The sequence below is a fragment of the Podarcis tiliguerta genome (genome assembly GCF_965153285.1).
Source record: "Podarcis tiliguerta genome assembly, chromosome: 10".
NCBI lineage: Eukaryota > Metazoa > Chordata > Lepidosauria > Squamata > Lacertidae > Podarcis > Podarcis tiliguerta.
Window position 1 is genome coordinate 73,804,655 of NC_139543.1, and position 69,146 is coordinate 73,873,800.

General features: G+C 49.7%; 6 protein-coding genes across 12 annotated transcripts in view; 3 read left to right on the forward strand and 3 right to left on the reverse strand.

Annotated features, from left to right (window-relative positions):
• Positions 1-1,354, reverse strand: part of SBF1 (SET binding factor 1) — a 42,533-nt gene extending 41,179 nt beyond the window's left edge. For all 7 annotated transcript variants that reach the window (XM_083401716.1, XM_083401714.1, XM_083401711.1 and 4 more), the window contains exon 1: positions 1,203-1,354. In XM_083401716.1, coding sequence (XP_083257842.1) covers positions 1,203-1,305 — 103 coding nt within the window. In that variant the 5' untranslated portion in view covers positions 1,306-1,354. The remainder of the gene's footprint in view (positions 1-1,202) is intronic.
• Positions 1,355-8,679: 7,325 nt separating this feature from the next.
• On the forward strand, positions 8,680-16,094 carry ADM2 (adrenomedullin 2; the record flags this gene model as incomplete). The annotated part of the gene is made up of 2 exons (XM_083401229.1): positions 8,680-9,176; positions 15,353-16,094. The coding sequence occupies 2 exons, from the start codon at positions 8,680-8,682 to the stop codon at positions 15,744-15,746; spliced, it is 891 nt and encodes a 296-aa protein (XP_083257355.1). The 3' UTR covers positions 15,747-16,094.
• Positions 16,095-18,378: 2,284 nt separating this feature from the next.
• LOC310659110 (germ cell nuclear acidic protein-like) lies at positions 18,379-28,920 on the forward strand. The gene is made up of 10 exons (XM_083402200.1): positions 18,379-18,622; positions 19,978-20,015; positions 21,172-21,232; positions 21,739-21,803; positions 22,509-22,949; positions 24,202-24,370; positions 24,714-24,855; positions 25,417-25,555; positions 26,485-26,689; positions 28,415-28,920. Exons 1-10 carry the CDS (start codon positions 18,567-18,569, stop codon positions 28,677-28,679), a joined length of 1,581 nt encoding a protein of 526 aa, XP_083258326.1. The 5' UTR covers positions 18,379-18,566; the 3' UTR covers positions 28,680-28,920.
• Positions 28,921-31,694: 2,774 nt separating this feature from the next.
• Positions 31,695-45,522, reverse strand: LOC310658558 (coiled-coil domain-containing protein 166-like). Its single transcript, XM_083400688.1, has 2 exons — positions 44,060-45,522; positions 31,695-32,947 (listed from the first exon to the last, which is right to left on the reverse strand). The coding sequence occupies exon 2, from the start codon at positions 32,917-32,919 to the stop codon at positions 31,906-31,908; it is 1,014 nt and encodes a 337-aa protein (XP_083256814.1). The 5' UTR covers positions 32,920-32,947; positions 44,060-45,522; the 3' UTR covers positions 31,695-31,905.
• A 9,230-nt stretch (positions 45,523-54,752) lies between these two features.
• Positions 54,753-64,275, forward strand: LOC310659338 (uncharacterized protein). The gene is made up of 4 exons (XM_083402560.1): positions 54,753-54,838; positions 59,432-59,558; positions 60,580-63,055; positions 63,391-64,275. The coding sequence occupies exons 2-3, from the start codon at positions 59,525-59,527 to the stop codon at positions 62,238-62,240; spliced, it is 1,695 nt and encodes a 564-aa protein (XP_083258686.1). The 5' UTR covers positions 54,753-54,838; positions 59,432-59,524; the 3' UTR covers positions 62,241-63,055; positions 63,391-64,275.
• Positions 64,276-68,808: 4,533 nt separating this feature from the next.
• The window catches only part of LOC310658574 (lysozyme C-3-like), a 6,751-nt gene continuing 6,413 nt past the window's right edge, over positions 68,809-69,146 (reverse strand). Inside the window, exon 4 of the mRNA XM_083400708.1 lies at positions 68,809-69,134. Coding sequence (XP_083256834.1) covers positions 69,068-69,134 — 67 coding nt within the window. The 3' untranslated portion in view covers positions 68,809-69,067. The remainder of the gene's footprint in view (positions 69,135-69,146) is intronic.

A 69,146-nucleotide genomic window follows, 5' to 3' on the forward strand; every position in this document is an offset into this window, starting at 1 on the left:
TTTTAGAAACATATGAATTGCAATGTAATAGATTGACTTAAATATTTCCTTGGAAGCTTTCAGAGGAAGCTGGAAGAAGACTTAAACATCAAGTTTTAGCTAGAATATAGCCTGCTGAGGAAATGTGCTGCCATGAATGGTCCCCCAAGGCCCTTCTCTCTGAAATTCCAGACTCTTTACCTGAAGCATCCCTGAAAGATGCTGATTCGGTCTTTCCTCGAATACCTCCAAAAAGGAGCTCTGTCAAACATCATTGTGCCACAGAAAGACCGAAGAGCACAGAAACCCGTTTCCTTCGGTATGAAGCAGGCGTGTGGGAGGAGACTGTTGCCCAAAATAAGCCAACAACCCCCCCCCCCCGTCTAACTCTCAAGGCAATTTCAGCAACAGAACCCTAAATGCCAAAAGCCCTCCTCCGCAGCTGCCACGCAATGCAATCTAGAGGCGGAAAGAGGCCAAGAGACCCTGAAAGAGACAGCGAGAGGAGGGCAGCCCAAGACAGAGAAGCAGCAGGTTCACCTGCTCGACATGCAGAGACCTGCCTTTCTCGGGCCAGGATCCACCTGATGACTCAGGTACCAGGAAGCAGAAGAAGAGATGCAGCGCCTGGTCGGGACCCGAAGCCCCCTTTGCCAGAAGGGCGACACCATCCCTGCCCCGAGCATCTCCCCCTCGGCGCTCAGCCCCTTCCCCTTCAAACCCGCAGCCCCACCTCCCGCCCCAAACCCGCCAGACATCCGCGCAGCGCACCGGGAGCTGCTGGGGGGACTTCTCTCGTGACCTGCATCCGGCGCAGGCTCCCACGTGGGCGGTGCACCTGCCAACCTCGCGTTCTCACGTGCACCTGCGTGCAGCTGCCGCCCCGGGGGGGCCCCGTCCGGCGGGCCGAGCCAACCAAGCCCCTGGCCCGAGGCGGCTGCTCCCAGGAGACGGGCAGCTGGCTTGCCTTCATTGGCAGAGAAGGCGGCGAGGAGTTGCCGAGCCTGCCGCTTCCGTCCCCCGTCCCTCGGGTGCGCGGCGCAGGCCCTTCCGCCCCCGCCCGGCGGCCTCCGGGCAGCCTCTCCAGCTCCCGTCCTGGCCGGGGGCTCCGACTGGGCCGAGGGGCGCGCGGCGGCCTCCCCGGGAGCCTGGCGGGCCGGGCCCGGTCTGCTCGGGGCGCCGCGGGGCCTGGGCTCCCTCCTCCTTCCGCCCCCCCGACTCACCGCGCTTCCCGTGCGCGAAGGCCACCACCACGAAGTAGTCGGCCAGGCGGGCCATGGCGAGGCGCGCGAGGGCGGCGTGGGGCGCGAGGGCGCCGGGGCTCATCCCCGCCCGGCCGCTCCGCCTCCCGCTGCCGCCGCCGCCGCCGCCTCCTCAGACGCCGCCGCCGCCATCTTGCCTGGGCGGCGGGATGCGACCCAGCCCGGGCCGCCCCAGCAGGCGCCGGCGCCCGCCAGCCAATGCGCGGGGCCCGGCGGCCGGGGAGGCTGCCCATTGGCCCTCCGCGGGGACAGAGCCCGCCCCTTCCTTCCTCCGGCCGCCAGGGGCGGGGCCTCCCCGCCCGCCCGCCCCCGGGTCCCTCCGCCGCCGTCTCTCTTGAGACGGGGCCTCCGACTGAGTGTCCGCGGGGTCTCTCTGCCCGCCCGCTTCCCCCCCGGAGCTTGCGCCCTCTCGCTCGAGCAGGGCCGGATTGAGGTTGGATGTGGCCCTCGGCTCCTGAAGGTAATGGAGCCCTTTCTATGTCCAGCCGCGCTTTGTCAACAACAAATGGTCGCTGTTTTTTGCGTTGAATATATGCTATGGACCTAATAGGGATCTCAAGCCATTTGCACATAACAAAATATGTACATCATAGGAGCCTACACAACACTAAAGGCTGTATGGAGGTTTGATTTTATTTGTTTTTTATCTTATATTTTGGAAATGTGCGTCCAGTTTTGTTTTTCCCTTTAAATTTTTTTGGCGCCCCCCAGATAGTGGGGCCTAACAAGAGCTTGTTTAGCTTATACGTAAATCCGGCACTGGCTGTGCCCAAAGCAGCTTACAACAAACACCCAAACGTTGAAATACACAGCATTGGAAAATGCAAAATACAGAACGCGCCAATAAATTAAAAAATGACAAAAGACTACAATTTGGCTATCAAAGAATTACGTATATAAACAACCTAGGCTTAAGTGCAGGAGCACTTTGCTTCATGTACACAGCTGGTCACCTTCCTGAGTCCTCCCCATGGCACTTTCCAGCTCCTTGTGACCAGAAGCCCGGCTGCCTCTGACTGGGGAGGCAGAGGCTGGCCCTCGGGACCAGTAGCCATTTGAGAGCCAGGATTAGGACAGATGTTTCAGACTTCCCAAGGACCCGCCGATTTAGGCGGTTGGGCTTGAAGTGACCTATTCAGCTGCACAAGTTCTGTAGCCTCGCAGCCCCCCCCCCGCCCCTCTGGCCTTTCTGCTGGTCTGTCTCCTGTTGGGTACCTCGATGTGCACATCCCCCAGGGGCCCCCCTCCCCAGAAAGTTAGCCTTTAGCCTTATACATAATCAAATTAGATGAGATCAGAAGTGCCTGGAGAAGCCCAGTGTTGTCCTGGGCAAGGGGCATAATACTCAACGTACCTTTTCCTTCCGAGTGTTGGCCTAGAACGCTTTGTCCTAAAATCCTCTCTGACTTGCAAAAGAGACTTGACCTTTGCATGCAGTAGGGCAAGAAGTCCAGGATCAATACAAAGGACCACATGCAAAAGTGTTAGCAGAGGGTGAGGAATACTAAATGTGTGTTGACACTACGAGGTTTTCAGTGTGTCTCTTTTCCCTAGTGCAACATATGCAAGGTGGAAGGCTAAAGCCATGTGTCTCTATGGAACTTGGCCTTTGCTTCAACCTGAGGGTCTCCGTTTTTGCCAGCTGCCTTCCGGAGCCTGGATCACTTTCAGATCCCTTCCTGGAGGGCGACTTGCCAGATTTGGAAGAACGGAGGGCAGGCGAGATCGAGCTCCCAGCCTCTCCGTTTCTGCCAAGACTGAGTCAGCCACTGTTCTTTGATGCCTCCCAGTCTTGTCGGCTGAAGGGAGGCAGGTGAGCTGGCTGCAAATCCTCCTTGCATTCTGCACACAATCCAACTGGAAGAGAACCAGCTGCCAGACAAAAGAAAGTCTTGAGAGATTGGCGACGCCTGCTCATTTCTACGAGATTCCCCCAGGAGACGGAGAGGCTGAGACTAGTCAGGGGGAGGGGAGGGCAGGTGCTCTGTGGGGGGCGGCTGTCAGTCTGGAGTCCTGGATGCATCTGCTTTGCAGCAAACCCCACTGACTTCAGGATGCTGACTCCCAGGTGAGGCAGCCTCAACTGTTGGACTCAGGGTCAGCCTAGGTTAGGAGAAGCTTACTAAAATGGGTCGCTGCTTGTATACTCAAACAAACAAACAAACAAACCATAACAGCAGCAGGAAGTTTTGGCAGCACACCAACAGCAAAAAGATCAGCAGCAGCCTGGGGGGAAATGTAAGTTTTTACCTGACACCAAAAATATCTCAGTGTCGGTGCCAAGTGGCCCTCACTGGGGAGAGCATCAAACAGGCAGGAGGCATGACTGAGAAGGCCCTTCTCTTCTTTAATAATAATAATAATAATAATAATAATAATAATAATAATAATAATAATAATTTGTTATTTATACACCGCCCATCTGGCTGGGTTTCCCCAGCCACTCTGCGCGACTTCCAACGAGATATTAAAGATGCAAGGAGTGGGGCCTCAGCTGAAAATTTAGGCACCCAGATATGTATTTGGAGAGGGATTCCAGAAGGTATCGGGGTCCTGAGCCATAAAGAGCACTTTGGACTGGGCTTGGAAGGGGCCAGGCAGCCAGTGCAGCTGTAACCAAATGTGGGCCCTAGCGGATCTGATCCAGTAAGGCAGTTCTAATGCAGCTTGTCAGATGCTACAAATCCCAGAATCTGGATGGTACAAATATGAGTCAGCCTCTTCCAAACATGAAAGCTGGCAACTGGGGTGCGCTGTCTGGTATTAAGAGGAAGATTATCCTTTGGCAACAGCTGCAAGATGATTAAGACACAGAGCGGGTGCCAGGATAATTCCATTTGGGGGCCGTGGTGTCAACAACAGTTAAGAAACACAGTGAAACACAAGGTATACATGTTGCTTCCTCTCCACATCCTACGGACACGGCCCGGCCGCATCTAGTCCCACCAGATGCCAGGAAAATGTTCTCCTTCTGCAGACCACTTGCCAGAACAGGGCCTGGGCTGAGGGTGACCATACTTGCATCTGGGCCTGGAGGGTGCAGAGAAGCTGGACGGGAAAGCAAGCCCTGCTTGTTTGGCCAGATGAGGGCCAAAGGACAGGGACCTCCCCGCATTTATTCATCCCAGGCCTGTACAGTCCAGACTAGGCTTCATGCTGCTTCCCAGACACGGGAGCCGGCAGCAGGTTTTCTGCAGGGAAAGGCCTCATAAGCTGAACTTGGCACCACACAGCCCCAGAAAGCTCACACGCTTCTCTCCCAGCTCAAACCATGGGAATTGCTGCTGGCGTGTAGCCAAAGAAGGTTCAAGCCCCCCTTGACTTGCAGAAACAAAGCCCCTCTCTGCTTTGGGTCAGGATTAGTGAGTGAGATGGCTAGGAAAAAGGCCTGAAGCATCCCTCTCTGATCGTGGGCTGGCCCCGTCCTCCTGGCACCTCTGCATCCCCTTGTGCCCAAGGAGTTCTGCCTTCCCCCCACCTGCCCCTGGGACCCACGGCTGACCTTTCCTGGCTGACCTCCCCACCCCATAGGCAGATGGATGTCTCCTGCGTTGCATGAGGGAGATGGGCTGCACCTTCTGGTGGCTTCTCCATTCTGGAGTCTTGTGCAAGGGAAACTGGTGTTTCGTCTTCCTTGCAAAAGGAAACCTATCGCTCAGCCTTCATCCTCTTCCTTCTGCACCGCAAACATCCACCTTCAAGGAACTGAAAGCCAAGGCGGAGGTGTGTTTGGCTGGCTTCTTGTCAGCAAACTTGCTTGCAGTCTGCTCAGGTGTGGCCCATGGTCTGTCTAGGCTGTGACCCCAGTTCAGCCACAAGCCTGGCCCTCACAAGTCCATTCATTTAGAAAAAGCAAACACATTAGTTGGCGATTCTGAAGAAGTGAAACTTGTGGAGAAGAGCCTGCCTTCCTGCAATTTTGCTGCAGCCTGCTTGCAGAAACTTGAGGGGGTCCTCTTTTATTGGCCCCTGAGTCTGTGAGCCATGGAACTGACCCAGGTTTCCTATATCAGCAGAGGAAATTATGGGTTATTGTTTCTAAAGCTTTCCAGGCTTTGGAGCAGCACTGTGCATAAGCCTGGCTGTCGAAAAGGTTCAGGTTGCATTCCTCATCACACCTCTTGCTCCTGTTCTGGGTGAGGGCAGCTGCAATGCCCTCTCTTGACTGGAGAGAACTATACGCTTGAACAGGGGCAGATACTGGGGGTGGGGCCCCTCTGCCAATGAGATGCTTCCTTGGCAAATCCTCCCTCCCTCAGGTATTCAGAGTCCCTTCAATCCAGAGCAGAGTCTGAGAAAGCAATTTGGCTGACCAGGACAGCTTTCAGGAGCCCAGAGTGGATTCCTGCCACCTGCTTCTTCAGAAGTCTCACAATGCCAGCCAGGCTCAGGTCCCTGGTCTGTGTGTGCCAGGCAGCCTCCGCCTCTAGAAATGGGGCTCAGGGCATGAGACCTCCTGGGCTTTGCTTGCTGCCTGTCTGACCCTGGCATTACCTGCATGGACACCCCGACACACACACCAGAAGCCAGCTCTAGCAGCACCTTCAAGTCGAGACACTGACACACACATGCCCCGCTTCACCAGTGGGGGCTCTGGGTGCCCAGGTGGTGGAAGAAGCGCCCACCCACGGATGCCCACAGCACCAGCTCTCCCTTCTCTTGGAGACTGTGACTGCCCTTGGTCCCATGGGCACAGCCAGGGGGCAGGGAGGGGCAGCTGGCCCCCTAAATCAAGTAAATAAAAATACTGACCAATTATGTCACAGATCCCTTGGTTCTGCTCCCCCCCAACACAAAGCCTGCCACCCCAACCTACATCCTGGCTCTGCCCATGCTTGGTCCTTCTGCTTTGAACTCTAAAGCACCAACCGTGTCCTGTAGAAGGACAACACAAAGCAAGGTCCCTGCCCCAGGCGCCTTACAGTTCAAAGACATTGTGCATTGCAGGGGATTGGACTGGATGACCCTTGAGGTCTCTTCCAACTCTACAATTCTATGGTTCTACGATCCAGTCTTGCCCCGGGATCCTCTCCTGCATGCCTGGGTGTCAAGAGCCCTCCCCAGCCTAAGGAATGCACACGGAAGGCAGTTGACTAGTGTCAAAGCTGACACAGCAGTTCCCACTGCCCTGAATCCCCACGCAAACCAGCCTTGTGTCTAGGCAGCTGTACCTCACTCTGTGGAGCAGATGATGAGGATGAGGATGATGCCACTCTTGTCAGCTTCCAACAAATTATTTCCTTGACATCCTTCATTGGCAGCAGCAGGAAGCCATTCCCTCTCCTCCACCTCCCTATTTATCTTCCCCCACCTCTGCTTGCCTGGAAGCTGCCTCTGCTCTTCCCACTGCTTTGGGGGGACAGTGGGGCAGGAGAGGGTGGGGAAGCCCCTGGTCCCTCCTTTGCCTGACCTGCCTCTTCCCTGAGTCAGACTCCGGCTCCGCTCCCCCCCCCCTCCTGCCAGTACCTGACTCTGGGCAAGGAGGCACTGAGGCTCCTCGCAGGGTTTGTGGACGCGCCCCCCCCCCAAGTGGGATCACCAGGTCTTCAGAGGCAAAGGGGGAAACTGTCTTCTTAAGGGTGGTTTAAAAAACAGAAGCCACAAGACGCCCCTCCACTAGCTTATCCCCACAAAGGCAGGATTCTCACCTTCTTGACCACCGGGTGTCAAAATGTCCTCCTTTTGCCTCCTGTTTCTGGTTCTCTTTAATTTCTCTTTCCCACAGAAAGGAAGAGAGAAAAGAGTCTGAACCTGGACAAAAAGGCAGAAGAAATGAGATGGTTTAGCCCAGTGGTTCCCAGAGTGGTTGGTACCAGGGGGTTGTCAGGAGGTGATGGGGGGCTGGAGGTATAAATGACCATCAGGCTTTGAGAAGCATCTATCACTGGATCAAGTTCATCAGTTTTGTCAAATTAATTAAACTACGTAACTTTAATTGGATTTTGAATAAATGTGCAATTAACTGCTACTGTTTTGAATTCTGTTGTGCTGCTCTCTTCCTGGGTCATGCAAACCACTATTCTGAATATTGCTTTTTGTAGGACAGAGTAGGGGCACAAGGAATACCTTTATGGAACCGGGGGCCGGGTGGCTGAAAAATGTCTAGGAATTGCTGGTTTCAGCCTTCCGATGGTAAGACTGCTGGGCCTTGTGGACAGTTGCTTCCCTCCCACCCCTCTGCCTCCTGGCTTCTCATCCTAATTCCTCTTCCTGGGGGAGTTTAACATCCTGGGACTCAGCAACCCCATCCCAGTCCTTGGCCCTAAGTGTGGCCAGACAGGGAGTGAGAGAAGTATTATTATTATTATTATTATTATTATTATTATTATTATTATTATTATTATTGCTGCCCCCTTCTGTGTATGGAACCCGCCCACCTCTCCTGTGCCCATGGAGTCTGTGTGTGTGGAGTTGGCCTCCTTGGCAGGAATCCCGCCCTGGCTCTGCCAGTCCCCAGGGGTCATTCTGTGCCCAAGCAGAGCTCCTGTTAACCTAATTTTGGAGATCCTCTTAAAGATAACTCTGGATCCCTGGATTGAGCTGCCGAGAGGACACTTAGCTGAGAAGCCTCCGGAGTGATTTTCAAATGGAGAGGTCACGAATTGCAAAGAAATCATTTTTTTTAATGCTGATGTGACCAGAAGAGCCAAGCTAGTTTTCATTTGCAAAAGAGAATATACACAGGACCAAGCCAGAGGGCGGGGCGGGGGAGGGAACTGGATCTAACCATGGGCTGGATCTTCAGCTCCCGCATCCTCGGCAGCCCCTCTGACAGGAGGGCGAGGACCCATTTCATCTTTGCCAGCTGCTTCACGGTGACCGCGAGCCCTGCTTTGGGGGGGCAGCTGCGCCCCCTTTCCCTTGCGCGATCTCCCCACCGGTCAGCTAATCCACAGCGCCAGCAAGACTCCCAACGTGCCCCACCCCGACATCCCTTGGAAACCTGGCCTCAGGTGTGGGGCAGGCAGGCAGGTGTGCTTTGCGGTGACCGAGACCAGTCCAAAGGGCTCCTCGCTCCGGAAGGGGCAGGCCTGGCCACTAAGTGGGGTGGGGAGCGGGGCGCCTGCCTGCCTGCGCAGAGGGGCTACCAGCGAGGATGCGGGGGCTCTTGGGGAAGAAATGGGCCGCGCAGACCCCCCGGCCAGGAGTCCCTCCTTTGCGGCTTGTCTCTTCGGACGAGGCGACCTAATCGCTGGCCATCCCTGGAGTCCAGGCGCCCTCTAGTGGGCGGCGCAGGCCCTGCAGGCAGGAACCCCGAAGGCGCCCTCCTCGACGGGGGATTCTCCCCGGTGTCTCCGACGCCCCTCGTCCCCGCGGCGGGGAGGGGGTCGTCAGCGCAGAGAGACCCAGGGCGGCCCGTGGGAGCTTGGGGGAGGTGTGACCCCGGACGGCCATCCCGTTCTCCCGGGCGGCCCCAGCCAGTCAGTGGCGGTCTTGGATGCCCCGCCCCGTCGCGGAAGGAGCCTCCAGAGGCTTGGCCAGCCCGGGCAGCGCCCAGGGGCCGGGAGGCTGGTATTTAAGCCGCGTCGGACGGCGCGGGGAGGCAGTTTGCTACTGCTGCGGGTCATATATCGCGGAGGCGCCTGGAGCCGGAGCCGTCCAGGAGAGCCAGCGCGCCGGCCAGCTCACCGTCGAGGATTCCCGGGAAACTCTCGCCGCTCCGAAGAACCGGGCAGCCCGAGCTCCACCAGCCAGAATTGCACCCGACGACGGCACTGGAGCCAAGCGGCTCCCGTGCGAGGTAGCGCCCCCCACCGGGTCCTCGCGCCAGGGAGCTCTCCGCGCCGCCATGAAGCGCCAGCTGCGCCAGGAGCCCGCTTGCATCAGCCGCCGTCGCCTCCTCCTCCTCCCGCTCCTCCCGCTGCTCCTTCACCTGCCGGGCGCCGAGTCCGCCTCGCCCGCCCCATCGGGGCGCATCTCGCCGCTGTCGCCCAGGTGAGTCCCCGTCGGAGAACTCTCCTCCTGCTCCGTCCCCTCCAGGGAGGGCGAAGGTCGGCAGCCGTGGGGTGGGTGTGGGGTGGGTGTTTTGGAGCCTGAAATGGGGCCGAGAGGTGACCGGAGCCCTGCCCCGACAGAGGCCGCCTCAAAGCAGAGCGGAGAGGCCCGCCTGCTCACCCCCATTTCATGTCCCCTGGCAGAGAGTGTGGGGAGCCGCTGAGCTGTCAACGTTTCCCTTTTCTTGCGAGGAATCCTGTTCAGAAAAAGGGAATTTCCCTTAAGAAAAGGGAAACGTTGACAGCTATGCCCCTCCCTCGCCCCTGCCAGCTGGGGCGGAATCCCTCTTTGCCCTTCGGGAGGGGCGTGCGGTCCAGTGGAAGGGAGTTCCAGGGACCGGCCCGAGAACCGGCTTCTTTCTCAGGCAGAGGAGCGACCCCCGCCATGGCCGAACGTGTCCGGGAGCCGCCGCGGTGGGGCAGGGAGTTGGGGGGGGGGCTCCAGGAGTTACTCTTGGGAGAATTGGATCGCGCCTGTTGGGATCAGCCTAAAGAAAGACCCTTTGCTCGCCCCCAGCCCTTGCATTCCACACAGCAGCCCGGAGCTCTCGCCTAAAATGGGGGTGTTGGTCGGGATACCCCCAAATATGCTCAGATGGGAAGGAAGGAATCCCCTCCCCCTGGATTTTGGGGGCTGCGCTTTTGCCCTGGGCTGGAATGGGGATGCCAGCCTGCCACCCGCTTCAGCCCTGCGAGGATCTCCTTTCAAGAACTCCCATTTGTGAAAAGGTTTGGCAAAGGAAGCTCTCTAGTAGCCACACAAACACGGAGCGCACATACAAGCAGGCACATGCACATACTTGCCTAGGGGTTCCGTTGACAATGAAGCAGTATATAAATGTTGTCCAATAAATTCTATATACAATTGAATATGTTGCCTGGGAAAATGCCTGCCTGCTAAGAGAGAGGGCGGCCTAAGGAAGCAAGCCAGGCTATACACTGATTGGGATACCTCTCTGTGAAAAGGGGGTGGGTGTGCAAACGAGACTTATGTAGGGAGGGGGCACATGGCAGAGAAAATGGGTTTGGGCGAGCTGGGCCTTAGCACAAGTACAGGAGAGAGAGAGAGAGAATTGATCCCTGCTGTGAGGAAACTGATCCCTGCTGTGAGTGCCTGGGTCCTCCGAAGTTGCTGACTGCCCAGCTGGCGACTGTGTGGGGCATGTGACTGCGGCATGACTTGGCACCTTTGGATGCTTTGACTCCAAGCACCTGGGCAGTCAGAGTGTTTCTGTCAGCCAGGCATGGAGCAGCTGAGTGGGTGAGGGTTCAGGCCGAAGGGGGTGGTCAGGCACTCAGGGCTGGACGTCTGGCTCGTCACCTGACCATCGGATGGCTGGGGGGAAGTGAACCTGAACCAGAGTTGCCCCTGAGCCAAGGCAGCGGAAGGGCAGGCAGGGCTTCAGCGGGCATCGTTTGGGCTCAGCAGAGCTTGGAGCAGGAGGGCTGGGCACGCTGCTGGCTGCGCTGTGGACTAGAGCTGCTGGCTCTCCCGCTGGGCAGTGGGCAGGCTGCCAGTCCCTGCAGAGAAGGATGGAGGGTTTTCGGCCAAGGACTGGCAGGTCTCCCCAAGGCTCTTCTGCTGCTGTTGAAAATACAGCTCCAGGCAGTGTGTTGACAGAGTGGGGGGTGGGGAGACCCTGCAGACCTTTGACCACTGCAGCCCACGAGTTCTGCTCACAGGATGGGGGTAGGGGGCAAGGCATGGGGGGGGCTGGCTTCTGTGTCTTGCTCCCTCCTCTGCCTGTGAGCCAGGGGATGGGGGCACCCAGCTGTTTGCTTGGGACCACAGCTGGGCAGTATGCCAGCATCTTCTCTGGTCCCTCTAGCCCCTGCTCCAGTGCTAAAGGGGGTGAGCAGCCGGTGGAAGCCCAGGGGATGAATGGGAGCCCAGCTGAACCATTGCTCCCCTCAGCCATGCAGCACTTGGGAGCCTGGAGATGGAAAGCAAGCAAGGCTTCCATGAAGGCGGGTGGAACAGCTCCCTAAGCAAGAGAAGGCCGTGGTCACCACAAGCGCCTCCTGCCTCCGTGTTTACCCAGCATTCAACTGTGATGCAACTGTTGTCTTTGGTTTCGGCCCTCAATGGCAGAGCAGGGTGGGGAATTAATTACAGCCCCACCTGCCCTTCCTCCAGGGAGACCCACATCGTCCCAACAGTCCTGTGAAACAGAACAGCCTAAGGGAGAGAGACTGGTTCAGGGTCAGCACAGCCAAGCAGAGATTGGAACTGGAGTCTTCCCAGCTGAAAGACAAACTTTTATTGAGGCGAAGTGCAAATTATGATTTTTGGCTTAGGTTTGTGGCTCCCCCACAGGCTTCCGGCCGTTGCATCAGCTCCTGCGGCATTTTTCCTATTCAAGCTAATGGCAAGAGATGCTGCTTTGCCTGCACCCCGTCCAGGGATGGCAGGAAATGCTCATTTGTGGCAGATGGAATCTGCCCAGAGTACCAGGACAGTTTCCATCAAGGCTGATTCAAGGCTAAGCAACAAGGAAGTACTGGGCAGAGGGCAGATGAGAAAGTAGGAACTGCAATGAGCCAAGCAGGGGGACATCTCAGGCAGCAGAGACATTTCACACCTGGGAGGATGGTGTCAGGAGGGTTAACGCCCAGGATGAGTGGAAGGGCTGCAGAGGACGGGTAGCTGGCAGACAGGCTTGTTTGAGCAGAGTATTTATATCACCCCACTTTGCCACACAGGATGGCTTACAATATAGGTGTGTTTTTTTAATCCAAAACAATTACCAAAGTCATGGTCAGCAGTTTAAAAATCATATTTGGTTGTGACTAAAACAAGGAATGAATCACCTCTCTCTCTCTCTCTCTCTCTCTCTCTCTCTCTCTCTCTCTCTCTCCCCCCCCCCCCGTGTTTGTGTGTGTGTGTGTGTGTGTGTGTGTGAAAGGAAGGTATGGGTGTTTATGTCTGGAGGTGGGCAAATGTTGTCTGTCTGCAAAAGGGAAGAGGGGAGTGTCTCCAAAAAATACTGGTCAATACAAGATGAGTAAGAGGTCAGTCTGTAGCCATCTAGAAAATCTTTCTTCTTCGGCGATCACTCGTAGCCGTGTAAGATGGTCTTCCATAAAAACAGTTTTAACAATGGGTCTGTAAGTGACTGTGGAGACTAATTCTGGATCCACACTTCCTTCCACAGTGGGGACATTGGTTTCCCGGCGGGATGACTAGGAGCCAGAATGGGTTGATCAACTGTATGGCTTGCAAGACCAACCTTCTCTCCTGTCATTTTGTCTAGAGTGACTAGTCTAGTTGCTTTATCTTCAATGAACATAGTATATCTTGATTTCAGCAAAACATTTGACAAAGTCTCCCACGTTATCTTGTTGACCTTTGAGGTGGATCTAAAACTGGCTGAGCAGCTGTGCCCACTGAGTGCCCACGATGAGTGGCTCTGTGTCCGCCGGCTGGGAGGTCTTGAGCTGTCCTGCTCAGCATTCCTTTAGATTACTTGGAGTCTGGAGGATGCTGATGCCAAGCTGGGAAGGGGATGAGGACCTCAGAAAACAAGAGTACAGGTTCAAAAGATCTTGACAGGCTGGAAAACTGGGCTGAAACCAACAGAATGAAAACCTACAGTGATAAATGTAGAGTCCTGCATGTAGGTGCAAAGTAGGGATGGCTCTTGGGCTCTCAAATTTCAGTGGTTCAACAATAAAATTTGGCGCCCCCTGTGGTGCCAACACCCAGTGGGGCAGAACCAGTTGCGCTACCCTAAAACCACCTCTGTGCAAAGAATCAGAGTCACAAGTATAGGATGGGGAAACCAAGTGTGCAGAAACGATCTCGAGGTCTTAGTGGCTCCCAAACCAAAGAGAAGCCGGTTGTGTGATGTGCCAGCTCAAAAAGCTGATGCAATCCTAGGCTGCATTTGTAGAAGCAAACATCTCTCTCTCTCTCTCTCTCTCTCTCTCTCTCTCTCTCTCTCTCTCTCACACACACACACACACGCCCCACAGGCCAGAGGACCAAGGGCGCTGCAGAGCCAGGCAGTCATCACACCCAGCTGCAGCTGTGCCAGGCGCCCTCACTTGTGGAGGGGAGCGGCAGTTCCTCCTGTCCTGTTACCTGAAACTGTGGTGAGGGTTTGGAGAGAGGCTTTTGAACCTGGCCTGTGTGTGGGCTACGGGCCTTTGATGCAGCTGGCCTCCGCTCCCTCCTTGCTGCCTGCCTGCCAAGCGTACGTGTCCTGTGGCAGGTACAGCTCCCTTGCCTCCTTGCATGCGCTCCTCCTCCCCGCCTCCCGCCCTGCTCCTTCCCTCCGGCCATCTCCCAGTCTCTCCCGCCGCCTCCTCCCCTCCTCCAGACCAGTTCCTCTTCCCTGGTGGAAGGAAGCTAACATCCTTCTCCATGCCCCAACCTGACACTCGCTCTCTCCTCATTCATTCTCTCCCCCCGCCCCATCCCGCTTCTCAAATGGAAAAGGTGGCTCAGCAGGTTGCGTCAGGGCTAGGCTACACATAGTTTCTCTTGTGGTCTGGAAGAGACGGTTGCCGCCACCCAGAGAGACATGCTGGCCGTGATGCCTCTCCAGGCAGCCAAGGCTGAGGGGCCTGGCCTCACGGGGGACCAAACGGAGAGGCCGCCCAAGGTCCTCAAGGAGGGACTGCTGGGGTTAGAGGGAGCTTCTGGGCTCAGCTCACGAGTCTCTGCACGACTGGTGCAGAGCATGGCCCTCAAGAGATGACCCCCCCTTGCTGCGTCCTGCCACAGAGGTGGGGGGCTGCCCTTCCTATGAGGGTGGCCAGGCAGGCAGGTCTGCCTCTGCTCAGTTACAAAGGCCAAGAGCTGAGCTTTTAACAAGCATCTGTCAAAAGCAAAAGCCGAGGTTGAAGTCTACCAGTTTCAAGCAATTAAATGTTGCTTCATTTAAATGTGTAAAATATTCCTTCTGCCCCAGCTGACTTTTTGCCTCATTGATCTGAGAAGGGCCATAGTTCAGGGACAGAGCACCCGCTCCACATGCAGAGCCCCGATCCAATCCGCAGTGGCGCAAGGGCTGCGCATGTACCTTGCCTGAACCCCTGGAGAGCTGCTGGCAGTCAGTGCGGACAGTACTGAACCAGATGGAGCAGGGGTCTGACTTGGAATTCGGCAGCTTCCAAGGTTCCCAGCAGGATGTGGGCAGGGGGACCTGTCCCTGGATTGGGGTGGGAGCTCATCTCCCCACCCAAAAGGGGGGCTCTGCCCCTGCTTCTCCTCTCCCACGATCTCATTCAGGATCTGGGTCCCACAGAGAGAATCCTCCCATGAAGGATTGGGGGGGGGGGAGCCCTTTAAAAAGCAGCTTCCTATTACAGTAATTAATTCTGAGAGAAAACCCAAATACAGAACATTAGGTTTTTAAATGGGAGTGAGTGGAAGAGCTGCAGTTGTCTCTGAGAATGGCAGCCATCTCCAATGGCCTGGCAGGCTGGCATGTCTATTGGCCATAAAAGGACACAGCAGGGAGAAGGGGCCATAAAAGGACACAGCAGGGAGAAGGGGACACAAGTCACAGCTATACAAGTGTACACATGTGCGTGCATGCACACACACACACACACACACACACACACAGCAAGGGTGCCCATAGTCCCACACTCTGCACAAGCTCCACACACCAAGACCAAGTCATATTTTCTGACTCCCAGTACCAGACCTCACATGATTTTCTCCAAGGCTGGGCCTTCGTCTGTGCTTCTTCTGCTCTGACAGGCCTCACTCTCACCCTGCCTGGACCATCCCATGGAGAGGCAGACTCACCTGTGACGAGCCCTCCTCCTCCATGAGAAAGAATTGTGAGCGCAGTTTCTGGGCAAGGGCAGCCAAGCCGTTTCAAGCAACATTCCATGAGCCAACCCTGCGAGGGCACATGCCGGCTCTGGGCCTGGGCAGTGCAGAAGTAGGTGTGGCCCCTGCACCCCCAGGGACCACACAGGCAGGTGGGGGGAAGGCGGCTCTGATCCCCCTCGCTCCTCCACATCCCATAAACAGGCTGAGGCTGCTCTGTGAGCCCGGCTCCTGCAAGTATTTGCGCTCCTGCTCCAACATGCCTCTATCCCTCCTCTTGCCAGCGGAGGGTGAGGGCTCATGGCACCTCTTCCATCCTCTCGTTGCAGGAAGCCCTGGGCCAGAAGCCACCCACCAGCCTGGCTGCGGAAGAGGCCGATGACAGAAGAGCTTTCGGACAAGATGGCCAGAATGTGGCCGGCCTGGAAGCCTCCCGTGGCGACGCCAGGAAGCCGGCTCCACCTCTCCGTCCTCCCCAGGCGCAGACTGGATCCCCAGCAGCCTGGCAGCCCCCCCCAGCACCGGCTCCCGTGGACTCCAGCCTCCCGTCCAAAGCGCCACGCAGCCCCCCGCCTGCAGCGTGCGCAGCTGATGCGCGTCGGCTGTGCCCTGGGCACCTGCCAAGTGCAGAACCTGAGCCATCGGCTCTGGCTTCTGAAGGGCCAGTTGGGACTTCAGGAATCAGCCCCCATGAACCCCAGCAGCCCCCACAGCTATGGGTGAGGGAAGCAACGGACTCCAGGACCGGAGAGGGTCTCCTGCCTTCCCCCTGGCACATCTCTGAGCAGCTGCCCTGGCCTCTCTGGCAGTCTGGACCGGGGTTTCTGCACTGAAGGGAATCCCCCCTGCTGGAGGGGGCTGTGAAGAAGCAAACAGGGCCCAAGCCCTGACTAGAGCCGGCTGAGGGGTGTCTTGGCCATCTGATGGAAAGGAGCAAAGCAGCCCCCCCAGACCCCCCTGCAGGAGAGGCGGGTGCATATGAGGGCTGGAAGGACTGTGCACAATGTTACACCAAACACAACTCCCACACTTGCACTTGTTATGGAAAATAATAAACATCTAAGTGATGGTCTTTCTTTTGCCAAGAGTTTTCATATGCATTTGGGGGTGGGCCTGAGGCCATGCCCATTTCTATGAGGAAGTACCCCTCACAGTAAAAAGAAATGCCAGACTCTCCTCCCCTCCGGGTGTCCCTTGAGACTCGAGAAAGGCTTCTTGCGGCTCGACAGGGACAAGCAGTCAGCCCAAGAGCCAAACACCCATCAAAGCAAACTGAAGGATGTGAGAGCAAGACAGCCTAGACCACCTTCCTTTTTATTTATTTATGCAATGTATTTCTATGTTGCTCTTCCATAAAACAACAGGGTGGTGCACAGCAATAAAATGTAAACCATTTTAAAATGTGGAAGTTCCCGTGGGGGGGGCCACAGCCAGGGCCGGATTGAGGTTCGATGCTGCCCTCAGCTCCTGAAGGTAATGGGGCCCTTTCTATGTCCAGCTGTCCTTTGTCAACAACAAATTGTCGCTGCTTTTTGTGTTGAATATTTGCTATATGGTCATTGATGGACCTAACAGGCATCTCAAGCCATTTACACATGTTGCCAGGCAACCAGTCCATGCAGAATGGAGGCACCCTATATATAGGTAAAGGTAAAGGGACCCCTGACCGTTAGGTCCAGTCGTGGACTGGGGTTGTGGCGCTCATTTCACTTTACTGGCTGAGGGAGCCAGTGTTTGTCCCCAGACAGCTTCTGGGTCATGTGGCCAGCAGGACTAAGCCGCTTTTGGCAAACCAGAGCAGCGCACTGAAACACCGTTTACCTTCTCGCCACAGCAATACCTATTTACCTACTTGCACTTTGTGCTTTCGAAATGTTAGGTTCTCAGGATCTGGGACCGAGCAACGGGAGCTCACCCCGTTGCAGGGATTTGAACCACCAACCTTCTGATTGGCATGCCTTAGGCTCAGTTGTTTAGACCAAAGTGCCACCAGTGTCCCTACCCTATTGTTACCGGAAAAATCCGAGGGCTCCCTTGGACAAAAAGTAAAGACACCAACCAGAGTAAATAGGAGCAAATCAGCAGCCTGTAGGCTTGGCCTTTATTGTACTGTTGCAGCAGGGTGTTCCCCTCACTCGCAGGAGAGAGGAAAGACCCAGAACAATGGTGTGCAAGACCTTATAAAAACTTTTGAAATTCCCCTCCTCTAGGTCAAGCCCACCCCCAGAAACATCATGCATACATTACAGAAAGGAGGGGTTGAGGGAGGAGTTGTGGTGGTAACCTGAGTGTCCTGTCACCTGGCTGGTTCCTCCTTTCTCCCCTCCCCATGAGTACTTTTCTGAAGACAAAAGGTAGTTGCAGTTTCCTGCCCCCTGAGGGGGAATCCAATCACTGTTCTTTTGTTATAGTCCATGTTGAATCCACTCGTGTATGCAGGGTGGATGGTTTTCTGTCTGAGACCATCAGGGTTGGCAGAGCAACTGGGCAGGGCTCCTGTGGATGTGCTGCTATGCTCAAGGGATTATGGTGCCCTGTATCAAACCTTCCCCATTTTGTAGTCCTTCCTTCATGGAGTAGAATAAAAGTGGAACAGTGCAAATCTGATGTATGGTTGATTTTCTATGAATTTATAACAGAAGTGTAGCGTATGTAGTGTGTGAGTGTGTGTGAAGTCTGTACAAACTGAATGATGGGGGGGGGGGTTCCTGCTACCCTATATACAGAAAGGAGCAAACCAGTAATATTTTAGGGAGCAAGCTAGCAGGTGGGACCCATGACTTGCATCATAGGAGCCCACAAAACACTGTTGATGTAGGTTTGATTTTGTTTTTTATCTTATATTTTGGAAACGTGCACCCGGTTTCTCCCCCCTTTTTGGGGAGGGTCCCCGGAGAGTGGGGCCCTAAGCTCGAGCCTGTTGAGCTTGGACGTAAATCCCGCGAGGGAGCGGGCTCTGGGCGGGGGGCTCGCCTATCCGTCCGCGGGGGAGACCTTTCTCTGGCGATCCCCTCCCGGAAGGGCCCCCCATCCGCTCGCCCCCCTTTCCAACCCCCTCGCCCCTTCTCAGGCGGATGCCCGGAGCAGCGAGGGAGAAGCCCCGCCCCGAGGGGACCCCAGGGGCCATCTAGTCCAGCCCCGGCGAGGCCAGAGCTCCCAGGGGCCGGCGGGCCACGAGCTGCGGCGCTGCCTCCCCGGGCCGCCCCCGGGGGAAGAGGACGACGCCCGGCCTCTCTCCGCCCGGACCCCGGAGCCACTCCTCCGGCTCCGCCTGGGGGGGACCGGAAGGAGCTCGTGGGGCGACGGGGGACCGAGACTCCGGAAGTGCGTCATCCCCGCGCGCCCCGGCGGGAAATTCAAAGCGGAGGCGGCGAGGGCGACGCGCACGAGGCTTCCTTCCCCGCCTCGGCCCGCCGCCCGCTCTTCCCCGGCTGCTCCCCCCCCGGAGCCGGAGAGCCAGCGCTGCCTCCCCTGGAAGACCCGGCCGGCCGGGAGGGCGGCGCCTGCCTCCGTCTCTCTCGCCCGGCTTCCCCGCTCGGCCCGATGGCGCGGCGAGGGGTCTCGGCCGAAGAAGCCCGGAGGCCGAGGAGGAGCGCGGCGTAAGTAGCCCCCGGAGGGCGAGGCCTGGCCAGGGGCCCCTTTCAAGCGGGGCGGGGGGTTCCTCCGCTTGACGCCTTTGCCGGGTAGACAGCGAGAGAGGTCGGCCCCTTCGGGAGAATAGAAATATCGGGGGGGGGGGGGGACGCCTCTACGTGGCTCAGGAGAAAGGCTAAACTAAGCAAGAGAAGTCGTTAGAAGCAAGTAATCAACAGCATTGAAAGGATTAAGCACATTAATAGCACAGATTAACTAAAAAAGATTTACATTTATTATGTTATTTTAATGTTCTTTTGGAGATATTGCCCAAATTCCATTGTCTGCGTTAGGCTGGGGTGTTATTTTATTTTGCAACAGCTCAATAAAAAGTAGAAAAAGAAATTGAAACATAACGACATCTATGTGTTTTAACCCCTTTTTGATGCCTTTAAATCTTTTAAGTAAATAGTATTCAGTGGCATGAAGACATATATAGATGCTCTTCTGAAGAGAACTGGAATTGTGAATAAAACATGGTTGCCAACCCTGGAAACAACCCTGGAGTAATTTCACTCTCATTCTTGCCTTTCCGTGTTGAAGATGAACACCTGGAACATCAGAAGAGCTGCTACTCCAGGCCAAAGGGTCCACCTGGTTTAGCCCCCCTCTTCTCCCAGTGCCCCCCAGATGCCCCAATGGCGGAAGCCTCTGGGCAGAACCCAAGAGCCCTCTCCCCATTGGTGATTCCCAGCAACTGGTATTCAGAAGCATCGCTGCTCCAACAATGGAGGCAGAGCATTATCATTGTGGCTTGTAGCCATTGATAGCCCTCTCCTGCTCCTTGAATTTGTCCAATCCTCTTTTAAAGCCATCTAGGCTGGTGGCAATCACTGCTTCCTGTGGCAGGGAGTTCCAGAGTTTAACTGTGCTATGTGAAGAATCTTCCAATATTCAGCTTCCTTGGAGGGCCCAGAGTCCTGGGGTTGTGAGAGAGGGAGAAGAACCTTCCTCTGCCCCTTTCTCCAGGCCATGCATGATGCTGTATACTTCAGTTTAGTGTTTCCTTCACCTGGCTGTAAATTCAAACAGCCTTTTGACTTCCAACACAGACGGGCAGCGGCATTGAGTTCTGAGGCCGCACTGAACCTGCAGGCTCTTGAGAGAGTCCTGAGGAGAGAGTCATCCACCAGAGCACTTCATAGCGAACCAATTGAAAAGCAGCCAGTCTCCCATCCTAAATTGGGAATGTCAGAACATTGTGCGCTCCCTGCCATATGCCACTGCAGTGAAGACTTTTGATCAAAGCTTCTTTCTGTGCATTTAGAATATGGCTGTGCAATGGCTAGCCACTTTCCTTTTACTGTTGTCTGCTTTTCAGCTCCACAAGTTCAGGCAGCGATGACGAGTTTGAAAACTGTAAGTAAAAGCTAATTTCCTCAGTGGGTCTAAAGATAAGTTATAGCACAAAACCCCCCTCAGAAAAAGCTACTTGTGTAGAAAAGAGAAGAAGAAGAAGAAGAGTTTGGATTTGATATCCCGCCTTTCACTCCCTTTAAGGAGTCTCAAAGCGGCTCACAATCTCCTTTCCCTTCCTCCCCACAACAAACACTCTGTGAGGTGAGTGGGGCTGAGAGACTTCAGAGAAGTGAAGCCGGGGAAGGAGTTACCCTCTTTCTCCGGGTTGCACCAACCCAGAAACCTTTTCCTATGTACTGATAGGTTCCCTTTCCATTACATTTTTGCTCTCAACTAAAATTGGTTCTTCTGTTGCCTTTGGGGTTAACCTGGTCCCCAGCTTTATTGGGGTGCGGGGAGCCTTGTGTTTTCTTCAGACTGCTGCACTGTCAGCATCTCTTCTCACCCACCGAAAAGCATTTCTTCCCTCGACAGTTGGTCCTGTTTCTGCCATGGACCAGAGTCTCTTGGCCAAAGGTTTCTTCTGTTCTGCAGCTTCTGGGGTGAAGCCCTTTGCCAGGCAGGCAGATTCCCTTTCCCTTGAGCTCCGTAACAGATGCCACCTGCATATAGATGCCACCTAACATTGAAACGCAGCACAACCTCTGAGTAGGACTTGGTGGGATGCCGCCCCAGCACCTCAGGAGGGCAGGCTCTGTGTGTAGCATCAGGTGGGGGGGGGGGCGGCGGCTCAGCAGCAACCTGCTTCTGCTTCTGCCACCTGCTTCTGACTAATTTTGGGTCAGTGGATGGGAGGAGGAGGAGCCCGTCTGTAAAGGCGAGTGAGCCTGACAGTTTAACCTGTGACTCGTCTCTGGTGGGTCCTCCTGGGTGCCCGAGAGCCCTGCTTAAAAACACCGTATATAAACAGCCAGAAGAATCCCAAAATCAGATTTCTTCAGCGGAATGTTCAGCATCTCCTTTGAGGTCTTTCTGCCGGGATCAGCTTCATGCTGGCATCTGAGCCCCTTGAATGTGGACCCAGTTTGTTCCTTCATCCCTGGTTTCATTTCAACGCTGGCTAGTTTTTGAAGCTGCCACCTTTGTGGGCTTTAGAAGAACAGATTTCAGGAAACAAAAAAGTGACGTTTCTCCCCCTTTCATGGTTTTGACTTAGTTTTATCTAGAATGAAGACCCCCAGACCTGCAACATGCTGCGTTCCAAGGACACAGAGCAGGTGGGTTCTGCCAAAGAGGGGAGGGCTGGGGTGGGTTTTTTCAAACGGAGAATTGGAAATCGTTTCAGCTGCCTTAAAGTGAGTAGAGCTCTGACTTGGCATGTGAATTACATAATTTGAATTTGAATTACATAAGCCCACAACTTACACACCTTTAATTTGTGTGTGTTCAGATTCATGCCCTTGGCATAAAATGCATGCATGCCCTTGGCATTTATGCATGCATGCATAAATAAATAAATAAATAAGATAGGTAGGTAGGTAGGTAGGTAGGTAGATAAATAGAGAGGAGGTGGGCATCCGGGAAAAAAGACTTTGGCAACCCCACCCACCACTGAGCCCAGTATGTGTTTGGACTATACAAGATTTTGTCTTCGGGCATGATCCTGGAATGCAACCCTTGTTTAGGTTGTGGGCTTACTGTATATTTCACAAGCAAGACCAAAGACTTGTTCTGCCCCCTTGTTTGCCTTCTGACGCTGCTGCCTTTGTCTCTTGTGTCCCAGACTGGACAATTCCAAGGATGATTTCTTCACCTACCTCACAAGCAAATATGGATCTGGCAAAAAAGGCAAGTGATAATGGAAAGACCCACCTGCCAGTCGGAGGAGGCTGGGTGAGCTGTCCTGGTCCAAGGCAGGTCATCCATGTGTTTGTCCAGGGAGCAGAGTAGCATCTGGGTGGGGTGGGGGGGTTCCCACTTCAAAATGGCCTGTTTTCTCTCCCCCCCCCCCGCTGCGTTTTGCCATCTCAGCTGGGCTGATGCGGCCCACGGAAAAAACCTGCTCCCTCCCTGGGGACCCTGCAGAGCTCTGAACCTGGGGAGCAGTTGGTGGCCTCCTTTCGCCCCACAGGAGTGCAGGAATTTGGGCCCCATGTCGGGGCGAGATGAGATCGTTGGGGGCACTCACCTTGCTGTGATTTTATTTGCATGCCACCCTTCCACAGTTCAAACCATGCTCAAGGCAGCTTACAACATAATAAAGTATGTGACTCCAACACAACAAAAGTAGTCATAAACGATACGTAGAACCTTACAAAATACAAAACCAAACTGAACAGTTTCCACATAAATCACAACAAAATCTAAAATAAGGACCCCCCCCCAAAAAAGCAGCCACAACCGCCTGCCCAAACTAAAAGGCCCAAGCAACAGCCCAGCCCAAGAGCCTTCAGAGCTGAGTTGGTGCGCTCTCATCTTCTCTAAATGCAGTGATTGATCTGCCCAGTTTGGCTCCCAAGAAGCGCCTGTGAAATGTTTTTTGCTGACTTGCAGGGCCGCTGAGGTCTGCTGAGGCGCAAGAGGTGCCTGGGACGCCTGGAAAGGGGGCTGCTCCCTCCGCCTCGTTTCTGCCTCGCCTTGTGTTCAGTGAGACTGACAGCGATGACGACGACGACGACTCCGTCTTTGCCAAAGGCACCCCAGGGAACCCCCAGCAGCCCAGACGAGCGTGTCAGGCCCCAAAGTGGACCTGGAGGAGCTTGCAACGCCCTGTCGCTCGCAGGGGCAGCCCCGACTCTCCCTTGCGCGAGGGGGAAAGGAGTTGCTGCACGGATCAGTCGGGAGGCACCGCCCAGAGCCAGGAGACTAGAGCAAGCGCTGTGCTGGGATCCGACACCTCCGACGACGAGATGGACAGCCTCCTGGTGCGCCTGAAGCAGAAGATGGTCCTTTCTGCAAGGAAGGCAGCGGCGGCAGACCCCAAGGGAACCACTGGTAAGAGGCAGCTCTGCTCCCCCCTCACCCTGGGGGAAGAGCCCTGGGCCAGGAGGGGGCTTCCAGGGTCCTCCCACCCTCAAACCCCGTGGCCACAATTCAGAGATCACTGTAGCTTTGGCCCTCAGTTTGGTTGGGGGAGGAATGCGGGTGGCTTTGTGGGTTAAACCACAGAGCCTAGGGCTTGCCGATCAGAAGATCGGCGGTTCGAATCCCCATGACGGGGTGAGCTCCCGTTGCTCGGTCCCTGCTCCTGCCCACCTAGCAGTTCGAAAGCACGTCAAAGTGCAAGTAGATACATAGGTACCTCTCCGGCGGGAAGGTAGACGGCGTTTCCGTGCGCTGCTCTGGTTCACCAGAAGCGGCTTAGTCCTGCTGGCCACATGACCCAGAAGCTGTACGCCGGCTCCCTTGGCCAGTAAAGCGAGATGAGTGCTGCAACCCCAGAGTCGGTCACGATTGGGCCTAATAGTCAGGGGTCCCTTTACCTTCACTTTTACCTTGGTTGGGGGAAAGAAAGTGGGGAAGTGTTTTGTGCAGACATAATGTTATTTTTCAAAAGAGATTTCCCGGACTGTTGAGGAAAGGCTGGGGACCCTCATTCTTTCTCGGGAAGGAGAGTGAAGGCAGGGTTAGTTCCGACTGGCTGGTTCAGAACCCCCTTTTTATTTCCACTCTAGGAATGTTGTATTTGACAGCTCTGTGTTTCACCCCCCACGGGGGACGTGGCTGGGCTGAGTGTCCAGGAGAGTTGCCTTCCTCCGCCTCCCGTAAGGGTGCAAGTCCTCTGGGTCACCTGAAGGGTTCAGGGCAGGCAGAAGTGCTGCTTCTGCTTTGCACAAGGTGTTCGCTGACCCTCTTGCGGGATATGGGGGTGGCCATGGGCTCAGCTAGCGCTAGCGGGGGCTAAGGCAAGCTTAGGGAGCCCAGTCAGGCCTGTCGAGGCAGATCTTGCTCACGAGGGCTGAGCAGAACCTGCCAGAGGAGAAGCCAACCTGCCTGATCGCGGATGTCAGGAGTGAGCAGCAGAGAAGGGCTCGGAAGTGTCTTGGTTCTGCACGAGGAGCAGGCGCTTGAGACGGGGTAGCCGGGCCAGGTGGGCCTTTGCTTGGACCCTGCAGGTGTTTTACGCTGCCAGACACTTGATTGGGGAGCAGAAAGGGCTTGTGAAGCTGTTTGGCCATGTGCTTTGCCCTGGCTTCCACCTGGGGCCTTGTCTGCCTGTGCTGAACCTTTGGCTTGTGATTGGTAGAGAGAAGAAACGTCCCGCCTCCCCTGGGAAGCGCCCGCCCGGCTGTGAAGAGCGAGAGTGCCCTTCCCACGCGGCCCAGATCGCCTCTTCCAGCCACGCCGATCTCTGCGCGAGCTCCGAAGAGCAAGGTGCTCGGTGACATCACCCCGTCCCACCAGACACAGATGAGGTGAGCTCATCTTTTGCTCATGCCTCTGTTCCCAGCCTTGGACTCTGGCAAAGCAGCTGGCCCAGGCCTGAAGTGGCAAGCCTGGAAGAACCAGCAAGCCCTCCTCCCTGAGGGCATGCCCTCTGCCTTCCATTCCTCTTGGCAGCCTGCAGACTGGGATGCACGTTCTGGATCCGGACCCCGGTGTCAGTGGCTTCCATACAGGAGCTGCAGAAAAATGTGGTTGCTCAAGGCAGCCATGGACTCAGAAAGGTTGGCAACCTCTGGACTAGTCCCTGGTGAGTCTCATGGATGGAGCCTGGGCTGCGCTTTCCTTCCCTCTCATGGGTCTTTGCCTCCTCAGGAGCTCCTGCCAGGTGCAGGGCTGCTTCTTGCAAGAGCTGTCCGACCCAGAATCCCAGCACGCTAAGAATTTCCGGAGAAGGAAGGGGGAGCTGGCCCAGAGCCTCTATGATTTCTACAACCGTTCCGTGTTTGAGCAAAAGGTACAGAGCTGGAATGGGGCTGTATCTGCTCCTAGCGGGTGGGCTGCTGGGCCTGGCTTCTGCTTGTGGCTGCTGACCCCTTGTCTCTCCTCCTATGGATCCTGTGGCCTCTTGAGAGGGTTTGGGAAAGGGGGCAGAAGGGCAGCAGCGGCGGCAGCAGCAGCGAGAGGTTCCTTGCCTGCTATATGAGCTGCCTCTGGACTCTTGCCTGGATTCCCGCATCAGCAAAGCTGAAGTAAAGAGTCACGCGGCTGAGTGGGGGCTGTGCAAAAGCAATGCTGGACCTCTCTGCAGGCTCCCTACTTTGAAACCAAAGAGAAGACCGAGAGGAAGATTGTCTGGTCTCTGCTCCTCCGCAGAGCCAAGCCGCACAAAGAGGGCTTAGCACACGCCTGCCCTGGGGAGTCAGTGAAACGAAAGAGCACAGGGAGTGTTGTGAAAGGCCAGCCAGCCGGCCGGGCTCCCCTTGACTCTGGCCAGCCTGGCCCTCAGCTCAGAAGTCAGGAGTGTGGCTCCGGGGCCCGGTAGGAGCTAAGCTGCTTCTCCCCCTTGTCCTTTCAGTTGCCAGAGAATATGGAGATTGTCTGGAACAAAAAGATGCGGAAAACCGCCGGGTGCTGCGTGAGTGGCCAGCTGAAGGGCCCTGAGGGGCAGCGCTATGCCCGGATAATGCTGTCAGAGAAAGTCTGTGACTCTGCAGGCAAGTGGGGGGAAGGGGTCTTCCTGGGGTCCCGAGGCTCTGTTGAGTTGCTGCAAGGCTAATGCTGCGTTTGGATGGCAGCACACAGATTCAGAAAGGAGCTTTGAGGTTGAAGAAGTAGAGGGGAGAGTAGTGGTATTATTTTTATTTCCTTGCATCCAAATCCCACCTTTATTCCACCCTGGAGCTCGTCTGTGTGTGTGTGTGTGTGTGTGTATGTGGCTCCCAGGCTGTCACCCATCCAGGCACTGATCAGGCTCAGATTTGCTTGATTTCAGTAAGGGTGGGGCCTTATCCCAGGCCACCAGGCCACATCCTGCCCCCCCACCATAGTAGGAGACGTGTCTTGATTACTGGCTTGGGGCATTATCCCAAGCATTCCTCTTTGTAAACTCCAGTTTAGCGTTAATGCCATGCTGTAAATCAAGACCCCGGGGGCACAATGTATTAACAGACCTTGACCAAGCGTGGCAGATGCAGCCTGTCTTCCCTTGCCCTGCTGGCTCTCTGGTCTCCTGGATAGGCTTGTTCAAGGAAGGGCAGTGCAAGGGAAGCAGAGTCACTCAAGGTGTGGGAAGGTGGTGAGTGGGGCTAGGTGATAGATTGATATATCATCCAAAACCGGTTTGAAGTCCATTTTGTGATATTGGTTTCATAATTCTTGATCTGACTATATATCGCAAATCATGCCTCTGTGTGTTATGCAAACATTATGATGCGGGGAAAACTGAAGCCAGCCAATGCCTCTCCATAGCTCCATCCTTATTTCAGGGGTTGTGATATGTCACTATATTGTGGTTTAGCTGGGGATATATTGTGATGCTGAATCCCAGAGATGGCCCAGCCCTGGTGGTGAGCCTGGTGCATGTGCGCCTGTGCATCAACTGGAATCGCGTCTCCCCGCTCCATGACTCTCCTGTCTTGCGCAGATCGACTCCGGGACACTCTGATCCACGAACTGTGCCACGCAGCTGCCTGGCTGATCCACGGGGTCCGAGACGGCCACGGCCGGTTTTGGCGCTTATATGCAAAGAAGTCGGCTGTGGTCCACCCAGAGCTCCCAGTGGTGTCGCGATGCCACAACTATGAGATCAAGTACAAGTTCACCTATGAGTGCTGCCGGTGCAAAAACACGTGAGTGAGGATCAGGGCCTGTTCCTGGTGAGGCATTTGAGCCCCGGTGTGCGTTGGGTGACTAACCCCGATCCCGGCTCAGCTATTGCAGCTAGTCCTGAGTGAGACCCATATCCTGTTCTAAGGGAGTCTCTGCAGCTGCTAGTGACTCTAAGAATCTCCAGCTTTCCAGGGCCCTGATCCTGTAAGCCCTCATGGTTTTGTGGGCTAACCCCACAGAAGGTGGTCAGACCCTCCCATCCTGCCCCTCACTTCAGCTTTTGGAATGAAGTTTGGAAGATATCCAGATATATTGGATTTTGCAGCCAGTGCCCTGTGAGGGAAGTGGGAGTGTGGGGCTGCCTCCTGGCCCCCAGGAAGAGCCGTCTTCACTCTTGAGCTCTGCCCTGCTCAGCCCTTGAGTTCTTCATCGGCTCCGTGGTGAGGGTTAAGGGGAGCGAGGGCTCGAGAGCTGAAGGAGGGCCCTGTGGCTGCTGGGTCAGGCCAAGGGGGCCCTTCTCGGCCACCCTCCTCATCCCACAGAAGCCAGCCCAGATGCCCCCCAGGGAAGCCCCCACGCAGCAGAAAGTGGAGAGGGGAAAGCTCTTCTCCCTCTCATAGCTCCAGAACCCGTGGACATCCAAGGACATTGCAAAAGAAAGTATTTCTTCACATGCCACATAGTTTGTGGAACTCATTCCCACAAGAAGTAATGGCAGCCACTACAATGGGTGGCTTCAAAGGAGGATAAGTCGAATACATGGAGACTGAAAGCTGTGTTCTCCCTCCCCTGTCGGAGGCAGTAAATACTCTGTTGGGAATCAGAAGTGGGGAGATTTGCTGCTGCTGCTGCTGCTGTGCTCAGGTCCTGCTTCTGGGACCTGGCGGGCCCCTGGTTGGCCGCTGAGGAGAACAGGATGCGCCCCTTTGGCCACATCCCGCAGGCTCACCTGACATTCAGTACAAGGTGACCCAAAGCCCATCCTCACCAGATGCCTACCTTAAAGACTCTGCCTTAAGTGCCAGGCTAAAGCGCCCAGTGAGGAGGGCATGGGCACCTCATAGAATCATAGACCTCCCAGGGCGGGAATCATTGTAGCAAAATAAAAGGGGGGCCAGAACCCCAAAAGTCCTCTGCCTCTCTTCCCGCTGCCTTCTCCATCGCTCATATGAACCCAAGGCCAGAGCTTGGCCCGGATGATGGTCTCCCTCATACTCTGCAGGAGGAGTAACATCGTCTGGGGACCCTGCAGGAGGACAGGAGATAAGCACATGTCATGGTGGCTGCAGAATTTGTCTTCCTGGGAATCATCGGGGAGATTCTCGGCCTCAAGGTTGAAAGCAGCCTGCTGAGTCCTGCTGTCTTGGACACAGCTGGGTGGCAACTGGTCCAGGGACCAGTTTGGAATTGGCTCCCTCTTTGGGGCCTCCCTACCCAGAGAAACTAGCCAGGCCTGCTCACAACTCATAGTTCCAGGGGAATAGTTGGCGTTGCTCTTTCAAGAAGGGCTTCTGTTAACCAACCACTGAATGTGTCTAGATTGGCTTATTGTGTGCCTGCTTTGGGCTCTGCTCTGCAGGATCTTTTCAGGTGTATGGGTGGGCTTCCAGTTGGGCATCAGGAGTGCTGGCCATGTGGCCTCTTGCTGAATCCGGCTGCCAGTTAGTGGGTGTTGCTTACGGCCGCCTCCTGCGCCCGCCCGTCTGCTGCTCCCTCAGGCTGCCTCCTGTGTTTTTGCTTTCCAGGATCGGGCGCCACTCCAAGTCTCTGGACACCCAGCGCTTTGTCTGTGCCCTTTGCAAGGGGCAGTTTGTGCTGTGCCAGCCCACGCGCAAGGATGGCACACCAGCGAAAGCACCGCTCACGCCGTTTGCAAAGTTTGTAAAAGAAAACTACGGCTCTGCTAAGCACTCGCAGAAGGGGCTGAGCCACGGAGACATCATGAAGAAACTCAGTGCAGATTTTGCTGCCCAAGTTTCTCTCACCCCACAAGCGACTCTCCCACACTAGCAAAGGCTTGGGCAGCAGCTCCAGATCCCTTGCTGTACGTCTGTGATTCTTTGCTCCCAAGAAGCAACCAGGTGGTGCTGGGGCCACCTCCCCAGGAACTGCAGAATCTTTTCTTCCCTTCTCCCCCCCACTCCAAATGTTTTTTACAATCCTTGCGTGTCTGGTCTCATTTGCCCAGGCGCTTAAATCAGTTTGGTAACACATTGAGTTATGAATAAAGCAAACTATTTGTGTGTCCTGAGTATTGTTTTCTTCCTAATGCACTTTTGAGCGCAGATGAATCGCTAGAAGTCTATGGATGATCTCACACCTGCTACAGCTGGCCTTCTGCCGCCTGTCGCATCTCGCGGGGTGGGGGCGTGTCTGGAGGACCTGACCACTCCTGTGATAGGTGCCAGGGGCACACCTGTGGTGCAAAAGCCATTTCATGACCAGGGAGGCAGGCTCTAGCCAGTAGGTCATCATATGGCCCTCCCCACATGAGCACAATGTCCCTGTCACCCACCCCATCTGAGAAATACTTTCTTACTTGGTCATGCTTCTTTGAGAACGGAAGCCTGGAGCAGGCCAGTGCTACCTAAATCAGCCAAGAAACAAACGCTGTCACCTGAGATGGGGCTGGGAAGTGGGGCTCTGTGCTTTGTGCTATGGTGACTTTGAGATTGAATCCTGACAAGACAGAAGTACCGTTTTGGGGGGACAGGAGGCGGGCGGGTGTGGAGGACTCCCTGGTCCTGAATGGGGTAACTGCCCCTGAAGGACCAAGTGCGCAGCCTAGGAGTCATTTTGGACTCACAGCTGTCCATGGAGGCACAGGTCAATTCTGTGTCCAGGTCAGCTGTTTACCAGCTCCATCTGGGACGCAGGATGAGACCCTCCCTGCCCGCAGACTGCCTTGCCAGAGTAGTGCATGCTCTGGTTATCTCCCGCTTGGGCCACTGCAATGTGCTCTACGTGGGGCTACCTTTGAAGGTGACCCGGAAACTACAAGTAATCCAGAATGCGGCAGCCAGACTGGTGACTGGGAGCGGCCGCCGAGACCACATAACACTGGTCTTGAAAGACCTACATTGGCTTGTAGTATGTTTCCAAGCACAATTCAAAGTGTTGGTGCTGACCTTTAAAGCCCTAAATGGCCTCGGCCCAGTATACCTGAAGGAGCGTCTCCACCCCAATCGTTCTGCCCGGACACTGAGATCCAGCGCCGAGGGCCTTCTGGTGGTTCCCTCACTGCAAGAAGCCAAATTACAGGGAACCAGGCAGAAGGCCTTCTTGGTAGTGGCACCCATCCTGTGGAACGCTCTCCCACCAGATGTCAGAACAATAACTACCAACCTTTTAGAAGACATCTGAAGGCAGCCCTGTTTAGGGAAGCTTTTAATGTTTGATGTATTACAGTATTTTAATATTTGGTTAGAAGCTGCCCAGAGTGGCCGGGGAAGCCCAGCCAGATGGGCAGGGTATAAATAATAAATTATTATTATTATTATTATAGTGGCTTCAGGGTAGGATGTGGAATGTGGGGATCCTGGCTCCCAATGCAGTAGAGATGCAGTGCCAGAATCTCACCCCTCGGCTTGTAGCTCCTTGTTTGGGGCAATCTATGTAGGAAGATAATCGCATACTTGCAGCTAAGGTGTCTTTGCTTCAGAAAGAAAACAAGCAGCTGAGGGGAAGGCCTTTCAGACTGGGAACTGGGTGTGGGAGGGCCAAGAGCTCTGCTGTGCCCAACAGTAGCCTCAGGAGGGAACTTTTCTTCAGGACAGCAGCAGGGGGAGGAAGGATTTAAATGTGAGTGGACAGCAGCACAAACGGGCTTCCCAGAATGCTTACCCTGCCTTGTTTAACCACCAGCTTCTCTGAAACTGATTTTGCTGGATGAATTGGCCAAATTGTCTGGCGCCAAGGAGAACAATGGCACGGATCCTGGCCCTTCATGACCTTCATGCCTGGTGTGAGTGGTGCCCACTGGCGTGTGTTCTGGGTGACAACTTCCTTCTGGAGTCCCTTTGGCTGCTGCTTCCCAGTGAACCGTCTTTGGAGCCCACAAACCAGGGGAAGCGGAGCTGTGGCTCCAGGTGATGTCAGATCCACCAGCCTATGGGATGTAAACACTGGGAGCAGTCAAGTACAACATTCCTTGTTTTGCTAGAGTGGACATGCAAGGGGATATTTGGTCCAGTTAGTCGAAACTTCCTGTTCCTCCTGGCCTGGAGCATCCTTCCTTGCATGTGACTAGTGGGTGGGCGTGACCTTCCCAGACCTGGGGAAAGGCCAGCTGCCACTCACTCTTTTCCATCTTCCTTTTGTCCTGCGAACTTCCTGATTCAGCTGGACTGGACTGCTGGCTGCCAGCCAGAAGTCTCCCAGGTCGTCTCCCATATGGGGTAAAACTCTACATGTTTTTAACTTTAAGCCTAAAGCCTGCCTTCAGGGATCACACTCTGCTCTGCCTGATCATGCGTAAAACTACTTTATGTTACTTATGAATAAGACTGTTGTGTCTTTATTCTTTTAGGAGGGATCAAAGGGATCTTACCAGGAGTAATAGAACATATCTAGATTGAATTGTTTATTGTCTTAAGAGGCTCACACGAGTCTGCAACCAGCTTTCTGCTGCGTAAGAAGGGGAATGCGCTCTGCTGTATAAAGAAACTTGCTAGTGTGAGCCAATGCTGGGGGTGATGGGACCAACAATAGCTGCAGTGTCCCAGGTTCCTCACCCCTTCCACTAATGTAAGTTTGTGCTACTAATGCACTTCACCACAAAGGCTCCCTGGCCATTGCCCAGAGAAGGCAGCAGCCTGTGTTGCCCAATGTTTAGCAGTTTCTGCCTCCTGAAGTGGGCAAGGGCTATTGCCCAAGGGCTGGTGGGTGGCAGCAGGCTATGAGAGGGTGCAAGTGTTGCTGCTGACTGTGAGGCCGATGGGCTTGCCTGGGAGTAAGCAGAGGCGCAGCAGCCTCTTCCTCCCGCTTGACCAGAGACCCCATAAGAGGACAGGAAGCTGTCCAGCACTGACGCGCATCCACACATATCCTTTTAATGGGGGGGGGGTTGGTCCATGTTTCCTGCCGCCTCTGATACAAAGCGAAGAGCAGAGCGCATGAGCTGCTGCAGTCTCCAATCCCCAAACAGCTTGTTTCTGTCTCTGAGTCAGGATTTCTGCCTCCGCATTTAGAAGTCTACTCAGGCCTTTGCTCACACGCCTGGAAACCGCTCACTCTCTCAAGACTGCTGGCGGCTTGTGGGCATCGCTTGCGGCTTGCTGCTGTTCTTGGGGCTCCAGAGTGGTGGCAAACCTTCGGCGGCGGCTGCTTGAGCACCCCTCTTTGCGGGCCCTTGAGTGCTCGCGCCCCAAGAGGATTTTTGTTCACTCTTGGGAGGCTGGTTACTGGGAGTGGGGCCAGTCTTCTGAGCCGCCTGTTGCTGGAGCCAGCGGCGCATGTGCGCCAGGCCCCGCCCATACTGGAGCTCCCGCAGGAGCTGCTCCTTCTGCTCCCTCAGCTGTTGCCGGAAGGCTTTCAGGGCTTTAGCTCGCTGGATGAGGCCGAGGAGCTCGTTGCGCAGCCGCCTGTTCTCCTCCTTCACTTGGTTGGTGTGGTGGATGAGGCTGCGCACGGCTTCCTTCTCGGCCTTCTTGGCCAGGGCCAGGACCTTCTGCTCCGCCTGCACCTCATACTCCGCCTTCTGGTGCAGATACTTGCTCTTGAGCAAGCGCATTTCCTCCGAGTGCTGGATCTTCATGGCCAGCAGCTCCTTCTCCAGCTCCCGGATGCGGATGAGCTGCTCGGACTGCAGCTCCTTGAAGGGCTTGAGCTCCTCAACCTCCTTGGTCATGAGGGAGAACTTGGTCTCCATCTCAATCAGCTGGCTCCTCATCTCCGTCTCCTTGTCCGTGTACTGGCAGGTCAGCTCCTCCTTCTGCTTCAGGACGCTGGTGAGGTCAAAGAGGTTCTGCTCGTTGAGAGTGGTGATGGCGTCCTGGCACCGGGCAGCGCGCCTGTTCAGGTAGTTCAGGTAGGCCTTGCTGTTCTGCCGGATCTCCTGCGCTTCCTTGTCCAGGAACTCGTTCCTGCTCTGGAAGTGGTCCACCCATTGCGTGTAGGTGTGGATGTGCTCCGCCAGGATGAGGGACTCCTTCTTCAGGGACTGCTCTTGCTCCGTCAAGAGCGGCCCAGTCGTGCTCTGGCTCTTGGCGATGCTCTTCCGAGCCTTGGACCTGGTCTTCTTGGTCGCCATGCTGTGGCCGGGGCTGCCCTCTGAGGCACTGACAAAAGACAAATGCAGTGGGATTTTATTTCGAATGTTTTGGTACCACGTTCTGAGGTCCTGAAGTCCTCAGTCATTTTTCTAAAAGCAGCAACATACAAGCAGTCAGTTTCAATATAAATGGAACTTTTATGAGCCATCATTTGAACTGTTGATGATATTTTGGATCTGCACTGAACCAGCACCATTATCCATGTGTCCTGGACTGGTTGGACACAAAGGAATAGTGGGAGGAACCAGTTGGGGAACCACCAAGGGAGGAAGGCTCAGAGTCGGCGGCTTGGTGGTGAGATGACAATGAGTGGTCGGAGGGTGAAGAGGGAGCAGACTGGGAGGAGGAGGAGGAGGTGGCAGAAGCTGAAGAGGTGCTGGGGTTTAGTGAGCGGGGGGGGGGAGGGGTCTGTGGCAGAGGGAAGTCTAGAATCAGAATCAGAAGCATAAGCAGGAGAGTGGGCTGAGGGAGGCCTAGAGGCAGAGATGAGTCAGGCTGGTGAAGAAACACAAGTGTCTTCCACGCACACACACCCTGCTGTGACAAGCTTTCCACCTCCCTAGTCTCCCAGGATCAGGAGAGGCAAGAAGCAAGAGGAGTATAGGCAGAAACGCAGGTGCCGTCTCAGATTGCTTGGGGACTTTCAGGCTCCACAACTGCCTCATAAGGATCAGACCTACCAAGGAAGACTTGCTATGCTCTTTAGGCTTGGTCCTCCTGTGCAGATCCTTTTTTTCTAATCAAGAGTTAACTTCACCTGCTCCGTGTGATTTACTGCTTGCTGGCTCCCTCCTGACATCACATGGGAACGGACAGAAGCATTTGAGGCATGTATAAAAAGAGTTGGAGAGAGAGGGAACTGGGTCCCCCCCCCCCGGGAGCTCTCCATGAGCAAGGGGCTGTTGGCCAGATACGGGGCTGAAGGGGGAGCTCCTCCATAGCACCCAGTCCATAAGGATGTAGTCAGCATATCTCTTTCTTGAGCACTTGAAAAATGCAGCTATGCCAGAATGCATGATCTGAGAGATTTTGTTCTGGGCATCTCAGAAGCTAGCTCAGAACCTGATTAGTGCTTTGTGCTGAAGCTTCTTCGATTAATTGGGTTTTCACTGTGCATTATGTTAATTTTAAATTTATTAAAATACAATGAAGAAGGGATGGGGCAAAACGTACATGCCGTCTATTGAGTTTTTTGGACAGAGAAGCTAAGGGATTTCCCTGTTGTTTCTCAGGCTGCGACATCCTTAATTATATCAAAAGACACTTTCACCAGTGGTCATTGTGAGGATCTTGGTTCTTGGCTTTTGTGAGTATAAGAAACTGCTAATCCACCTAAGACAATTTCCCAGATGTTTCCTTTCAACACACAAACACCTGAATACTTCCTTTTATGCTGGACTCCCTTTTCAGACAGAAATCTTTCAAAGTTATTAGAGATAAATTCACCTCCTCTTTTTGATTGCACTCCAGTTATCTTTGCATCATATTTTGCGCCCAGCTTACAAAATTCTCAAACCTCTATTTAGCTTCTCCTTCAACAAATAAATGAACCCAAAATGCAAGAAATTGTCAACAACTGTAAGATTAAATTTAGCTCCTCACAGAGTTTCCTGGAATGGATCTGCTCAATCTATATGCAGAAGTTCTAGAACTCGCTTAGGATTTCTTTCACATTTTGTGTTAATTGGAGCTGTTGTTGATTTACTCTCCCTCAGCAATGACAGAGTCTACCTTTACAATGTCGGCAAAGAAACACCATTTTTTCCTCTGTAATTTTCTTTCTCTATCTAGATTTGTAATCCAAATGTTTCCTGGGGCAATTTCTTTTAAGGTAATTTTCTGATCCACAGTTGTAGCACCTACAAATTCCATAAACTTTCAACATGTTGTCACTCTTTCTTTCTTCTACATTCACTTCTTTATCTTGGCTTGTTGAAACAGCTCTCTGCCATCTTTCCTTGCTCCTGTCTTCTTTCCCATTCATATAGTTGTTGCCTGCTGCTTTTCTCACAAGCAAATTCTTTAAAGTAGTCCAAACTTCTTTTGCAGTTAACAGCCCTGTAAGTCAGTAATTGGCTGTCTTCCAGATCAGTAATTATTGTGACTCTTGCTCTCTCCTCTCTGTGAAGCCATTCAGGAGAAGGTAAAGGTAAAATGGTAAAGGACCCCAAGACGGTTAAATCCAGTCAAAGGCGATTATGGGGTTGCGGAGCTCATCTCGCTTTCAAGCTGAGGAAGCTGGCGTTTGTCCACAGACAGCTTTCCAGATCATGTGGCCAGCAGGACTAAACTGCTTCTGGCTGATACGGAAGGGGGGGGGCACGTCTTCTTCACCTCCTTCTTCTCTACAATATATCCATTTATTTCCAACTGTCAATGACAGAAGGGACTAAAATCTATAAATCATAGAAAATCAACGTGCCAATTTGCTCAATTTCTCTAGAACTCCATGACACCTTCCCTGTCCTCCATAATCCCTCAAGCAAGGTGTTAAGACCCTAATCCTGTCAAATCACTCTGCCTGGCCTTTCCTCTGGGCAATGCCAGGTGGCAGACTATGCATACATGGACCATTGTCTTCTCATCACCGGTACTCAGGATGTGCTTATCTACGCATATCTCCAGCTCTGCATATTCCCCCCTCCCTCCTCCATATGTTAATTCTGTGTAACCCAACCTCTTCTTAATATATTCATGATGTAATCTGTGTAACCCAACCTCTTCTTAATGTATTCATGATGTAACTGGGATGTATTTTGCACTGTATTCTGGGACATGGAGGGAAGTTTAAAAGTTCATGTCACCCCTTTCTCGCTGTTCAATCTCGCCTTGAACCTTATTGCGCAATAAACATGGATCTTCTGCAGTTTGCTCCTGTCTCCGGCTGAACTCATTTTCCTCCGCAGGGACCCGCGGACTTAGTCCGACGAGCTGGGTGGCAGAGCAGCCTCGCACCCAGATTTTGCCGTAACAGGATGGCGCCCAACGTGGGGCTGGAGGTTCTCCTGCGTTGCTGACCGGGGGCCCCGAAATCTTCAGCCGGCTCCGGGCCATTTTGCCTGGGAAGATCCTTTGGACCCCCGGCCATCTTCCAGGCGGTAATCGGAAGCCCCAGGAGCTCAGCCGGGGAGCAAAGAGGGATCCAGCCGGCTTATTCATCAATCCAGGGATCATAATTGAAGACGCGTGAGTATAAGGGAAATCAAGTGCACTGGTGGGAAGGGGGTGGAAGTCTCCTGGCAACCAAATTCTCTGCCCTCCTCTCTATCGTTCTTCTCACCTTTCTCTTGGTCCGGTTAGTGAGAGAGACCGTGGACCGCCGCTCAACCCGAAAGGGGGTTCTGAGCTCTATTTCTTTTTCTTAAAACTCCAGCCAGCCGCACCAATTGGGAACCCGAACATAAGACGGAGAGACCCGACTTGAAAGATAGACGACTCTCCGCAACGGGTGTCCCCAGTTGAAAGCAAGGGGTTGGAGCTCTCTTTCCGATCTTCCCTAGCGTCCTAACAAGAGGCAGGAAGTGGTCTGGCTTTCTATCTCAATCCCAGCCGCACTGGTCGGTGCCACGTATCGTGCGTGAGCCCGCTTCCAAAAGCAAGGGGGATTTTCGGTTCGAAACTCTGTCCAGGGACCACCCGATCTGGCACCGCATGGTGCGGGCGTCCAGTAGGGCCCCTTTTCCCGAGATTGTGACGATAGGTAGGAGGTTGCCAGGAAGGACAGCCCAGAAGGATTGGGCGGGCAGAGTGGAAAGGAACCCCAGATTACGGAATAGTAAGTAAGGATAAGGAAAAGGAATAGAATAGTTAGAGCTCGTTAAAAATACCCCATAGGAAGTTGCAAAGCAACAGGAGAAACCCCAAAATAAACCCCTATACAGGTTACCCCAAATCCTAATCAACCCCTCTCTTTCTCCCGTCTCTATCCCAGACACACACCCCCCAAAAAAAGGAAAAGCAACAAAAAGCAACAACAGCAACGCATGCATATATAAAAAGGGGTACCCAGACAACCAAGCGTTGTGAGCCCTGCCAGTTTGATTAACTGGTGGTGTGTTTGAAGAGGCAAGGAGGCTCATAAAACCATGTGGGACCTTCCTACTAATTTCACTTAATAAAGCCAAAGGAAGCGGCCCAACTCCTTGCAATAACCAACCAAAGGATGAGAATATATATGTTTACATGTTGTCTGTTATATGTGTTGTCTGTTAATTCATATATGAGAATATGTATGTTTACATGTTGTCTGTTACATGTTGTCTGTTACGTGTGTTGTCTGTTCCTTCTGTCTCTGACAGACTGCCTTTCTTAAGGCTGCATAGTTTAAACTACAAGCTTGCTCCAAAATTTAAATCTAAGAAAGCCATGTTGGGCCTTATCAATCTTAAACAAGACAAAAATGAGAATGAAGTGTGCAAATGTTTGTTATTTGGGAGAGGCTCTAAAAGAGGGTTTTCCTCCCAAGTGGTAAAATCCTGTATATGTGCTACTTGTGTTCTGAAAAGAGGATTACCCCACCTCCTTCCTAAGTGAGGAGGGTGATTTTAAGTCTAATGGTAAATTATGTTTTGTTGTAACTTTTGAGTTTGTGAGTACACCTGTGTTCCAGTCTATTTTGGAATGTGAAGTTAACCTAATGTTTCTGCTGCAAAAGCCTAGTTGAGCACAATTGCTCTCTCAAGCTAAAATGCAGTGTATGTATTAGATTAAGCATATTCCTATGAAAGTATGGTGTTCCTTCTAAGAAAATATCTGAGTCCAGTTTTAACTTTGATTTGGTTGGACAGAAGAGTTATTGTAAGGCTCCTGATATCAGTCTCTATAAGACTTCCTGGTCTCTTTTCTTAGAAAATGCCCCCCTTGTCTCATTCTATCTCTTTCAGGTTTTTTTTTTCTTCTTACTTCTGTGCCAGGTAAATTTACTCCCAAGTAAGCTTCCTTTAAAGGAAACTGCAAAGGGGGGGGGGCATAGATTAGGCTTACTATTCCTCTGCAAGTTCAGGAAAATTGTTCACTTTTGTATTCCTTTTAAATCAAATCTATGGCTGTTTTAACTATCCTCTCCCTATCTTAGGAAAAACGTTCACTTCAATCTTCACTCAAACTAGCTTCAAGATCTGCTAAAAGGGTTCTGTATAAAGTTGGGTGCTTTTATTTTCCTCTTCCTTAGTACATGATAGGAGCATGGCTTGTGGTCTCTTCAAACAGTTGTGTCTGTGTACATAAGTATGTGTGTGTCTCTTTGGTAGTACAAATCTTGCTATGAACCCTATATTTTGGAGGGTTGGACTAGATGACCCCAGGGTCCCTTTCAACTCTCCCAATTTGTGGCTGTGTGGAAGGACATGTGTCTGCAAGCATTGGAGGGTAATTCTTAAATTCTAGTGTCCTGATGGAGTTGAAATCCAGCCTAGCTTTGCTCTTTAGTTTTAAAAGGTGAGAGGTGAAAGCCGTGATGTTTTGAAGCAGAACTGGTGAGGTCAGGCATTTAAGTGATTACAGTGTTTATCATTTTGTCTATTTACAAACATCAGACTTAAAAGTCTACTCAAAGTTTAAGCACATACAAATTCATAATCAAGCAGAATCAGCCTTTACCATCCTGTAAATAAAGGGCAGGAAAATTAGTCTGCAAATGGTAATGCTGAAATGAATGAGAATATTAAGATCTTATGAATTCTGACTCTCTGGCCATTTTTTCCCATATATAAGGGCGTGGCATTGTTCCGCGAATGACCAGAGGGAAATCACACAAAATGATGGCCCTTTCCTGTAAATAAAGGAAGCAATCCCTTGCTTGGGCTGATGGAAACATGATCCCTTAGAAAACTGCTAGCTTTGGTGAATACTTGAATTGCTGAGGTGGTTTTTTTTTTGTTTGTTTTAAAATCTAACCCTATTTTTTTAAAAAATCTACTCCTTGCCCTTCCCTTCCTTTATTCTAATTTAGCCAAAAGATGCAACATTTTCAATGGTGTAAAAGGTTTGCTGAAATATGAACTCTGCACATGCACAGAGGTTAGGTCAGCTTAAAAAAAAAAAAAAGGAAAAGGAGAGAGAGAGAGAGAGGAAGGGGGGGGGGAGGAGGTTTGGAGACCGTGGGCTGCAGGGAGAAACTCATCCAAATTCCCTTAAAAAAAACCTGGAACCATTGAGGAAAATCACCCTTAATGTGTCCTTTCCTCCAGGGGCTACGTAAGACAAAAGGGTTAAGTACTCGACCATCAAAAGTCAAGAGGTTTCCAAGTTTCAAATCTTAACATGCCAAATTCTTTTCACAGGTAAATATCAAAGCACTCCCACTGTGAGCTCCTCTCAGTAGTTTCCCCAATCTAACATGCAAAATTCTTTTCACAGTTTTCCCACTGAGTTTGTCTTTTATCTGGTTTTGTTTTGTGAGTACTATATACCTATGCATTATAGGAACAGCATTCCTGACAGAGATTTTCACAGGAAATAAAAATTTCCCTTTCAAACAGGATACTGAAGAGAATTCGGACCCACATAAGCAAAATGTTTAATAACTTGCCTATTGTATTCAAATTAACAAAGGTTCTGTCCCTTCATTTCTTGCACAGCCAAACTAAGTGAAGGAAATTAAATGTAAATGATTATAATATTTAAATGGATAAAAGGCTTTTAACTATGAGTTTGTATTCACAGCTTCCCAAGAAAGAAAATTTTAGAATATTCTCTCCCTTCTGGACTATTATCTTCCTCCTAAAACAAAACAAAACAAAACAAAAAACAACTAATTATGTCTTCAGATCCCAACCCCCCCAACCCCTTTGCAGGCCTATTTCAAAGGATTTTTTTTTAAGCCAATGCCTCACAGTGGCCACAACAATTTCTTCCTATAAAAGACTTGAGAAACTGACTAATTGAATTTTGAAGAACATTTTATCTTTTGACTACAACCCAAGAAGGAAAGGACTTAGAAAGCTATAACATTTCAGCGACGTTTGGAAGGGCTGCTAACTTCCTCCCATTGACTCAAAGGCAGGCAAGAAATGCCCTGGTGCCCAAGTTTGGAAATACATGTAAAAGCAGCAAGAATTGTCTCAAGATCACATTATTTCCTCAAGATATGGTGTAGAATTAATAATTTGTATGTTTTGTGTATTATGTGTTATTATGATAGTGTGTTATCTCCACAAAGGGGGGACAAATTTTTTGTGTGTAATTGTTTCTGTATAATGTAGGGTACATAACTATGAACAACAGAGGGATATGGCTTACACCCCAAGTTTTTCATGGAGGATTCTCATATATTACATGCTTTCCGATAGAGCAGGCTATCTTTAGATTCCGGAAAGAGAGTACCTTTTACTATTTCTTTCTTTCTGTTCTAGAAAACTATTTCAAATCTCTTCTATGACTTCTCTGTATCTCTTGCAGATTCAGTACTGTCTTTAAGTAGCAATTGTTTTGTATTTATTTATTAATCTTGGGTTTCCCGTATAGCCGTGAAATTAATCTAACCACAACCAAGTATTATACTTGGAACCATATTTTATCAGGTAGTTTTGAAGCAACACTCTTTTATTATTATTTGAGATGTTTTGATTAGAATGCCAAATGAAAATGGGTGTAGATCACGTCCCGAATTTTATTTATTTATTTGAGGACACGACTACCATATGTGGAATAAGGTCCCTTCACTTTCCTTACATCTCCAACATATTATTACTATTATTGATAACAAGAAACGTGTATATGCCTTGATGTAGCAGGAATGGTCCCTTATAGAGTTAAATTGACTCATTTGGAGAAGTGCCCCTTTTAAGAATGGTTTTGTTTAACATATTGGTTTTGAAAAGCTGAGAACCATGGGACAAGATAAATTCAAATTGGACTCTGTTAGAATTGGGCATGTGTATCCAGGCTGCAATTAGCTTTTGGTCCTTAAGAGCAAGCGAACAACTTTCCATGAGTGCAAGACCAGAGCCTGCAATAATAAAACCCCATTGAATGGCCAAGGCAAAGACGTTTCCCTCACGATATGTCCGAAACCTGTGCCAGCTATGATGAGTGACAGGCGACATGGTTAAATGGAAGCCCTGAGGGGATTCAACAGGATGTGTTACTATACCACTATGCCGGTGTGAGACCATAGAAGAGCTAGCTTGACACCTGAGAAACACACAAAAATGGCAAAGGACAAAACACCAACTGTATTTTCAGTCAGTAGTGGACCTTCCTGCTAAATGTAAAGCATAGACACTATTGAGAAAATGTTTCTCCCAAGAGCCAGAATGGCACAAGTAATTTAGTAACAAAATACAACAGATGTTCCCTTTAAGTAATATCCTATATCCAGCTATCTGCACTGCTATACTTGCAAATGACCGTAAGAGGCATGGCTTGCAAGTCCCTTTCAGGTTTGCATAAACCCACACATCTGGTACGGTTGATACCAAGTCATTATTTAGCGCATATCTATATAACGCACGTACATTGTATTGCTCCGTGTTGTTCCCTCCTTCGCTGTCCTCTTCTACCTTCCCAGACTATGTACAAATGTGGCAAATGGGGGAAGGGTAGTACAAGATCACCGAAATCTAGGGTGCGGAGAAAAGATTTGCAAGTTCTTACAGAACTTTAATGCAAATCTATCTCCGAATGGGGGACTGATACGGAAGGGGGGGGGCATGTCTTCTTCACCTCCTTCTTCGCTACAATATATCCATTTATTTCCAACTGTCAATGACAGAAGGGACTAAAATCTATAAATCATAGAAAATCAACGTGCCAATTTGCTCAATTTCTCTAGAACTCCATGACACCTTCCCTGTCCTCCATAATCCCTCAAGCAAGGTGTTAAGACCCTAATCCTGTCAAATCACTCTGCCTGGCCTTTCCTCTGGGCAATGCCAGGTGGCAGACTATGCATACATGGACCATTGTCTTCTCATCACCGGTACTCATGATGTGCTTATCTACGCATATCTCCAGCTCTGCATATTCCCCCCTCCCTCCTCCATATGTTAATTCTGTGTAACCCAACCTCTTCTTAATATATTCATGATGTAATCTGTGTAACCCAACCTCTTCTTAATGTATTCATGATGTAACTGGGATGTATTTTGCACTGTATTCTGGGACATGGAGGGAAGTTTCAAAAGTTCATGTCACCCCTTTCTCGCTGTTCAATCTCACCTTGAACCTTATTGCGCAATAAACATGGATCTTCTGCAGTTTGCTCCTGTCTCCGGCTGAACTCATTTTCCTCCGCAGGGACCCGCAGACTTAGTCCGACGAGCTGGGTGGCAGAGCAGCCTCGCACCCAGATTTTGCCGTAACATGGCGCAACGGGACACCGTGACAGAAACCAGAGCGCATGGAAACACTGTTTACCACTGGGGTGGTACCTATTTATCTACTTGCACTTTTTGGGGTGTGTGCTTTTGAACTGCTAGGTTGGCAGAAGCTAGGACAGAGCAACAGGAGCTCACCCCGTTAAGTGAATTTGAACCACCGACCTTCTGATCTGCAAGCCCAAGAGGCTCAGTAGTTTAGACCACAGCGCCACCCACTCCCTTCTCAGGAGAAGAAGGGTCTGAAGGTGGGTCATTAATACAGGGTCCCATAAATCTTCTCTCCAGAGCAGCACCTTCATCTTGACACACCAACTGGCATAATTCTTTTCTGTTAGTTTCTCCATACTCAGAGACACAGACATTGTGAAACTTGCTTGCTCCCTTCCTGCAGTTAAACTTTCTGCAGCTTCCACAACCACTTAGCCACATAGGATTCACAGACCCCCGTTTGCCCCCTGAGTTATCTGCAAAATCTTCCTTGACTGTGATGAGTTCAGATCGCTGGTTTCCAAAGTGTGGGATTGACTTCAAGAATTCGCTTGTTGCTCTCTAGCGCCACCTGCTGGCCACATCGGGCCCATAACCTTTGTTGGTTGTGCTGAAGTAACCGCTTCTCACAGAGGCTGAGGAAGATGAGTTCTTAATTCAGAGGCAGCATTTAGATGAGCAAACAGGCAACCAGTCTAATGTAAGGATTCAATACAAAGTCTCTCTCTCACACACACACACAAGAGGGTGCAGTCTTTTAAGTACAAGAAAATGGTGCAGTTGTTGCAGGAGTCAAGGTTGCTTTTCCGTCACTTTGTTCTCCTGGTAGCAGAGGATGCTTCCTAGCAGAAAGTTCTCCAGCTGTAATCCCCCTGCTGCAGGTCCATGACAAAATGCTTGACATTCACACTATCTCCTCAACCTCCGACAAACTCCGCATTCTCCTCTCAGACCCAACTCTACACCTCTGCTAGCTTGCACACACAGTTCCCTTCTAAGGAGACTGTTCACGAGACTCACAAGACAGTGACTCCGAAGCTGGACTTCGGTTCTGGTCACCTGTTTCACAGCTGTCGCAATTAACTCCTTCATGTAATTTATCCTTTGTAAAATACACAATTGTAACACATATATCAACAATGACTTTTTGAGCAACCTTTTTGGAGATGCAACATAGCTCAGTGGTAGACTGCCTGCTTTGCATGTGGAAAGAGAAAGAAAGAAAGAAAGAAAGAAAGAAAGAAAGAAAGAAAGAAAGAAAGAAGAGACCCAGGTCTCATCCCTGACATCTCACCTAGCAGGTGGTGAGAAAGACCCTTCTCTGCCTGAGGTTTGGGAGAGCTGGTGCTAGGCTCAGAAACAGGATATTCTGGGCTGGATGAACCTGACCTGGTCCAAAGCCTTGGACAAGTCACCAAACAGGTGCCAAACAATGATGGCACTTGTCACACAAATCCAAGCAGACTTTAGGCTTGTTCTGAGGCAGCAGGTCCCCCCCCCCCCCCCCGCGGACTGAGAAATACAGGTAGCAATTTGACAGAGTCACCCATATCCCTTGCATCTTTAGTGCCTGGCCACTATGTCTTGTCTTAACACTGCAAGGACTGACAATGAGATTGTGGTCTGAAGATAAGTAAGAATATACCTATCCTGCCCTGTGCTGTGCTGAGGTTCAAAGGAGCTCTGCTTCAATGCATTTCTGTTTGTACCATTTCTGAAGTTGGGACAGAGGTGGGCAGCCACCAAGCATCTGTGAGAGACTCTGAGGCTGAGAGGGTGGCAGGGGCTGAAGGAGTGGGTCTTTCCTCACCTTTCCTCCAAGCAATGGGTGCTGGTGGTGCTGGCAGTGGGGACACGTACGGAGAATGGAGGTTTCTGTTAATATGGGCCCTGCTAGCCCTGAGGAACCATCATCATAAGCAATCCTAAGCAAAGAGCAGAGCACCCGTCATGAATGGCAAGCTCAATTCTGGGCCACTTCGTAGAAATGTCTTGGACATTTTTGCCCCATCAGAGTGTCAGTCATGCGAGACATTGGCCTCTTGGATGATGAACCCTCCTGAAAAGCTTAAAGGCAAAAAAGACACTAAAGAGAAGAACTCTGGTATCACAATGGAGGTAGAATCCCCACATTGTTGAAAATGGAAGGTGTCCAAAGAACAGAAGACCATCAGAATCATGTGCTCAAGAGAAGAGCAACGGCGTCACAATGGAGGTGGAATCACCACAGTGTTGAAAACAGAAGGTGTCCAAGGAGGAATAGAGGAGCCCTGCTGTTGTAGGCCAAAGCCCCCCCCCCCAGCCCTGACCACTTTGTCCACACAGGCATAATTTGGAACGCTTCTACAAAGCTGCATAATTCTTCAAGATGGGAGACCATCTTCCTGCGAGTCCCAGACGACCTGCTCCCTGCCCAGGGGTGTCCTTAAGGCTTTGCTAATTTGGCCCCCACCAAGGGTGCTGGCCTGGGGGAAGCAAAAATCACATTGCTGCTTGGCCCCCCTGGGTTGCTGGTGGGCCGAGGGCAGTGGGAGAGCAGAGGTGATCTTACTGGAACTTGAAGACTGGGCAGGTGAGGGGCTTACTTCTGAGTAAATGGGCCCAGGAGTAGGCTGGGAAGCTGAACTGCCCAGCTCTTCCCAAACCCCTTGATTCCCATCCACCTTTGCCATGTGAAATGTTTTAACAATGGCTTTGTAGCAAGGGCATCTCTTTCCCTCTCCCCTCCGCCAAATCTCCACTTCGGCTCCTATTTCACCTTTTCCGTTTTCAGACATGACTTTGGTCAAAGGAAGAGAGAGAAGAACAGGAAGCACTTTATGTTCCTTTTAAACAGAGGGTGGATGACCTTCTGCCATGGAGACTTGAGGCAAACAGGAGAACATAAAGAATGTACAGGACTTGTTGGTGTGCAAGAGGAGCTGCAGGAGATAGTGGTGGAGGAGAGGAAAACTGAGACAGACAAAGAAAGCTGTTTTGTTGATGAAAAAAATAAATGCCTTATGGTTGGAGAAGATGGGGCACGATCATAAATGGTGGGCTTCAAAGGGAGAGAGATGAATGCATAGCAAGAAACTTCAGGGTCACTAATAACTGATGTGAGGAAGAATTGGGAAAAGTGCAGAATTGAGGGCTATAATATTCAGATCTGATAGAATCCTGGGAAAGAATTGAACTTGACGAGAAATGGACAGTTCTGGACTTCTAAGGAGAATAAAAAATTAAGAACTTCTTTTGGACTTTTTGACAGAAAAAGATGAATCTGTGGTGTCTGAGAAGAATTGTGTTTGGCAGACTGCTTAGCAACTCTTTAATGTGATATAGCTAGGTGTTTTCCTGTAGTGTATGCTTCAAATAATTTGAATGATTATAATATATATAATTGGCAGATGGAGAATTAGAAGCCCCTCTTTCTTCTTCTTCTTGGGGGCCCAAGTGGGAGGGAGGGATAGAAAGGATCTTGGGGGGGGCGGGAGAAGAAACAGAAGCTTCCAGGTGAAAGCAGGGAGGGTCTACCTTTCTGTGTATGGATAAAGACAGGACGTAATTGTGACAGATGGCTTTTGTATTCCCTTTCTTGCCTTTCTATCTCTTGATTTTTTTCCCTCTTATCATTTTAGTTCTTTTCATTTCTTTTCTTCAGATTAGTTTGACTTTTATTGTATTGTTCCAAAAGTCCAGTGCCTGCCCGTCTCCCTGCCAAGTGGTGGCAAGAACCCATGGGCGTCTCAGGCACCCACACAGGACCTGTGCCCCTTTGGAGAATAGAAGATATGGTGGAGACTGTCGTGCTTGAAGAAATATGGTTTATTCACCTATTTACACCTTCAGTCTGCATGGAGGGAGTCCAGAACTTACAGCATGGCCCACAGCATGGCAGCAGGCAACCTCCCCTGCCAAGATGGATCTCAGCCCCTCTTCCTCCTCCTCCTCCTTCCAAGGAACCCCTGCTTCAAAGCTCACTTTTCCTGTCCCCTCAAACACACAGTTACCCCAGGGCTCTCCAGGGCCAAAGGATCCCTTTTTGACGGCTCATTCACACCTTTTTGGCATGCTAACTGGTTTGCCCACTAAACAACAACAACAAACAGGTTTGCTCTTCCCACAGCCAGCCAGGCTGGTTTGCATACCCAGCCCAGGAATTCCTTCGCAGCCTGCATTCTCCCTTCATACCACAAATAATCAAAATCCTATCATTTATTAATATCTTGGGTTTACCCACATCTATAATGGTATTCTCTGTCAAAAACAAAACAAAACCCTCTCTCTCTCTCTCTCTCTCTAACAAATGAGTACAGCTGCAAAGCATCAGAGGTTTAGGCTGAGAGTTCTCCTTTATGGGCTCCCTTTCCAGGCTGACAAGCTCGACAGCGAAGGCAGAAGCCGCCTTCTTGGTTGCTGGACTCGCTGTTGGCAGAGATGGAGAATGTGGGGGCTGGGGGGCTGCGGTCCCGGGTGCATTTTTGAGGGACCCCACGACAGGCTGCGGAGACAGCTTGGTGGCGGGACGGCCCGACGCCGAGGCAGCTCTCTCTTGCCCGGCCAGGCGCCACCCAGGGCGCAGCGGGCTCCCCCCGTGCCCCTCTCCCCTGGGGCAGCCGGGGCTCCGCCGCCGCCTGTCGGCCTCGCCTGCTCCAGCCCCAGAGCCCCTCTTGGCATGCAGGGAAGAGAGAGAGATAGACCAGTCCCCGGGGATTGCAAACCCTGGTTTGGCCAAGCAGCCCAAGGGGCTCCCCGGATTGTGGTCGCCTGCGGGAGTGCAGGGTGCGCCTCCCCAGAGCCTCCGCCCAGCCCTTCTTCCCCTGCAGTTCCCCGCTTCGGGCAGAGCCTTTTCCTCTGCGAGATGCCGCTCCTCTTTCTGGCCAAGGGAGGGAACAGCTCGGAACCCAGCTATTGGTTCTTGTTTTGTTCTTGTTATTTTTTTAAATAGTGCTTTATTGAAATTAACACAAAAAGCATACAGAAGAATTGTCCAAAAAGGCAAAAAAGAGAGAGAAAATAAAACTTATTACATTACATCACGATATGTTCTTCTTAAATTTCTATTGACTTCCCGTCACCCCCCCACGAATCCACCACTTGATCTATCTAGTGCACTGTATATTTCTGTTTTATTTGGTTAAATTTCATCAAAATTATGAAATTTCCTAATTATCCATCATACTGCGAAAGTCATTCAAAGGCTTGTTATGGCAAAATCTGGGTGCGAGGCTGCTCTGCCACCCAGCTCGTCGGACTAAGTCCGCGGGTCCCTGCGGAGGAAAATGAGTTCAGCCGGAGACAGGAGCAAACTGCAGAAGATCCATGTTTATTGCGCAATAAGGTTCAAGGCGAGATTGAACAGCGAGAAAAGGGTGACATGAACTTTTGAAACTTCCCTCCATGTCCCAGAATACAGTGCAAAATACATCCCAGTTACATCATGAATACATTAAGAAGAGGTTGGGTTACACAGATTACATCATGAATATATTAAGAAGAGGTTGGGTTCCACAGGATTAACATATGGAGGAGGGAGGGGGGAATATGCAGAGCTGGAGATATGCGTAGATAAGCACATCCTGAGTCCAGGTGATGAGAAGACAATGGTCCATGTATGCATAGTCTGCCACCTGGCATTGCCCAGAGGCAAGGCTTGGCAGAGTGATTTGACAGGATTAGGGTCTTAACACTTTGCTTGAGGGATTATGGAGGACAGGGAAGGTGTCATGGAGTTCTAGAGAAATTGAGCAAATTGGCACGTTGATTTTCTATGATTTATAGATTTTAGTCCCTTCTGTCATTGACAGTTGGAAATAAATGGATATATTGTAGCGAAGAAGGAGGTGAAGAAGACATGCCCCCCCCCTTCCGTATCAGTCCCCCATTCGGAGATAGATTTGCATTAAAGTTCTGTAAGAACTTGCAAATCTTTTCTCCGCACCCTAGATTTCGGTGATCTTGTACTACCCTTCCCCCATTTGCCACATTTGTACATAGTCTGGGAAGGTAGAAGAGGACAGCGAAGGAGGGAACAACACGGAGCAATACAATGTACGTGCGTTATATAGATATGCGCTAAATAATGACTTGGTATCAACCGTACCAGATGTGTGGGTTTATGCAAACCTGAAAGGGACTTGCAAGCCATGCCTCTTACGGTCATTTGCAAGTATAGCAGTGCAGATAGCTGGATATAGGATATTACTTAAAGGGAACATCTGTTGTATTTTGTTACTAAATTACTTGTGCCATTCTGGCTCTTGGGAGAAACATTTTCTCAATAGTGTCTATGCTTTACATTTAGCAGGAAGGTCCACTACTGACTGAAAATACAGTTGGTGTTTTGTCCTTTGCCATTTTTGTGTGTTTCTCAGGTGTCAAGCTAGCTCTTCTATGGTCTCACACCGGCATAGTGGTATAGTAACACATCCTGTTGAATCCCCTCAGGGCTTCCATTTAACCATGTCGCCTGTCACTCATCATAGCTGGCACAGGTTTCGGACATATCGTGAGGGAAACGTCTTTGCCTTGGCCATTCAATGGGGTTTTATTATTGCAGGCTCTGGTCTTGCACTCATGGAAAGTTGTTCGCTTGCTCTTAAGGACCAAAAGCTAATTGCAGCCTGGATACACATGCCCAATTCTAACAGAGTCCAATTTGAATTTATCTTGTCCCATGGTTCTCAGCTTTTCAAAACCAATATGTTAAACAAAACCATTCTTAAAAGGGGCACTTCTCCAAATGAGTCAATTTAACTCTATAAGGGACCATTCCTGCTACATCAAGGCATATACACGTTTCTTGTTATCAATAATAGTAATAATATGTTGGAGATGTAAGGAAAGTGAAGGGACCTTATTCCACATATGGTAGTCGTGTCCTCAAATAAATAAATAAAATTCGGGACGTGATCTACACCCATTTTCATTTGGCATTCTAATCAAAACATCTCAAATAATAATAAAAGAGTGTTGCTTCAAAACTACCTGATAAAATATGGTTCCAAGTATAATACTTGGTTGTGGTTAGATTAATTTCACGGCTATACGGGAAACCCAAGATTAATAAATAAATACAAAACAATTGCTACTTAAAGACAGTACTGAATCTGCAAGAGATACAGAGAAGTCATAGAAGAGATTTGAAATAGTTTTCTAGAACAGAAAGAAAGAAATAGTAAAAGGTACTCTCTTTCCGGAATCTAAAGATAGCCTGCTCTATCGGAAAGCATGTAATATATGAGAATCCTCCATGAAAAACTTGGGGTGTAAGCCATATCCCTCTGTTGTTCATAGTTATGTACCCTACATTATACAGAAACAATTACACACAAAAATTTTGTCCCCCCTTTGTGGAGATAATGCACTATCACCCCTACATAATAACACATAATACACAAAACATACAAATCATTAATTCTACACCATATCTTGAGGCAATAATGTGATCTTGAGACAATTCTTGCTGCTTTTACATGTATTTCCAAACTTGGGCACAAGGGCATTTCTTGCCTGCCTTTGAGTCAATGGGAGGAAGTTAGCAGCCCTTCCAAACGTCGCTGAAATGTTATAGCTTTCTAAGTCCTTTCCTTCTTGGGTTGTAGTCAAAAGATAAAATGTTCCTCAAAATTCAATTAGTCAGTTTCTCAAGTCTTTTATAGGAAGAAATTGTTGTGGCCACTGTGAGGCTTTGGCTTAAAAAAATCCTTTGAAATAGGCCTGCAAAGGGGTTGGGGGGTTGGGATCTGAAGACATAATTAGTTGTTTTTTGTTTTGTTTTGTTTTTAGGAGGAAGATAATAGTCAAGAAGGGAGAGAATATTCTAAAATTTTCTTTCTTGGGAAGCTGTGAATACAAACTCATAGTTAAAAGCCTTTTATCCATTTAAATATTATAATCATTTACATTTAATTTCCTTCACTTAGTTTGGCTGTGCAAGAAACGAGGGGACAGAACCTTTGTTAATTTGAACACAATAGGCAAGTTATTAAACATTTTGCTTATGTGGGTCCGAATTTTCTTCAGTATCCTGTTTGAAGGGGAAATTTTTATTTCCTGTGAAAATCTCTGTCAGGAATGCTGTTCCTATAATGCATAGGTATATAGTACTCACAAAACAAAACCAGATAAAAGACAAACTCAGTGGGAAAACTGTGAAAAGAATTTTGCATGTTAGATTGGGGAAACTACTGAGAGGAGCTCACAGTGGGAGTGCTTTGATATTTACCTGTGAAAAGAATTTGGCATGTTAAGATTTGAAACTTGGAAACCTTTTTACTTTTGATGGTCGAGTACTTAACCCTTTTGTCTTACGTAGCCCCTGGAAGAAAGGACACATTAAGGGTGATTTTCCTCAATGGTTCCAAGTTTTACATAAGGAAATTTGGATGAGTTTCTCCCTGCAGCCCACGCTCTCCAAAAAAAAACCTCCTCCTCCTCCCCCCTTCCTCTCTCTCTCTTTTCTTCTTTTTTTTTTTAAGCTGACCTAACCTCTGTGCATGTGCAGAGTTCATATTTCAGCAAAAATTTTACACCATTGAAATGTTGCATCTTTTGGCTTAATTAGAATAAAGGAAGGGAAGGGTAAGGAGTAGATTTAAAAAAATAGGGTTAGATTTTAAAACAAACAAACAAACAAACAAACAAACAAAAAACCTCAGCAATGCAAGTATTCACCAAAGCTAGCAGTTTTCTAAGGGATCATGTTTCCTTCAGCCCAAGCAATGGATTGCTTCCTTTATTTACAGGAAAGGGCTATCATTTTGTGTGATTTCCCTCTGGTCATTCGCGGAACAATGCCACGCCCTTATATATGGGAAAAAATGGCCAGAGAGTCAGAATTCATAAGATCTTAATATTCTCATTCATTTCAGCATTACCATTTGCAGACAAATTTTCCTGCCCTTTATTTACAGGGTGGTAAAGACTGATGCTGCTTGATTATGAATTTGTATGTGCTTAAACTTTGAGTAGACTTTTAAGTCTGATTTTTAAATAATAGACAAAATGATAAATACTGTAATCACTTAAATGCCTGACCTCACCAGTTCTGCTTCAAAACATCACGGCTTTCACCTCTCACCTTTTTTTTTTAAAAAAGAGCAAAGTTGGGCTGAATTTCAACTCATCACATGCTTGTAGACACATGGCCCTCCACACAGCCACAAATGGGGAAACTTGAAAGGGACCCTGGGGCCATCTAGTCCAACCCGAAAAGCAAGATTTGTACTACCAAAGAGACACACACACATACTTATGTACACAGGCACAACTGGGGAAGAGACCACAAGCCATGCTCCTATCATGTACTAAGGAAGAGGAAAATAAAAGTATCCAACTTTATACAGAACCCTTTTAGCAGATCTTGAAGCTAGTTTGAGTGAGAGTTTACTTCCTTAGATTAAAGAGTGCAAGGAAGATTGAAGTGAACATTTTTCCTAAACTTGCAGAGGAATAGTAAGCCTAATCTATGCCCCCCCCCCTTTTGCAGTTTCCTTTAAAGGAAGCTTACTCGGGAGTAAATTTACCTGGCACAGAAGTAAGAAGAAAAAAATCCTGAAAGCGACAGAATGAAACAAGGGGGGGGGGGCATTTCTAAGAAAAGAGGCCAGTCTTATAGAGACTGATATCAGGAGACTTACAATAACTCTTCTGTCCAACCAAATCAAAGTTAAAACTGGACTCAGATATTTTCTTAGAAGGAACACGATACTTTCATAGGAATATGCTTAATGAAGTACATACACTGCATTTTAGCTTGAGAGCAGTTGTGCTCAATTACGCTTTTGCAGCAGAAACATTAGGTTAACTTCACATTCCAAAATAGACTGGAACACAGGTGTACTCACAAACTCAAAAATTACAACAAAACACCATTTACCATTAGACTTAAAATCACCCTCCTCACTTAAACTAGAGGAAGGAGGTGGGGTAATCCTCCTTTCAGAACACAAGTAGCACGTATACAGGATTTTACCACTTGGGAGGAAAACCCTCTTTCAGAGCCTCTCCCAAATAACAAACATTTGCACACTTCATTCACATTTTTGTCTTGTTTAAGATTGATAAGGCCCAACATGGCTTTCTTAGATTTAAAATTTTGGAGCAAGCTTGTAGTTTAAACTATGCAGCCTTAAGAAAGGCAGTCTGTCAGAGACAGAAGGAACAGACAACACACATAACAGACAACATGTAACAGACAACATGTAAACATACATATTCTCATATATGAATTAACAGACAACACATATAACAGACAACATGTAAACATATATATTCTCATCCTTTAGTTGGTTATTGCAAGGAGTTGGGCCGCTTCCTTTGGCTTCATTAAGTGAAATTAGTAGGAAGGTCCCACATGGTTTTATGAGCCTCCTTGCCTCTTCAAACACACCACCAGTTAATCAAACTGGCAGGGCTCACAACGCTTGGTTGTCTGGGTACCCCTTTTTATATATGCATGCATTGCTGTTGTTGCTTTTTTGTTGTTTTTCCTTTTTTGGGGGGGGTGTCTGGGATAGGGACGGGAGAAAGAGAGGGGTTGATTAGGATTTGGGGTAACCTGTATAGGGGTTTATTTTGGGGTTTCTCCTGTTGCTTGGCAACTTCCTATGGGGGGTTTTTAACGAGCTCTAACTATTCTATTCCTTTTCCTTATCCTTACTTACTATTCCATAATCTGGGGTTCCTTTCCACTCTGCCCGCCCAATCCTCCTGGGCTGTCCTTCCTGGCAACCTCCTACCTATCGTCACAATCTCAGGAAAAGGGGCCCTACTGGACGCCCGCGCCGTGCGGTGCCAGATCGGGTGGTCCCTGGACAGAATTTCGAACCGAAAATCCCCCTTGCTTTTGGAAGCGGGCTCACGCACGATACGTGGCACCGACCAGTGCGGCTGGGATTGAGATAGAAAGCAAGACCACTTCCTGCCCCCTTGCTAGGACGCTAGGGAAGATCGGAAAGAGAGCTCCAACCCCTTGCTTTCAACTGGGATGCCCGTTGCGGGGAGTCGGCTATTTTTCAAGTCGGGTCTCTCCGTCTTACGCTCGGGCTCCCAATTGGTGCGGCTGGCTGGAGATTTTAAGAGGAAGAGATAGAGCTCAGGACCCCCCTTTCGGGTTGAGCAGCGGTCCACAGTCTCTCTCACTAACCGGACCAAGAGAAAGGTGAGAAGAACGATAGAGAGGAGGGCAGAGAATTTGGTTGCCAGGAGACTTCCACCCCCTTCCCACCAGTGCACTTGATTTCCCTTATACTCACGCGTCTTCAATTATGATCCCTGGATTGATGAATAAGCCGGCTGGATCCCTCTTTGCTCCCCGGCTGAGCTCCTGGGGCTTCCGATTACCGCCTGGAAGATGGCCGGGGGTCCAAAGGATCTTCCCAGGCAAAATGGCCCGGAGCCGGCTGAAGATTTCAGGGCCCCCGGTCAGCAACGCAGGAGAACCTCCAGTCCCTGTTCGGGCGCCATCCTGTTATGGCAAAATCTGGGTGCGAGGCTGCTCTGCCACCCAGCTCGTCGGACTAAGTCCGCGGGTCCCTGCGGAGGAAAATGAGTTCAGCCGGAGACAGGAGCAAACTGCAGAAGATCCATGTTTATTGCGCAATAAGGTTCAAGGCGAGATTGAACAGCGAGAAAAGGGTGACATGAACTTTTGAAACTTCCCTCCATGTCCCAGAATACAGTGCAAAATACATTCCAGTTACATCATGAATACATTAAGAAGAGGTTGGGTTACACAGATTACATCATGAATATATTAAGAAGAGGTTGGGTTCCACAGGATTAACATATGGAGGAGGGAGGGGGGAATATGCAGAGCTGGAGATATGCGTAGATAAGCACATCCTGAGTACCGGTGATGAGAAGACAATGGTCCATGTATGCATAGTCTGCCACCTGGCATTGCCCAGAGGAAAGGCCAGGCAGAGTGATTTGACAGGATTAGGGTCTTAACACCTTGCTTGAGGGATTATGGAGGACAGGGAAGGTGTCATGGAGTTCTAGAGAAATTGAGCAAATTGGCACGTTGATTTTCTATGATTTATAGATTTTAGTCCCTTCTGTCATTGACAGTTGGAAATAAATGGATATATTGTAGCGAAGAAGGAGGTGAAGAAGACATGCCCCCCCCTTCCGTATCAGCTGCCGCAGACATCACATTATTACAATAATCCTTTAAATATTTTTTAATACATATCCCATTTCCTAATGAACGTTTGATCGGAGTGACCCCTCATTTTTTGTTCTTGTTAAGTCTGCTGTGTTTTTATTTTGCATTTCTTTCATTTTTCAATTCATCTTTATTGGTTTTTAACAACAGAAGTAACTTTCTTAACATAAAAACCAGCGCAAAGTTTCCGTTTCCTGTTGCTGTGCCTGTGTTTCTAGATCATAAGAAAGGAAAACCAAGGGAGCTTCTTGATCCTTCGACTCGTTCATCTTCGAATTCCCTCCTCCTCTGACTTTCTTTGGCACGGAGCTCGGCGCGCCCGGCTTGGCAAGGGTTTCAGTGAACGGGGCGGGATTCCTAGAGAGGACGGGAAAGGCAGGCGGAGCCGGAAGCCCCGCCCTCCGCCTCTCTTCCGGCCTGGCCGGCGACCATCCGGTGAGTCTCTCTCCTTGCCCCCGGGAAGGAGGCGGCGAGGGGCGGTGGGGGGAGCCTGGCCGCAGGGCGACGCCGGCCGAGGAAAGGAGCCGGACTAGGAAGAGCTTCCCCCAGCAGGGCTTCCCCCAGAGAGTTGTTTCTTTCCTTGGCCTCGGGCGGGAGGGCGGGGGGGGGGGTCAACGAAAATGGCCCTTCTTCCCTTCTGGGAGATCCAAGAGCCCATCTAGAGTCCTTAAGTGGGTTCCCTGTTGGTAGGAGAAAAGAACAGAGGCCAAGCGGGGAATATTGAGACGCAAAGCGGCTAGTAAGCCTTGTTACCTGAAAAATCCGAGGACTCCCTTGGACAAAAAGTAAAGACACCAACCAGAGTAAATTGGAGCAAATCAGCAGCCTGTCGGCTTGGCCTTTATTGTACTGTTGCAGCAGGGTGTTCCCCTCACTCGCAGGAGAGAGGAAAGACCCAGAACAATGGTGTGCAAGACCTTATAAAAACTTTTGAAATTCCCCTCCTCTAGGTCAAGCCCACCCCCAGAAACATCATGCATACATTACAGAAAGGAGGGGTTGAGGGAGGAGTTGTGGTGGTAACCTGAGTGTCCTGTCACCTGGCTGGTTCCTCCTTTCTCCCCTCCCCATGAGTACTTTCCAGGTGACAAAGGGGAGATTGCAGTTTCCTGCCCCCTGAGGGGAAATCCAATCACTGTTCTTTTGTTATAGTCCAGGTTGAATCCACTCGTGTATGCAGGGTGGATGGTTTTCTGTCTGAAACCATCAGGGTTGGCATAGCAACTGGGCAGGGCTCCTGTGGATGTGCTCCTATGCTCAAGGGATTATGGTGGCCTTTATATCAAACCTTCCCCATTTTGTAGTCCTTCCTTCATGGAGTAAAATAAAAGTGGAACAGTGCAAATCTGATGTATGGTTGATTTTCTATGAATTTATAGCAGAAGTGTAGCGTATGTAGTGTGTGAGTGTGAGTGTGTGTGAAGTCTGTACAAACTGAATGAGGGGGGGGGGTTTCCTGCTACAGCCTGATCTTGGTTGATCTGCTGCAACTGGGTCCTCGCTGCCACAGGCAGGAAAGGAAAGGAGAAGGAACCCAGAACAATGGCGCGCAAGCCACCCTGGAGATCAAGACCACCCCCAGAAACATCATACCTACATCACAGAAAAGGCGGTCTAAAACAGAAATTTGAATGTTGTTTTTCCTGCTTGCCAGGTTATCTGATTGCCTTTCCTGATTTGTCTTTCCTGATTGTCACCCATTAAAATGCTGATTACTCAATTCCTGAGACAATGGGAAGGCTCCCTGACCCCCCCTCCCCCCTTGCAGGGAAAACATTTGGTCAGTTTGGGACTCAAAATGGTTCCAGGTTGGTCTTCCTGGCTGATCTGTGTAGGTGCTTGGTTGCTACACTTATGAACATTACCATATATCTAAGACCTCAAAATTCCTATCACAGGCGTTCCACAGGGCGGGCGCCACCACCGAGAAGTCCAGCCACTGCCTTAGCAGCCTTGTGTCCTCCGGAGCCTTTTCTTCTGACAAGATCCTGCAAGGCAGTGGAGGTGTAGAAGGAGAGTTCTCCTCCTGGACGGCTCCCTTTCCTCCACAGCACTTGCAGAAACCACCTTCTGGGCCGTCAGACCCTTTGTTGGTCTTGTCTGCTGGAGCCTCTCTTCGTCCACTCAGGAAGTCCCAAACTCATGGAGGGTTCAAGACCCAGTGGTTTCCCTCACCTGCCTTAGCTGGTCAGCTGAAGCCATTCCCGGGATTGTGGCCCCTGTCGCATGCTGGCAGCTCCTAGAATCATAGAATCATAGAGTTGGAAGAGACCACAAGGGCCATCGAGTCCAACCCCCTGCCAAGCAGGAAACACCATCAGAGCACTCCTGACATATGGTTGTCAAGCCTCTGCTTAAAGACCTCCAAAGAAGGAGACTCCACCACACTCCTTGGCAGCAAATTCCACTTTATTGGAAGGCATGGGCGAGAGTTGGGTGCAGGGTAGGGACCAAAGGTGGACCAGGTGCCCCAGAAGGAGCATGACGGGTCCCCTGCCAGAGGTTCTGCCCCTCCCCTAATACCCCATACACCCTAGAACAAGGATCATAGGAATAACCGAGGATACAAAGAAGTCTTTGAGTCTCCTGAGTCTTCATGTTATTTGTATATAACAAAAATAGCACAATAAATGTGCAAGAATATCTTCAGCATGTGGTTTATTACTAGTGGTCAATATATGAGTTCTTGGTTCGTGAATTGGTTTAAACAGAAACAAAACGGCATGTTGTGGAGGCTTTAGGTGAGATTCCTGCATTGCACGGGGTTGGACTAAATGACCACCAGGGTCCCTTGCAACTCTGATTCTGTCAGAGTTAACAGATAATGTTCTAGGGCTGGGTGATGTCTAGCTTTCAACATTGTAATATATCATATGGATATATCACAGTGTCTGAAATAAGCCTGGAACTGTGGAGAAGCAAATGGAAACTAGCAACTGCTACTACTTAGGGGTCTAAAACAGATACATTTTTAATTACCTTTAGCATATTGTTGCAGCAGTTATTTAACAGGACATATAATTTTAAAATTAGCACATTTTATCTAAAGCTGTAGAAGTAAAAAGTAGCATAGATATCAAAGGTAAGGTAAGAGAATGTTCCCCCCAAAATTAATGACATTACTAAACAAGAAAAAAACAAATTCTCTGTCACACTTTTAGATGTTAAAATATTATTCACTATTGAGTCTTAATTGATTTTGTATATATATCCCACAACACCAGTTATTTGATTGTTTGCTAATTTTCTTTTATAAACCAGTTCAAACTAGAAAGAATGGACAAAATTTCACCAAACAAAAATGTATTAAATAAAATGCATATATTTTGCCAGGAAAATGTGCATTTTGGTGTTCTCTGGCAACTGAGATACACACAGAAGGGGAGAGGGGAGGAAAGAGGCTTGAACTACAGGAGAAATTTTATTTTATTTTATTAACATAAGTAATAGCCTCAGAGGAGGGATGTGGGTGGCGCTGTGGGTTAAACCACAGAGCCTAGGAGTTGCCTATCAGAAGGTTGGCGGTTCGAATCCCCGCAACGGGGTGAGTTCCTGTTGCTTGGTCCCTGCTCCTGCCAACCTAGCAGTTTGAAAGCACGTCAAAGTGCAAGTAGATAAATAGGTACCACTCCAGCAGGATAGTAAACGGCATTTCCATGCGCTCCTCTGGTTCACCAGAAGCGGCTTAGTCATACTGGCCACATGACCAGAAGCTGTACGCCAGCTCCCTTGGCCAATAAAGTGAGATGAGCGCCGCAACCCCAGAGTCGGTCACAACTGGACCTAATGGTCAGGGGTCCCTTTACCTTTAATAGCCTGAGAAGTATTAACCCCACTTTCTTTTTCCATTGGACTAGCTGCTTCTTTCAACAGAGCTCCAACTGAGGGCAGCAGCCGTTCAAAGGACAGGGCTGGGCAGCAACCAGGAAAGGGCTTGGGGGAGGCAAGGAGGAGAGGGCTTCTTTCTCTGGCGAGGCCTCTGGCGAAAGTCGGGGATCAGGAGACGCCTGCAGGCAGAGAGCCTAGAGAAGGAGCAAGGAAGAGAGCAAGGGGCTCCCAGCAAGAAGCCCAGAGCTGCCTCGGACCAGCATCTCCCTCCGCCACTTACCAGCCTGGCACATGCATTGGAAACAAGAAGCTCATGGTGTCTCTGTTCCTGAGGAAAGTTCCTGGACGGCTGCTTTCTTCAGCCCCTGCTCTTCTGGTTTGCTTCCCCTTGCAGGAGGCAGGGAAGCGCTGAGGTGGCAGAGCAAGAGGGGCGGCAGGAATCACGAAAAGCAATGATCAACTTCACAGTTTTCCCCACATGGTTACTTTTTACATAGGGCCAGCTCGCATTGTGATTCATGATATATTGCCACGTTGAATGCTATGAATCTGTTACCGTGATGTGGACTTCAGGCTGGTTTTGGATGATGTGCCGATATGTCACCCAGCCCTAGTCTGGAGCCCTTGTGGTTGTGCTTAGATTAAGTAAGAGTAATGGTGGAACGGATTCCCTCAAGAGGTGCTGGGCCCCTTCCTGGGAAGCTTTGAAGCAGAGGTTGGAGTGCCATGGATGCTTTAATTGAGATTCCTGCATTGCAGAGGGTTGGACAATAATCCTCAGGGTCTCTTCCAAGTCTGTGATTGTATGTCACTAGTATTATTTATCAGTTGTTAGTTTTATTTCAGTATTGATTGTTGAATGCTAAATTGGCTTCTAAGCAGTTGACAAACAATAGTAAACATTGGCCAGGGCGCACCTGATCAGCTCCATCAATTGCACAATGAGGGTTCCCCCCTAAAACAGCGCACAGGGAGAAAAGAACACAACGTGGAGCTCTAGCCAGTTACACAAAGATTTCCATCATTAAAATACACAATAAAATTATTCCATTAAAATCTTAAATAAGCATTTTAAATAATTAAAATGTGCAGCAAAACAATCCCATTAAAACAACGCAGCAAAGAACAGGCAGAAAACAACAGAGCAAAGTATAGTAGATAATTTTTATGCTATCTAAGACGAAGACCTTTTTCTTTTAGGATGCCGTGTGTTTTGAAGATGTAGCTACTTGTTTCACAGATGTGGAGTGAGCATTGCTGGATCCTGACCAGAGAGCTCTGCCTAAGGAAGTCATGGAGGAGAATCAGGGGATCATGGACTCTCTTGGTAAGGCTCCGTTGGATCATAATATCTGTTTTTAAATTCAAGACATATATCTATGTGATGAACTTCCCACCTACAGAATCTGGGATTCTAACACCCCACCAGCTTACCTTGAATGGAAGGCTACCTACCGCTTTTCTGTGAATATTCTTCCTCCGGTTATGCCTTTTTAATCATGATCAGGCTGAACTTCCTAGGCCTTTTAAAATATAGACTGCAGGGTTGATGGGGAAGTGGAAGTAGCTTTTGTCAGGTTTTTACTTTTTGCTTCCATCAGTTTTTGGTTGACCAAAGAGACAATTGACATTGGAGATGGAGTGGATTTCATGAGCCAAACAAAATCCATCCCAGGAACGAGCCAGACTTTTCAAATCTCAGGTTCCTATAAATAGGTCAGTGAATGCCAGTCAAAAAAGGCAGTGAACCCTGGAGTACAGAGCTTTCCAAACTTTTCATGTTGGTGACACATTTTTTAGACATGCATCATTTTGCAACACAGTACATTGGTACCTCAGGTTAAGTACTTAATTCGTTCCGGAGGTCCGTTCTTAACCTGAAACTATACTTAACCTGAAGCACCACTTTAGCTAATGGGGCCTCCTGCTGCTGCCGCGCCGCCAGAGCACGATTTCTGTTCTCATCCTGAAGCAAAGTACTTACCTGAAGCATTATTTCTGGGTTAGCAGAGTCTGTAACCTGAAGCGTATGTAACCTGAAGCGTGTGTAACCTGAGGTACCACTGTAATTCAGTTTTGCATCATTTCATGACACAATAATTCAGTTTTACAAGCAACTAACCCCTTTCCAGCCCCAGGAGGAGCGTGGGGTGAGTTTGTGCGAAAGAGCTACACACTGTAGTTGACACGCTAATGTGTCGCAAAACACAGTTTGGAAAGCTCTGTAGTAAGACCTCACGACTAATGCCCTCAGTTCTTCCTCTATCACAAGTGTTCATTAGCATTGTTCAATAATTTGGAGCTCCATTTCTTCCTGAGGCTCTAATCGGTTTCTCTCCTCGTTGCAGAAGGTGATGAATTGGAAATAAAGAAGGGAGGCCACCACAAAATCTGCACAGTGGAGAGGCCATATCAATACTTGGAGTGTGGAGCGAACTTCAGCCAGAGCTCCCATTTCACTTCCCATCGAATAAATCCTACTGGGGAGAAGCCCTATCAGTGCTTGGAGTGTGGAAAGAGCTTAAGTAGTAAAGCAAGGCTCTTTTCCCATCAAAGAATTCATACCGGGGAGAAGCCCTATCAGTGCTTGGAGTGTGGAAAGAGCTTTCGTGTGAGGTCCCATCTCATGACCCATCATAGAATTCATACAGGGGAGGAACCATACCAGTGCTTGGAATGTGGAAAGAGCTTTAAAACTAGCGGAAACCTCCGTGAACACCAGAAAGTTCACACTGGGGAAAAACCATATCAGTGCTTGGAATGTGGAAAGAGCTTCCGTGAGAGGGCCCATCTTACAACCCATCAGATAATTCATACCGGGGAGAAGCCCTATCAGTGCTTGGAGTGTGGAAAGAGCTTAAGTAGTAAAGAAAGGCTCTTTTCCCATCAAAGAATTCATACAGGGGAGAAGCCCTATCAGTGCTTGGAGTGTGGAAAGAGCTTTCGTGTGAGGACCCATCTCATGACCCATCAAAGAATTCATACAGGGGAGGAACCATACCAGTGCTTGGAATGTGGAAAGAGCTTTAAAATTAGCGGAAACCTCCGTGAGCACCAGAAAGTTCACACTGGGGAAAAACCATATCAGTGCTTGGAATGTGGCAAGAGCTTCAGTAACAGCAGCTACTTCACTTCCCACCTAAGAATTCATACTGGGGAGAAACCATATCAGTGCTCAGAATGTGGAAAGAGCTTCCGACAGCGGTCCAATCTTACAGCCCACCAAATAATTCACACAGGGGGGAAACCATATCATTGCTTGGAATGTGGGAAGGGCTTCCGTGTGAGGTCCTCTCTCACAGCACATCAAGTAATTCATACAGGGGAGAAACCATATCAGTGCTCAGAATGTGGGAAGAGCTTTAGCAATAGTGCAAACTTATATCGGCATCAGAAAATTCACCGTGGGGAGAAACCACATCAGTGCTTGGAATGTGGGAAGGGCTTCTGTGAGAGGTCCACTCTCAAGGCCCATCAAGTAATTCATACAGGGGAGAAACCATATCAGTGCTTGGAATGTGGAAAGAGCTTCAGTGTGAAGGCCAATCTCTCAGCCCATCAAAGAATTCATACTGGAGATAAACCATATCAGTGCTTTGAATGCGGAAAGAGCTTTAATACAAGCACAAACCTCCATAGTCATCAAAGTATTCACCGTGGGGAGAAACCATTTCAGTGCCAAGAGTGTGGAAAGAGCTTTCTGCGGAAGCGCGGTTTCACTTCTCATCAAACAATTCATACAGGGGAGAGACCATTTCAGTGTTTGGAATGTGGAAAGAGCTTTAAGACAAACGCAAACCTCCATAGTCATAAAAGTATTCACCGTGGGGAGAAACCATTTCAGTGCCAAGAGTGTGGAAAGAGCTTTCTGTGGAAGCAGAATTTCACTTCTCATCAAAGAATTCATACAGGGGAGAAACCATTTCAGTGTTTGGAATGTGGAAAGAGTTTCAGTCGGAAGGGCAATCTCTTGACCCATCAAAGAATTCATATAGGGGGGAAACTATAGGTTAAGGGTTGTTGTTTTACATCTTTATTGGTTTTTCTGTTGATTTACAACCACCCTTTTCATACGCGTCAACATTCACTATAAATAATTGAAATCTCTCAACATTCCACCATTGAACATGTATGCATAAACAAAAAATAAAATAAATATGTTACTTATCTACTGAACGTTGTTACTTTGTTTGCATTGGACTTCCTTCCACGTCTTACTAGGGTCCATAGAATTCTTTGTTGTATGCCTTTCCAGTTGTATCTAATCTTCTATTTACCGTTTCTACTGGTTATCTTTACAAGAGGCAATCTAGCCCAGTCAAAAAATTTAAATCGCCGCAGTAATGTTTCAGATATTTTTAAAAATTACTCCAATTGCTGTTAACCTTTTGGTACTCTTGGTCTCTTAACTGCCCTGTCAGCTTATCCATCTCCACATATTCCATCAGTTTCGCTTGCCAGTCCCTCTTCGTTGGTATTATTATTATTATTTGGTCTTCTTTCCAGTTTTGTGCTGTCAATACTCTTGCTGCCGTGATGGCGTACATAAATAACTTCTTCAGATCTTTGGGGATCTCATCCACAATGATTCCTAGAAGGAAAGCTTCTGGCTTTTTTGGAAATGATAATTTAAACATCTTTTTCTAACTCATTGTAGATTGTATCTCAGAATTCTCCTATTTTTTTACATCACCATACATGATCCATTGCTCTTACTGCTTCGTTACATTTCCAACATAACTACTTCATAATGTGATTATGGAACATTCAGAAAGTATAAAACACCTAAGGTCAATAGATTCATCAACTTAAAAGGCAAATACAGTGGTGCCCCGCAAGACGAATGCCTCGCAAGACGGAAAACCCGCTAGACAAAAGGGTTTTCCGTTTTGGAGGTGCTTCGCAAAACGAATTTCCTATGGGCTTGCTTTGCAAGACGAAAATGTCTTGCGAGTTCCTGCGGGCCTTCCCCCCCCCCCTTTTCCCCAAGCCGCTAAGCCGCTTAACAGCTGATCCGCTAAGCCGCTAATAGCGCTAAGCCGCTAATAGCGCTAATCCGCTAAGCCGCTAATGGGCTTGCTTCGCAAGACGAAAAAAACCGCAAGACGAAGAGACTCGCGGAACGGATTCTTTTCGTCTTGCGAGGCACCACTGTATAGAATTCTTCATAAAGATGCTTCCTGAAAATTAGTTGACATATCAGCTTTTCTTCTGTGAATTGCGGCATCAGACAAGCATTTCCATCATTATACAACACTTTTTTCACAAACCGCAGGCAGGCTTAATAATCCCCCCCCCCACCTATTGTATGTGGTCTTGTCTGTTAAGCAATGAGTTCAGTCACTGTAAGATATAATCTGCATCTTATCTGAGACTTTTACTTGTTTATTGAAATATGATTGTTGGTATTCCTGCTTTTCCAAAAGCCTTTCAAAATTTTGAACATATTTGTTTGCCAGATTTTCATGTTTTGACAGCAGATGTCTTTATGTTGCTCGGGGTTGTCATGAAGGTGTAGTATGAATGTTAGGCCCAAAAGAAAATGGAGAATTCGCAAAGCATGATATGCTGGCACGTGTAGCGAGAAATTAGTTTGATCAAAGAGGAATGTATGACTGTGGTGTTGTTTACTGAAAGCAAAAAGCCCCAGACAAAAACAGGGAGGAACTGGCAATGGGCCACGGACATGAGATAAAGGCCTAGGACACACTGTATGTTCTGAGGTGCAGCTGCAGAGGCAACTTGGTGGTGGTCCAGGAGGAGAGCAGAAGAAGAGCGGGGAGATTCAATCCTTCTCCAAGCCAGCCCACAGATGGCAATGGGGGAAGAAGGCTATAAAAAGGACTCTCTGCATGCCCTCAGTGTGCCAGGACTAGTGCCACAGCTCGACACCCACAGCTCTTGCGTGAGGCATGATCAACCCACGTGAAGGGCCTTGTGAGTATGGGTGAATGAACTGTGAGTGTTTGAGCCTCTTGGTACCAATGTATTCAAGTCTACCTGACTATGTGAAATAAATGTTGCATGAAAGGTGTGTAAACCCAGATCTGGTCTCCAACATGTCTTATTGAAAGTCCTATAGCATAGGGGATATCACTTGTCTCTCCGGATTTCAAGAGAACCAAGTTACCACGGTTTGGTGACAGGGCCATATTGGAAAGCTCACAGTGTCTCGAACACATAGACTGAGGAGCGCTTTCATCTCCAGTTCCGCATAAGGCTTAGCTTCCAGACCCTTGATCATCTTGGTTGCTGTCCTGTGCAGCTACAAATGGTGGAAAATAATTTAGAGGAAAAAGAAGAGGTGCACTCAAAGGGCGATTGCAGGAAAAATATTAGGGTCTGTAGAATACTGGAGAGCGAGGGTGAGGGAGGACTCACCCAATTTATCATCAGTTTCATTCTGTGGATTTTCATTTCTTCCCTGAAGTGTTCAGTACTGAGAACACTATCAGATTTTTAAAATACAGAATTAAGGATCTACCTCACCATGCATGTAAGGGAACTGAAGTTTGATTCAAGTGTGATTGAAATTTACCAGGGTACTTGTATGGAAACTTGAGAAAGTGCAGATATTCTTAGGCATTTACTCTGGCCTCAAATGAAGTCAGCTATGTGTACAGATGGGCCTTCCCTTCCAAGTCACTCTTCCCATACAAAGGGCATCTAATGGCAGCAAGCAATGAGATCCATGCATTAGCCATGCTTAGAATTGAACCCCTCCCCTCAAGATCTGGCACGTGATGGCAATAAAGAAGCAGAAGACTGGTCAAAGCATGTTCCTAAAATTGGCAGAAAGAACAATCCCTAAAATGCCACTGCACAAGTTTGAAGGGGCCCAGCCCCCTCATTGATTATTATTTTTTTGGGGGGGCACTGGCCCCCCCTCTATTTGGTTCTCCTGACAGGAGAAGAGGGTCTGAGGTACAGCTATAGTCACTTGCCTGCTCCATGCTGTTCAGTGACGTGGAGTGCAGCCTCCAACTGCTCCAGGCTGCCCCTGGCTTCTCAGGTCACCCTCACTTTACCGTTTATAAGGTTTGTTGGTTTTTTTATTTAGGCTGTTTGCCTGTGTTAATCCCATTCCTCACTGTTGTGTCCATTGGCTTGCTTCTTGTTGAGAGCTGTCCTATGGCTCCGAGAAAAAAATTAAAACGTCTACCACAATAAACTTTGATTCTATGACTTTAAAGCTAATCTCCCTTAATGTGAACGGACTATGCTTGAATGATCTGTCACTACTAGAGAGGGAGAACCTCAATATAATGGTTTTGCAAGACATTAAAAATAAATAAATGCAAAAGCAATGACAAGCTTTTAAAAGTCGCCTGACTGGGTCATCAGTGCTCTGCCCTGGGAAACTAATAGGCAGCCAGCGCAGTCAGGCCAGGATCCATGTCATAGGCTCAGACCATCTTGTCGCAGTGAGCAACCTGGCTGCTGAATTCTGCATCAGCTGAAGTTTCCGAACCATCTTCAGATGCAGCCCCAAGTATAACATGTTCCAGTAATCTGACCTAGGGGTTTGGGGTTCTCTAGCTGGGCACACACCTGGGGCTGCACTGAACCCCCTGAAACCTTCAATCCAGAGCCATTGCAGTAGAAATGCTTGGCTCCAAGGCCAGTGTCGGACGCTCCTTGCAGTCTTCTCTGGGCTCCCCATCTGGCTGTGGCAGCGAGGGCAGGGCCAGGGGCCAAGGGCCGTGACCGGCCTTCTGAAGGTTGAGCCCAGCAGGGCTGGGCCTTGAGGGCCAGACCTTTGCTTGAATCCCACAGGGCTGAAGTGCCTTCCTCATCTCACTGAGTTGCAGGCCAGCTGGGTCTCTGGTCCCACCTAGCCAGGGATCCCCAATCTCACTTGCTCCCTAGACCTTGGAGGTCCCAGTTTCTGCCTCTAGCTGGGAGTGTGTCACAAGACTCTTTTATTGTTCTTACTGCAAGAGACCTGTGGTGATATGGTCTCTCTGAATTGCTATATTGTGCCCCTGCACTTAGAAAGTTCATTTCTCAACTGCCCACATTTAAATTTTCATCAGTTTTATCATCTGCATCCCAGCAGAGAGATTCAATCCAAACTGGATCTCTCTCAGTTCCTCTCGGCTTTCTCCCCCTTGATCAGTTTAAAAGCTGCTCTGCCACCTTTTTTATTTTTGGTGCCAGCAGTAGTCTGGTTCTATCCCTGGTAGAAGGGGAGCCTGCCGCTTTTCTACAGGCCCGGCTTGCCCCAGATAGTTTCTCAGTGCCTAACAAATCCAAACCCCTCCTCCTGACCCCATCGTCTTGTCCACACATTGGGACCACAGAGTCTGTCTGGCTTTGTGCGTGGAACTGGCAGCATTTCAGAGAAAGCGACCTTGGAGGTCCTGGCTTCCAGTATCCTCCAATATCTCACACTGAGCATCTCACACTGATCCTGGCCTGACTGCACTGGCTGCCATTTAGTTTCCAGGCCCAGTTCAAAGTCTTGATTTTAACCTATCAAGCATTAAATGGCTGAGGACCACAATACCTCAAGGACTGCCTCTCTCAATATGAACCGACCTGGATGCTGCCATCATCATCTGAGGCCCTTCTTCATGTGCCTCCTCTGGCAACACAAGAAGAGGCCTTTTCTGTGGTGGCTCCCTGCTTGTGGGCTGCTTTCCCTTGGGAAGCTCACCTGACACTATCATTTATATCCTTAGGCATCAGGCAAGACTTTCCTCTAGAACCAGGCATTTGGCCTTTAGCCTTGAACTATCTGTGGCCTTTTAGTAGTAAGTGAGATTTTCTCTCTCTTTCCCCTCTTGTTTTAATGTATCTAGGTGTGGGGTTTTGGGTTGTGTTTTTTTGTGTGTGACTTTGTGTTACCTTGGAAAAGATAAAGTGACCAACATGATGATGATGTTGATGATGTTAGGTTCCAAATGCAGTGGTTTGTTTCATTTTCATCAGTGGAGAACTTAGCATGTGGCCATTGACATCAAGCTGAAGAGCCAAAGGATATGCAGAAAACTGCAGTTAGTGAATGTCAAATGTACAGCTAAGGGGCAACACTGTGTTGTTGTTTTTTAAGTGTTTTACTGGAATTTTACTTAAGCTCTGGTGAAAAAAAGAGAGAAGAAATATTCTGTATATTTCCTGGCCACCAGCAATGGGGAACTGATGTTGTTGTTGAGTCGTTTAGTTGTGTCCGACTCTTCGTGACCCCCTGGACCAGAGCATTCCAGGCACTTCTGTCTTCCACTGCCTCCTGCAGTTTGGTCAGACTCATGCTGGTAGCTTCGAAAACACTGTCCCACCATCTGGTCCTCTGTCGCCCCCTTCTCCTTGTGCCCTCCCTCTTTCCCAACATCAGGGTCTTTTCCAGGGAGTCTTCTCTTCTCATGAGGTGGCCAAAGTATTGGAGCCTCAGCTTCACAGTCTGCCCTTCCAGTGAGCACTCAGGGCTGATTTCCTTAAGAATGGATAGGTTTGATCTTCTTGTAGTCCATGGGACTCTCAAGAGTCTCCTCCAGACCATAATTCAAAAGCATCAATTTTTGAACTGATAGGGATTGCTTAAACAAAGAGATGTGCACCACCCCAATCGAATAAACCCATACCACCAGAACAAGGTTTGATTAAGTTGAACAGTTGGGAAATAAGGAATATTTCCAGTAACTGTTTGTGAAGCTGGAATTTCCCCATTTTTAAAGCTCAAGCACAAAGACATGGGATCAGAAGGGCCCTGGGCCCCTACTTACGTCCTGTTTTAGGTTCCACGTCCGATGTGTCATTCTCTGTCCAAGCACAGCAATTCTGTTCCTAGCTGACTACTATTTCGCTGTAGTACGTGGGCATTTATGACTGCAGTGGGAAATTTATGGCCTCACCCATCATGCCCCTGATCCCCATGGCTCAACCCTGCTTAAACCCAGCAGTTCCCCTGGACATAAGAGGAGAGATGTGTGTTGATTGATATAGCTATCTTGCGGTGCCACACCTGACGTTTGAGTTTCCCCCTCAGCTGACAGCTTCAGGAAGGCAGTTGCACCTGATGTAGGGAGAATGGGTTAGGCCTCTTCCTCAGCACTGCAGACCCAGTCCAAATCAAGGCAGGCCTGGCCATTTGAAGGGATAATAGAATGCCTGGAAAACTTCATAATAGGATGTACCAGAAGTAATAAGCAGGAGAAAGTCAGTCAGGAATTAATGGGAATATTATAGGATGTGTTCCAATTTTAAACTGACTGCAAACTTGAAGCCCATTTTCCAATCTGACATTTGTAAGTCACCCCAGAAATCTGTCACTAGTTATCTGTATAAGGTCATGAGTTTAGACAGAGCTGGGAGCTGAGTGGTGGGAAAGATGGCAAGGAAGCATGAAGGTAGACTGCGGGAGATTATGATGTGTATGTGTGTGGCAGTGCATTGCTGCTGTCGCAGCAAGATCAAATGGGGCAGAAGTGATCTTTTCTGGTGTGTGTGCCCATACAGCTCCTTGCCGGGGTGCAAGGGACCTAGATACGCCTCTGCACCTCCCTTCAAATTATGATGAGATGATGATGCTTGACCTAATTCTGTTCTTTCTATTCACTCATCAAGCAAGAAAAGAGTTTTGTTTATGTTCAATTTATTGAAGATTTTCAAGCAGAGAAGCTTGCAATCCAGAGCAAGATGACTGACCACCCCAGACGCATTTAAAAATAATAATCACTTTCCCTCATTCATATAGAAAGAGGGCCATTGTGGGGCACAACATACAAATGCTAGCCCAGAAAGAAGCAACTGGATTTTGATTATATGGCAGTAGGTAGACGTTTCATCGAAGGGGATCTCAAGAGAAATGCTGGAATTCATTCAGGACCATGGAACTCAGAGTCTGCAACCTTTTGTCCACTTTGAGAGATTTTTTCCTTTGCAAAATTTCTGCCAAGCATACCTAAAAGTCAGA

Excerpts from the sequence above, each read along its gene's own strand:
- LOC310659110 (XM_083402200.1), top strand. The coding sequence starts at position 18,567 with ATGGCGCGGCGAGGGGTCTCGGCCGAAGAAGCCCGGAGGCCGAGGAGG. Across the intron at positions 24,371-24,713 it reads TCCCACCAGACACAGATGAG|GAGCTCCTGCCAGGTGCAGG; the intron begins GTGAGCTCATCT and ends TTGCCTCCTCAG. Across the intron at positions 25,556-26,484 it reads GAAAGTCTGTGACTCTGCAG|ATCGACTCCGGGACACTCTG; the intron begins GCAAGTGGGGGG and ends TGTCTTGCGCAG.
- LOC310658558 (XM_083400688.1), bottom strand. The coding sequence starts at position 32,919 with ATGGCGACCAAGAAGACCAGGTCCAAGGCTCGGAAGAGCATCGCCAAG.
- LOC310659338 (XM_083402560.1), top strand. The coding sequence starts at position 59,525 with ATGGAGGAGAATCAGGGGATCATGGACTCTCTTG. Across the intron at positions 59,559-60,579 it reads GGGGATCATGGACTCTCTTG|AAGGTGATGAATTGGAAATA; the intron begins GTAAGGCTCCGT and ends TCCTCGTTGCAG.